The 72089-nt window shown below is 40.3% G+C and overlaps 1 long non-coding RNA gene across 1 annotated transcript; it reads left to right on the top strand.

The window, feature by feature from the left end:
• Positions 1-5900: 5900 nt before the first annotated feature.
• On the top strand, positions 5901-48006 carry LOC129053118 (uncharacterized). Its single transcript, XR_008518230.1, has 3 exons — positions 5901-5978; positions 6262-6353; positions 47756-48006. It is a non-coding gene; the product is annotated as an uncharacterized LOC129053118 (long non-coding RNA).
• Positions 48007-72089: the final 24083 nt, after the last annotated feature.

A 72089-nucleotide genomic window follows, 5' to 3' on the forward strand; every position in this document is an offset into this window, starting at 1 on the left:
AATCATAATGAAGTGATTCTTCTGCCTGGACCTTGGCAATAGGTGATATTATCACATATTTCTGGGCCTATAAACTAGGTGATTTTTCCCTCCTACCCATGCTCTGTCCCCAGAGGACATTTTAATATATCATTTGACTTAATATCTAGGTAATGTGACTCTTCCATCCTGCCTGGGCCCTATCTATCAAAGAAATTGTAACATACCACTGATTGCAAAACCTAGGTGATGTGACTCTCCTTCATATCCTAGACTGTCAAGAGAAGGGATTATTGCATATTGCAGAGCCCAGCACCCAGGTTTAGTGACTCTCCACCTTTTCTTCTTTCCTGTATATAGAGGATTTTTGGCATACTATTTGAAGCTGTACCCAAGTTATGTGACAATTCTGATTAGACACAGCCTGCGAATGAGATAATACTGTATCACTGGCTCAGCACAGAGATGAGGCTACTCTCCTGTCTTATCCTTGTTCACAGGTAAAACTGTGACATATATCTTGGTTAAGCACATATGCACAATAATAATTATCATGTCTGGTCCCAGCCAGTACAGATATTTTGACTCTCATAGCCAATCTCACGGTCATGGATAAAGTCTTGGGGTTTTTGCTTCTAAGTTTAATGAAGGATTATAACACTCAGGTATATCATGCAAAGTCTTAATGGTACAAAGAGTGTCAAAAAAGAGACCAGCAATGAGCTTACATGTGATTCTTGTATGCACACCTAGCTGACACGATTGTCATTCTCACACAAGAACAAGGCTTAGGAGTGAGGTACTAAATCTCACACATAAAAACAGAACCTGTGTGATATTGTAAATCTCACCTTTAGAATTTTCTTACAGTGTGATACTCTTATAAATTTTTGTCAAACACCTCTGTAATTTGACTATCCAGACTTATTCCTGCCCATATATGGAATTGTGATATCTACCTATGCTAACCTGTGGTGTTGTGACTATCTTGCCTGAGCCCTTCTCTCAGAAAAGATTGTGACATATCACTGGATCTAGCACCCAGGTGATGTTACATTCTTGCCTGCACCATGCTCACCAAAATTGTTGTGAGATATTTCTGCGTCCACCTCATAGGTAATGTAATTCTTCTCTTTAAACTGTTCCCTGCACAAAGGAAGAATAATGACATTATGCAATGCCAGGGGCACAGGTGAGAGTACTCTTTTGCCAGGGCTATGCTCAATGTAGGGCATTATAACATATCTCTGGACCTATCACCTAGGTTATGTGGCTCTCTTGCTTGGGCTCTGCCAACCTGGAGCGCGACACATTTATAGTCCAGGCGCACAGGTGATGGTACTCTTTTGCTAGGGCTATGGTTCCTAGAGGACATTGTGACAAATCTCTGGGCCTGTTACCTAGGTGAAGTGACTCCTTCCTTGGGCTCTAGCCACATTGAACATGAGGCATAAGCAGAAAACCTGCACCTAGGTGGTATAAGTCTCTTGCCTGGGTGCTGTCATAAGAGAACCTTGTGACATATCTCACAACTCAGAACCCAAGTGTTAATGACATTTCTGCCCGGTTTCTGCCCAAGTGTTACACTGTGACATATTTCTACGGAGCTACCTGGGTGATATATTATCGATGTCTGCCTGATCCCTTCGTACTAGGGACATTGGGACATATCTTAGAGCTCATGACCTATGTGATATGACTCTCTTCTTTTTCTGTCTGGGCCTTTAAAAGGGTGGGATTGTGAAATATGGCTGAGCCCAGTGTTTAGGTCATGTGACTATACAATTTTTTTCTGAACCATACCCACAAAGAGAAATTTTGACCTATTGCACTCAAATGATATTACTCTTCTGCCATTTTCCTAAATAAAGAGAAAATTATTGCATACTGGTGTATCTGGCACCTTCATGATGCTACTGTTCTGCGTGGGCCAGAGCCTCAGTGGGTATTTTCACATACCTTTGGCCCATTCTGTAGGTGTTTTGGCTCTCATCCCTTTGCTAAGTTTTTACATGTGTAATTGTGTCATATTGCTGAGACCAGCAACCAGTTAATGTGACACTCCTTCCTAGGTTCTGCCTAGAGAGAGCATTGTGACATGTTGCTTGCCACATCACCTAAGCGATGCTACTCTCCCCCGCCACCTTTTTTTTGGCCAAGAGACAGGAAGATGACATATAACTTGCTTCAATTCACAGGCATGATGGTCAAACTTATATTGGGATTCAGCCAATAAAAGATATTTTGGCTGTCTTTACTAGGTTTAGAGGAATAGGTAAAATCCTGGATTGCGTATCTCTGCAAAGCTCACAGAAATTTAGAACACTAGTATGTATAGTATAAACTCCTGGGTGGTACAGAGCATTTCCTACTGTGTAAAACACTTGGATGTTGTAGAGGGTGTCATACAATGGCCCAGCACACACACGTGGCATTGTGACTTATATACACACCAAGCTAACAGTTAAAGGTATCACCCTCAAAAATGAGGAGATTGTGTCCTATCACTGGGCTTAGTACCCATGTGCTAAAACTTTTGGTTAAATTGTTTTCAAAGCATGCATTTTTGACAAATTACTGGGTTAGAATCACAATGATGTGACAAGTCTCCCTGAGCCTTGCAAAGAGGGGATATCATCACATATCTCTGAGCCTGTCAGAGGTAATTTGTCTACTTTGCCTGCACTTTGCCCCCAAGGAACATTGTGACATCGTTGCAAGTAGCATCTAAGAAATGTGGTTCTTCTGCAAAGATCCTACCCACTAAAAGAATTCTGTCATAAAGCTGAGTTCAAAACCTAGGTAATGAGACTCTCCTCTTTATTCTGTCAAAAGAGTGGTTTACTACGTATTGCTGAGCCAAACACCTATGTGGTGTGACTCTCCTCTCTTTCCTCAATCCTGTGTAGAGTGGCCATGGTGCCATATTACTTGTGTCTGTATCCAGTTTATGTGTTTCTTCTGGCTTGGCCTTGCCTGCAAAGGAGATTGTAATATATCCTGAGTTCAGAATCCAGGCAATGAAACTCTTCTGCCTTGGATCTGCCAACAGTTGAAATTGTGACATAAACTTGGGTTCAACTCACATGCAGAAATATAATCATCATACCTGGACTCAGAAATTAGAGATATTTTGACTCTCAAAGCCAGTCGTGGCCATAAGTAAAGTAATGGGTCTCCAAATTGTATAAAGTTCACAGAAGATTATGACACTCAGGCATATTATATAAAGCCTGAGTGGTACAAAGAGTGTCATAACAGGGAAGAGCAACCAGGTATGTTTGTGACTGTTGGATGCACACCCAGCTGACCCAATTTTCGTTCTCTCACAAGAACAGAGCCTACAAATAAGTTACTAAATCTCACACAAAAGAACAGTCAAAGGTTGAAAATGTTCCTCTCATATATGGTTCTTATTCACGTGTCATTTGGTGATGCATGATTCTACACACCTGGGAGGATGTGACTCCTCTACTGGAACCTAATATTCAAGTGAGATTGGGCATCTTATACATGGATGTTGCCTATTGTTATTGTTGAGATTGTGACTTCTCTGCTTTAACCTAACTCATAGGAGGTGTTGACTCACATACAAGAAGCCAGGACTTGTGCAGGACTATGAATCTTACTTCTGAATATTGTCTAGTGTGTGATTAGGACAAAAAGGTAGCACAGCTCCTGAATAACTTGACTTTCCTTTTTAGGTTACGACTAGAGGTTAAATTGTGATATACATGGATCATACACCTAAGCGAAGATGTCTGGGCAGGCCTATAAAGGGCACTTTTATATATCACTAGTATCAGCTCCCAGGTGATCCGAATTCTTTGCCTGATTCTTGCCTATAAAAGATAATATATCTGGATATATGTGGCTTAAATCCAGGTCCATCATGTAAGTGATGTGACTCCCTTCTACTGCCTTTGCCTGCACTTATCGTGCATTATGACACATAACTGGGTACCACAAGCAGGTGATGTGACTCTCCTTTTTGGGTTCTGCCAACAGAAACACTTGGCTCAGAATCCAGATATTTTTTTTTCTCTCACGTCTTGCCCTGACCACAGGGGAGATTGTGACATATTGCTAAACCCAGGGCCAAGGTGAGGTCACATTCGTACCTTGGTTTTGCACATAGCAGCCATTGTGACATATATCTAGGCCAGTTGCAAAAGTAACATGAGTCTTCTCACCTTCCTAATCCGTGTCAACAGGGGGAATCTTGATAAGTCACTAAAATCTACATTCTGGTGATTTGACTCTTCTTCCAGTGTCCTATCCACAAGAAGGGTTTGTGACATCTCACTGGACCAGCACCCACCTAGGTAATGTGACCTTCCTTCTTGCCCTCTGCCCAGAAGTAATAGTGTGCCATATAACTGAGACCAGATATGAGGACTAATTATGACTCTTAAACCTGGAGCCATGTCATATGCAAGACGGTGACTCCCATTCCTGTAATTTTCACCCAGTGTTATTGTAACATATACCTTTGCCGAGCTCCTGAGTTATTTAATAATCCTGCTTTGGTATAGCCAAAAAATGAGATTTGGATGTATATCATAGCTGAGCACCATGGTAATTTGACACCCCTGTCCTAACAATAACCTCAGGAAGGATTGTTGTGTGTCTCTGGACCCATCATCTAGTTACCTGACTGTCCTCTCCTGCCCTGACCCTGTTTCCAATGGGGATTGTCACATTCCTAAGCATCGCATCCAAATGATGTAACTCTCTTACCTGGTCCTTTCAACAGGATACATTGTGATATATTCTAGACCTATCATTTAGGTGATATAAGTCTCTTCTTCTGTCTGAACATGGCCCACAATGGGCACTGTGCCATATACCTGAGTTTAACCCACAAGTTATGCAACTTTTCTGCCAGGAACATGCCTACAAGGAGAATATTGGCACATTTCTCTCTCAGAATTTAGGTCACTTCACTGTCATGTCTATTTCATCACCACAGAGTAAATTCTTACATATATAGGCACAGTTCACAGGCATGATAATGACTCTTATATGTGCATCCCACAAATAGGAGTAATTTTGACTCTCATAACTTGTTTTAGAAAAGGGAGTGATTAAATATGTTTCTGGTAGAAAAAGGTCAAAGAAGATTATAACAGCCTCAGATATTTTATGAAGCACTTGACTTGGACAGAGAGTGTCATAACAGAACCCAACAGAAAGGTGAAATCATCTCATATTCACACCCAGATGACAGTAAGGGCTGTCACTATCTTACATATATGAAGCCAACTGTTGCTCATGATAAAAGGACATGTGTGGTGTTGTAAATCTTATCCAAGGAATTTTTTTTGCCAGTGTGATTATGATATAAATCTCTGCCAAGCACCTGTGTGATCTGACTCTCCAGACTGGTTCCAGCCCACATATGTTACTGTTGTATCTACCTTGGCCATCCTCTAGGTAATGTGACTTTCCTGCCTGGTGCCTGCTCTCAGTAAGAATAGTAATATATCACTAGATCCAGCACCCAGGTCATCTTGCATTTTTGCCTAAGCCATGCCCACAGAAGTCATTGTGACATATCACCAGTTAGGTTGCATAACTCTACTCATTAGAATGGGCTGTACTCACACTAGGGGATAGTAGCACATGGCTGGGCCTGGCACACTGGTGATGGTACTCTTGTGCTAGAGTAATGTCCAAAAAAGGGCATTGTGACAAATATCTTGGCCTATCAGGTGCGTATTGCTGCTCTCCTGCTTGGGTCTGGCTTACCTGGATAGTGACGTATTGCTAGGCAAGGCACACAGATGGTGGTAGAGTTTCCCCAGAATCATGTCTCAAGGAGGATATTGTGACATATATCTGGGCCCGTTACCTAGGTGATATGACTACCTGCTTGAGCCTTGCGCATATGAAGCATTGTGACATAAAGGTAGAACATGCACCTATTTGTTGAAACTCTCTTGCCTGGGTCTTGTTCTAAGGGAAGTTCCTGACATATCTCTGGACCCAGCCTCAAGGTAATGTGACTCTTCTGCATGGTGCCACCTCACATATTAGATTGTGTCATATACCTAGGAAAATGCATAAGAGACATGACTTTACCCTTTTACCTGAGCCCTGCCTACTTGGGACCATTGGGCCATATACCTGAGCCTATGTCTTAAGTAATGTGACTCTTTTCTACTGCCAGAACCTTTAAAATGGGGTGATGTGACATTGCTAAACACAATACTTAGGTAATATGACTCTTCTTCTTTTTGAACCATGCCCATGAAAAGGAATTTTGATGTATTTTTGCAGGGCATAGCTCACAGATTATGTTCATCTTCATCCTGGGTCCTGCATAAAGAGAGAATTATGGCAAATTGCTGGACCTCCACCAGTCTGATGATGTAAGTGTTTTGCCTGAGCCAGAGCAGCAGAAAGTATTTTTACATATCTTGGGCCCATTTTGTAGTTGTTTTTGCTCTCATCATTTGTCTGTTTGTTGTTTGTTGTTGTTGTTGTTTTCCACATTTGGGATAGTGTCATATTGCTGGCTCCAGCCCTGAGTTAAAGTAACCCTCATTTCTAGACTCTCTCTAGGAGGGGATTGTGACATATTGCTTGGCAAAACACCTAAGTTGTGCTAACATCCTGCCAAGTTGTTTTCCTACAAACGGGATTATAAAATTTATATTGTTTCCATTCAGAGGCATGACAATTAATTTTAAATTGGGATTCCACCAATAGTAGATATTTTGCCTGTCATCACTACACTTAGATCAATAGGTAAGGTGATGAGTTGCATATTTGTACAAAGCTCCCAGAAGGTTACAACACTAACTCATATTCTATAAACTACTTGGGTGGTACACAGAGTTTTATAAGAGGGCCCAGTAAAAAGTTAAAATTGTGACTGTTGATTACACATGCAGGTGAGGGAAAAGTTGACACCATCCCACATTTACAGAGCCCACTGTTGAAATTTTGAGTCTAACAAGTAAATAAAGCACAAAGATGGAATTGTGACTTTCACATACGTATCTTGCTGCAGGTGAGATGGTGGTTCATTTCTGGACCCAGATCACAGACATCATAATGGTTTTCCTGTCTGAAACCATCCTACAAGAGAGATGTTAACTGTCATAATTGGGTTTAAAGCAATATGGAAGATTGTGAGTCAAAACAAGCATGTAGACTGCAGGGTGTTAAAACTCTCCTGTATATTGCATAAAGCATTCAGATGCTGTAGAGTGTGTCATACAATGACCAAGAACACACATGGGATTGTGACACTTATATACACACCAAGCTAACCATTGAAGGTGTTACCCTAAAAGATGAAGAGATTGTGTCGTATCACTAGGCCTAGTATCCCTGAGTGTTGAGATTTTGGGGTGTAAATTCTTTCCCATAGGTGCCTTGTGAAATATTGCTGGGTTAGAATCAGAATAGTGTGACTCTTCTTCTTGGACTCAGCCAACAGGGGATATTGTCACATATCCCTGGGCTTTTCAGCTAGGTGATGTATGACTCCTGCCAGTGCCCTACCCATATGGGACACTGTGACATATCGCTATAGCTTCTAGGAAATATGACTTTCCTCTCCTGCCAGGATCCTGCCAGAAGAAATGTTGACATACCACTGAGTGCAAAACCTTGGCGATGTGACTCTCCTCTTTGTGCTGGGCTCTGCAAAGAGAGGGAATTCTCACATACTGGTGACACCACCACCACTGAGGGAATGTGACTAACCACTAAATATTTAACGCTGTATACAGTGGGCATGATGACATATTATTTGAGATTTTACCCAAGTGATATGGCTCTTCTAATTGGGTCCTGTCTACAGAGGACATTATGATATATCCCTGGCTCAGCATACAGATGATGTGACTCTTCTCTCTTGTCTCTGTCCAAGGCGAAATTGTTACATTTATCTTGATTCAGCACATATGCACTATAATAACTATCATATCTAGAGCCAGCCAGGAAAGATAATTCAACTGTCATTTTCAGTCTTACAGCCATGGGTAAAGTCCTAAATCTCCCACCTGTAAGAATTCACACAAAAGTATGCTACTCTGGAATATCATATAAAGCCTGAGTTGTACAGAGTGTCATAACAGTCACCAGCAACCAGATGCTTTTGTGACTCTTAGCTGCACAACCCACTGACAAGATTTTCATTCTCAAACATAAACAGAGCCTGCATATGAGCTATAAATCTCACACTCATAGCAGTAGACACTTTAAATTGTTGCTGTCATACATTAGTCTGATTCACAGGTGGTTTGGTGACATTTGAACCATGATTCAGCACACCTGTGGTACTTTGACTCCCCTATGGAAACATAATCTTCAAGTGGAATTGGGGCTGTTATACATGGATCTTGCCCATTGTTGAGGTTTTGACTGCTGTACTTTGACCCAACATGTAGGAGGTGTTGACTCTTATACACAAAGCGAGGAATTGTGTGGGACTATGAAACTTATATCTGAACATTTCCGAGGTTGTGATTGAGATGTATGACTTTGCCAAGGATCTGACTCTTTTTTGACTCTTTTTTACCCCAAAACACAATCGAAATTGTGACATACATGCACCAAGCAACTAAGCAATATGCAAAAACTTCTGTGGCAATGTGACAAAGGGCACTAGTATATATCACTGAAACCGGCACTCAGCTAATGTAAAATTTTGTCCTGAAGCTTGGCTATGCAGAGCATTGTCACTTTTATGTAGGTCAATCACATAACTGATGTAATTTCCTTTTACTATCTTAGCCCTGCGTTATGGTGCATTTTGACACATAACTGACTATTGCATCCAGGTGATATGCCTCACCTTTTTGGGGGGTCGTGTTCTGCCAGTAGGAGCTTTGTAACTTGTCATTTGGCTCAACACCGAAGTTATCTTCCTTCCCTCTTGCCTGGGCCCTGACCAACAAAAAGATTGTGATGTATTGCTGAACCCAGCACCAAGGTTAGGTCACTCTCCTGCCCTGGTCCTGCACATAGGAGCCATTGTGACATATATCTAGGTCAATTGCCTAGGTGTAGTTTGTGTGCTTTCCATCCTAACCTCTGCCCACAGGGTTGATTTAGATATATCTCTGAAACCAGCATCCAGGAGATATGACTTTTCTTCCAGGGTGCTGCCAAAAGGAGGATTGTGACATTTCACTGGACCAGTTACCACTCAGGTGATGTGATTTCTTTCTTCTCCCTTCCCACTGTGATATTGTGCCATATACTTGACAATAGATCAAAGGCCTAATAACAACGCCTGTACCTGGAGCCAGGATATACAGGATGTTGAATCTCATCCCTAAAACTTTGCGGAGTTGTTATTTTGACATTTACCCTTGCCCAGCCTCTGAGTGATGAAATAATTCTGCCGACTTCTAAACAACAGATAGCATTTTGTCATACACCCGGGTCAAGAACTTGGGGAATTGACTCTCGTGTTTTAACAGTGCCCTCAAAGGGATCACAATATATCTCTGCACCCATCATAGACAATATGTGCCTCTCCTTTCTGGCATGCATCCTGTCTCCAGTAAATAATGTAACATTTATAAGCACTGAATCCAAATGACATGACTCTCTTGCCTAACCTGTTTCAACAAGAGGCATTGTGACATATCTGTGGGCCCATCATTTAGGTGATATGACTTTACTCTGCTGCTTGGACACTCTTCATATGTGGAAGTCCGTGACCCAGTAACAGATGAATGAAGTTTACAGAGAAAGGGATATTCCGGTTTGCAAGTCCAGCTGAGTGTCTGAGCAACTATGGACTCCTTGGAGAGTACTCTAACAGTTGTGACTTCAGCCACCCTCAGTCAGTGAGACTTGCATTTATTTCATGAAGGTTAATTGATAAAGGTCATGAGTAAACACCACTAGAGGGTAAATATTAAAGGCCAGGTTCCAAGACCTAAAGCAAACACTGTTTGTGGGTAGTAAACTTCTGCTGACCTGCCAAGTAGGAAGCATTTCAGCACCAGCATTAGGACAAAGGTTAGTTTTAGGCCCATATAAGTAAACAGGTTAGCAAGATAAACTCCCCACTTTCCTTTGTACTTGCACCCTAATTTTTCTCACTCCTCCAAGTAGACCCTGACTGCCTTCAGCCAAGCAATATGAAGCTATGCAAACTCTAAGGCCTTCCAAGTGAGATTGTGGCTATTACTGTAACTATCTTTAATGTTTTTCCCATTAGCCTGATTGAATCTCTGAATCTCCACGTTTTGTTTTCTGCATAAATTTTATTGAATTGGAGGGTGTAAATGTGTGCAGCATCGGGTTTGTCAGACATGGTGGTTATTGCTCTTATTCTGGCTTTGCATTTTAGATTTAGCAAATAACAAAGAACAATCATGAGTACAATTAGCAACATTCTAGGGAAGATATCATGAAGTTATTTTCCTAGCAAGGAATACTAATATTAATACCCTTTGAAAGGAATGTTTATATTCCTTTTTATAATTTTTTGATAAATGTTATAGACCTTCCTGGGGGGAGGTCTATAAACTGCCACTCTGGGAATGTCTGTCTTGTGCTTTTGAAATAAGGACTGGGATACACCCTGGTTTCCTGCAGAGCATTCAGGCTTACTAGGGTGGGGAAATCTCTGCCCTGGTAAATTTGTGATCAGACTGGTTCTCTGCTTTCAAACCCTGTTTTCTGTTGTTTAAGATGTTTATCAAGACACTACGTGCACTGCTGAACATAGACCCTTATCAGTGATTCTGTTTTGCTCTTTGCCTTGTGATCTTTATTGGACCCTTATCAGTGGTTCTGCTTTTGCCTTTTGTCCTGTTCCTTCAGAAGCATGTGATTTTTGTTAGACCCTTATTAGTGGTTCTACTTTTTGCTGTTTGAAGCATGTGATCTTTGTATCTACTCCCTGTTCTTACACCATCTCCCCTTTTGAAACCGTTAATAAAAACTTGCTGGTCTGAGACTCAGGCGGGCATCATCGTACTACCAATATGTGATGTCACCCATGGCATCCCAGCTGCAAAATTCTCCTCTTTGTACTGTCTCTCTTTATTTCTCAGCCAGCTGACACTTATGGAAAATAGAAAGAACCAAGTTGAAATATTGGGGGCAGGTTCCCTCAATAAGATTGTCCTTCTAATTATTCAGCATAGTTTCTGGGGCCTGTGTCATCCACGGAAGCTGCATCACTTGGGGCTGCATTTCCTGTAAGGTCTTTCTTGGGCTGGCTTGAGTTTTTTCTTCTTTCCAACCTTTGTTGAGAACATAGTCTCCAGGCTGGTGTTGGTGTACTGGAAATTCTAAGTGTGGTCTCTGTGCTAAGAGACTTCTTACAGTCTTTATTAAAGAGCAAGTTAGTGCTTTAAGGAAAACCCATAGTGCTTTTTTTTTTTTTTTTAATGTCTAGTTTACAGAAAAACTGGAAAATCACTTTAATTTTGTCCAATATGCTTACACACAGAATTTCTTTTACAATTAATGTTTTAAAACTGCTTAGATCTTCAATACAAAAATTATACATGTTCTGCATAAATTTCTATTTAGAATATTTTCTATGGTTTTCACAGACAATCTTCAACATGCCTTAACTTTCTGACTTTGTTTTATAACTTTCTTTAGTAAAGGTGCATTCTTATAACTACAAATTTATTAATATGTCTTTCTTTTCTTCTTACTTTATCTCTGTCTTACTTTTTGTGTCTCTCTCTGAACTCTGTCTTTTCTAGTCTCTTTCTTACTTTTTTATTTTATTTATCTCTTTAATATGCACTAATTAGATTAGTATTGGTATCAATGGGCACATGCATGTATCTTAGCTTTCCACATTCAGGGATGTGTGTAATATTTGTTTGCCATAACTGATTAGGTTCTAATCCTCTTGGGTTAATATCTGTTGAAGGAAGGAGATGTGTTTGTGAGCTGGCAATCAGGGCATTGTAGGATAATTTGTTTAGCAAGTCTCTGGGTACTTAGAAATTGTTTAGATAAGTTTCTCCAATTTTGATGGAAAAATTGATGTGATTGTATGGCTTGCTCAAGCAATGATGTCATAAACTGGGCTGACTGATGATTGTCATAACCTAATGGGCCAGGCAGTGAGCTGTGGGCTTGAATTGATGTAATAAAAATAGAATGTGTATGTCCATCTAGCAATTGCTGAAGTTGGAGAAAAAGAGCACACAGGGTCTCCAGAGTGTTCTCCAGAGTGGACTTAATCAGGTATTTAAAAGTCCTATAGAGTTAATATTAAGGTTTTAACTTTAGCTTTTTAAGTGCTGGCAAACTCAGATTGAGTGAGTCAGTTATGTGGTCTCTACTAGACTGCCACCTTTCCATGTTTACCAGAACCCTCAGTAAGCAGTGTTAAAGCATTAGGTATGCATGAGGTATGGGGACATAAACTATTTTGTAGGTAAAATTTAAAAGACTTTTTGGGAAAGACGAAAATGGGTGAATTTTAAGGACTGTTAGGAGAACATCACCTATAAAATAAGTAACCCCATAATTAGGAAACTTTTTTTATTTACCAGGGAGTAAAGCTTGCTTTTAATTGCTCCTTAGCTAACTCATGAACCTTTTGTGTTGTTTCTCCCTTTAGAGGTTACTGTTTTACTTAAATTGAATTTGGAGAGAGTTATGTTAAGGGTAAGAGAGAGAAATAATAGCAGTGGCCTCTATTAGAAAAATGTTTTTTAAATTTTTAAGTTTTACTTAACCATCAGTAGAGAACTATAATCTAGGATGTCACTTGTAAACAAGGAGCCCACAAGATTTTGTCTTGTGTCTGCTGCAGAGCTAGAGAGCTGAGCAAGCCTGTCCCAAGTCAGGGGCAGCTTTTCATTTGTAAGGGTGCCACTGATTTTCTGTGCTGTTTTTTGCCCCTGCTCATTCCCTCTGTTGCTGGGCAGATGCTGCCAGCCAGGGTGGACCCTGTCACATGTGCCTCTTGCCCCTCCCCAGCAGGCTAGTGCTGATGAGCTGTGCCTGACTCCCTGTCGCTGACCCTGCTGTGCAGGCTGAGTTGTCTGGAGCACTTCTTAGCTCCAGATTTGTGAACATCCCTGCTGCTGGGTTTTCCCTTTTGTCCACCACCTGCTTGGCTATGCAGCTTTGGCCTTTAATGCTTTTTCTTAACTTTTTAGGTAACTGATTGCTTTGCTGATCTTACGTTACTGGATAGGCTAATAGCTACCCTTGTAATTCTTCCTAAGTCAGGGACTTATAGCTGTAGGCTATCCCTGGTCTCTTTTCCTAAATGTTGGAAGAGGGGGCTTAGGTAAAACCTCCATTTCCTCTTTGTTATTTTGGCCTGGTGATATCAGGGCTGAGGGAAGAGGAGGCCATAATGCATGTGACAGTTCCTCCTCTTTCCCCTTTTGAGGCTTTTCCGTGTATAACAAAACCAGGGCTGTTCAATTTAAAGCCCATAATGTTAAAGCTGTTACTTGGACTTATTGCTCTTGTGTATAACATTGTTTAAGATTTCTCCCCACTTGTTCCCTTAGTTCCACATCTAGTATTCCTTTTTCCAAGAACCATTGGGTTTGGGTTACAACACTTTGCATTATTAGGTCCCTTAAATAAGCCTGTGAAACTGATGCTCCACCAGCCTTAATCAACTATTTCAACTCTTTTATATACTGTTTCTGTTGAGCTGATAACTGTGGTCCCACAATGAAACCTCAGGGTGACCAGTCCCCACTGAACTTGGAAATTTCGAGTGGGCACTAACTACTTACTGATTACTTACTGACTTGACAACACTGTTCTTCTTCACTTTATTTTTGGGGGTCCATCATGTTTCCTTCACAGCGTTCCACAAACAGGGGCAGGGAACCAACTTCAGGGGTCTTACCTGCAAACTTTGACCCAGTGACAGAGTAATGAAGTAAGCTGGCACATAGATATTCTGCATGGCCAGTCCAGCTGAGTGTCTGAGCTTCTTAGAGAGTTCCCGGAAAGTACTGTAAACAGTTACAACTGTGGCCTTGATTGGTCCCTGAGATTTGCATCTATTTAGAAAAGATTAATTAACAAAGATCGTAAGTATAAACACCATTAGAGGGTAAAGATTAAAGGCCAGTTTCTGAGACATAAAGCAAACACCACTTGCAGGTATTAAACTTCTGCTGACCCCCAAGCTGGAAACAGTTAATTATCTGTGGTAGGACATAGGTTAGTCTTAGGTCCATATAACTAAACAGGTTAGTAGGATAAACTCCCCACGTTCTTTGTACTTGCACCCCAATCTTTCTCGCTCCTGCAAAGAGACCCTGGCTGCCTTCAGCCAAGCAATCTGAAGTGATGGAAAATCTTAGGCCTCCCAAGAGAGTTTGTGGCAATTATTATAACTATTTTCAGTATTTTCCCACCAGCCTGATTGAATTCCTACAGCATAATGCCATAAAGCTGGGCCTAGCACCAAAGTTTTGGGAATTTTCTATTATGGCCCTGACTACAAAATTGAATATTGAAATATTTTTGGCTTAGGACTTAGGAGGTGTGATTGTCCTGCCTGTTTTATAACCACAAAGACAATGATGACATATACCTAGGCACAGCTAACACGAACGATAATGACTCTCCTACATGGAACCAGCCAATAGGAGAAATTTTGACTTCTCTCACTAGGCTTAGCAACATGAGTAATGTTCAGGATCTACTTTTGATATAAAAGTCACAGAAGATTACAACACTCACACATATTTTATAACAAATTTGGGTTGTATAGACAGTGTCATAACAGGGCCTAGCACACAGAGAAAATTATGAGTCTCATATGCACAGCCAGGAGACAGTAAGGACTTTCACCATCAGAGATGGGTGAATACAACTTTCCAACATGAAAACAGGACATTGTGTGGTATTGTAAATTTAAACCCTAGAATTGTATTCCATCATAACTGTGATATAAATTTTTGCCAACTACCTGTGTGGTTTGACTCTTCAGGCTGGTTGCAGCCTACATATGGGATTTTGACATCTACCTGGGTCAACCTTAAGGTGATGTGACTTTTCTGCCTGGACATTTCTTTCAGTAAGAATTGTGACATAACCTGGATCCAGCACCCAGGAGATGTTACATTCTTGCCTGCACCATGCCGTCAGATATCATTGTGACTTATAAATGAGTCCATTAGTTAGAAGAGGTAACTCACCTCTCTAAAATGGGCTCTGCACACAGGGCAAAATGGTGACATATTTCTAGGTCTGGTGCAGAGGAGATGATACCATTTTGCCAGGACTAAACCCAAAAACAGGCATTTTGACATATCTCAGGGCCTATCATTTATGTGATATGTCTCTTCTGTTTGGGAAGTGCCCACTTGAATAGTGACATATTGCTAGGCCAGGTACAAAGGTGATGGTACTCTTTTGCCATGGCTATGCTTTCAAAAAGGCTTTGTGACATATCTCTGGACCTATCACCTAGGTGATGTGACTTCCTGCTTGGCCCTGTCCACTTGGAGCATTGTGACATAAGGGTGTACCTTGCACCTAAGTAATGTAACCCTCTTGCCTGGGTCCTTTCCTAAGGAGAAACTGTGTATACCTCAGGACCCAGAACCAGGTGATGTGGCTGTTCAGCCTAGTTTCTGGCCACATATTGCATTTTGACATATACTATAGAAGCAGCTAGGTAATATGGCTCTCTTTTTCCACCTAAGTCCTGCCTAAAGGTGACATTGGGCTATATCTCTATGCCCATGACCAAAGTGTTGTGACTTTTCTCTTCTGCCTGGGCCTTGACAATGGGGAGACTGACATATTGATGAGCCCAGAACATAGGTAATTCGATAAGATGATTCTCATCTTGTTGCTGAACAACATCCATGAACAAGACTTTTCCCATATTTCAGGGTCCAGCACCCAGATGATGTCACTCTTCTGACTAAGTTGTGCACATTTAGGGGACTATAGCATGTTGCTCAGCCCAGCACCCTAATGATGTGACCCTCCTGCCTGTGCCAGAGCCACAGAAGGTGTTATGACATATCCTTGACTCATTCTTTAGGTGCCTAGGCTCTCATCTCTACCTGCTGGGTTTCTTCTGTGTGGGGTTGTATTATATTGCTGGCTTTAGCCCCAAGTTAATGTGTCCCTCTTTCCTAGTTGCTGTATAGAGACGACTTTGTAACATATCACTTGGCTCAGCACCTAAGTGATGTTAACCTTCTGCCTAGTTTTTCCCCACAAATGGGACTACGACATATATCCTGCTTCAGTTCAAAAGCATGATGATCCAGCTTATATTTGGACTCAGGCAGTAAAAGATATATTGCCTCTCACCACAAGGTTTAAGTCAATAGATAAGGTCTCTCATTGCATATTTGTACAAAGCTCACAGAGGTTTACAGCAATAACTCATTATAAAATGTCTTGGGTGGTACACACAGTTTTATAACAGGGCCCAGCAAAAAGTTAAGATTGTGAATTTTGATTACATATTCAGGTGAATGTAAAATATGTTATTATCCTATATTTTAAAAGCTTGTTGTTGAGATCCTGAATCTAGCAAGTGAATACAACAGAAACTTGGAATTGTGAATTTCATAAGTGAATCTGGCCACAGATGGGATGGTGACTAATTTCTGTACCAGCTCACAGGTCTTATCGCTGAAGCCAGCATACATGAGAGATACTGACTGTCATTCCAGGCTTTAGGACAATATGTAAATCATGATTCCATATAAGCAGGCACACCTCAGAAAGTTTTTCAACTTTCATGCATGTTGTATAAAGATCTCAGAGGTTGTAGAGAGTGTCCTAAAATGGCCAGCACACACGCAAGATTGTGACTGTCACATATAAAACTAGCTAACAGGTAATGGTGTGACTTTTAGAGATGAGGCAATTGTGTTATATCCCTTGGCGTAGTACCCCTGTGTTGAGATTTTCTGTTTAAATTTCTTTCCATAAAGGCATTGTTATCTGTCACTGGATCAGAAACATAATAATGCGACTTTTCTTCCTGGGCAGTGCAAACAATGGATGTTTTCACATATTTCCAGGCCTACTGGCTAAGTGATATGTCTCTCCTGCCAGTGCCTTGCCCACAGGGACACTGTGACATATAGCTAGATATAGCATCTAGGTAATTTGACAATCCTCTCCTGCCTGGATCTTGCACACTGAAGAAATTAGGACATAAAACTGAGTGCAAAACCTAGGTGACATGACTCACCTTTTTGTTCTGAACTCTGTCAAGAGAAGGAATTATTACATATTGCTGAGCCCAGCACCCAGAAGGTGTGATTTTCTTTTTTTTTCTTCAAATCTATCTTCACTGGGCATGGTAACATATTAATTGCTGTTGTAACCAAGTGATGTGGCTTTGCTGTCTGCTTTCTGTTCACCTGACACATTGTGACATATAACTACAGAAGCATCTAGACAATATGATTATTCTTTTCTGCCTGGTCCCTGCCTCTTTAGGACACTGGAATATATCTCTGATTCCATATCTCAAGTGAAGTGACTGTCCTCTTCTGTTTGGTCTTTAAAATGGGGCAATGGTAACATATTAAAGAGCCCAACGCTCTGGTTGTTTGACTCTTCCTTTTTTCTCAAGCCATGCCCAAAAACAGAAATTATGATGTATTACATGGCCAAGCACCCAGAAAATATTACTCTTTTGCCTGTGTTTTACATGTAGAGAGAATTATGGCATATTGCTGGGTGCAGCACCATAATAATGTGACTTTTATGCCAGTCCCAGAGCCACAGAAGGAATTTTGACATATCCTGGGCCCATTATGTAGGTGTTTTGGCTCTCATAACTTTGCTGTTTTTTTTCCACTTGGGTGATTATGTAAAACTGGTGAGTCCAGCACCCAGTTAATATAACTCTAATTCCTACACACTGCCTAGAGAGGGCATTGTGACATGATCCTTGGTCTAGCACCTAAGTGATGTTACCCTCCTGCCTAGTTGTTGACACAAATGGGACAATAGCATATACCTTACTTCTGTTAACAGGCATGATGGTCAAACTTATTTTGGGATTCAGCTGATAGGAGATATTTTGCCTTTCATCACTAGTCTTAGGGCAAGAGGAACTGTACTGTCTTTGGTTGCATGTTTATACTATGCTTACAGTACTTTATAACACTAACACATAATGTATAAACTCCTTGTGTGGTACAGAGAGTTTGTGACAGGAACCAGCATAAGTTCAGATTGGGACTCTCAGTTACACAGCCAGGTGAATGAAAATGTTTTTACTATCCCACATGTTCAAAGCCAACTCTTAATGTCCTGAGTCTAACAAGTAAATGCAGAACAAAGTTGAAATTGTGACCTTCATATGTGGATATGACCCAAAGTTGAGACGGTGACTCATTTCTGGATCCAGATCACAGGCAATAATAATGGATCTCAATTCTGAACCTAGCCTACAGAAGTGATGTTGACTGTAATGCCTGGTTTTAGGAAAATATGTAAGATCATGAATCTATATCCGCATGTAGGTCTCAAAGAGGTTTTAAACTGTCATGCATGCTGTAAAAAGCCTTGGAATGTTGTAGAGTGTCATACAATTGCCCAGGGAACACATGAAATTGTGACTCTCATATACACACCCAGGTCATATTTAATGGTGTCACCCTCAAAGACAAGGAGATTTGGCATATCTCCTTGTATAATGACTTTGTGCTTTTACTCAGGTAGAGTATTAGACATGTGGTATTTGTTATAATAAAGTAAATAATCAGACTTATAATGTCAACTTTTGGCTTATAATTTAGTACTGCTATTATTCAACCTATGTGAGTAATTGAGGAGTAGGTTAGAATTTTATGCAGTTGCGTTTTATTATCTGCCCCAACTGCCCACTGTATTGCACAGGATTGTGACAGATAGGAGGATGTTCATGTTTATTGACGGGAAAATTTGAAACATAATCGAAATACGGGCTAGGTTTTGTCATGTGAGAAGTATACCAGATATTAGAGAGGATCCTTGGGTTACTTCTGGGATGCAGAAGTGAAAGGGGCTCTTCCTAATGTTATTATTGAGCCTGTTATTATTAATAAGGATGAAAATTGATTAATAGTCTTTATTATCGTTCACGGTCTGGAGGACAGTATATCAGAAATAATACCTATCATGAAGTTTATAAATTCAATTGCTTGTCTAAGAATATATTTGGTGGCTGCTTCTTCAGAGCAGGGATTTATTTTTATAATTAAGATTGGAGTAAGAACTAGTATATAGGTTTCTAGTCATGTTCAGATAAGAAATCAGTGTGAGCCTACTATTGTGATAAGAGTTCCTTTGAAAATAGCAAGGGAGATAAGAAGTTGAGTTAATGGAATAATTATTAGTAAGAGAAGGGTATAACCAAAATTTTCAGGGGCCTGATAGCTTATGTAGCTGACCTTTCTTTAGGATGTGATGTAATAGGGAGCAGGAAGAATTTTGAATTCTCAGGGGTAGGTTCAATTTCTATATTTCCAGATACAATAGGATTTTAACACCATTTGTTTACTCTATCAAAGTAATAATTTGGTCAGACATATTTCCTATGTTTGGGGTGAAACACTGGAAATTAGGACAGGCATTGAGATATGTCATATGCAGAATGCTAATGTAAGTGTTAGGAATTTTTTTCATAGAACATGTATGAGTTGGTCATAGTGGAACCGGAGATATGTTTTAGAATTCATAAAAACAGAGTTGTTAAAAGGAGGGTTTTCATAATGATATTTGTGGTATAGCATTCTAGTGAATATTTATTTTTCAATGCTCCTACGAAAACTTTAGTAGTTAGTATTTGTTACGATAATATTCATGTATTCTGCTGTAAAAAAGAGGACAAATGAACCTGCAGCATATTTGATGCTGAAGCCTGAGACTAATTCTGACTCTCCTCTTGTTAGATCAAAGTGGATTCAGTTAGTTTTTTCCAGTGTGGAGATAAATTAAATTGTAACTAGGGATCATGAAAGTAGAGCAGTCAGAGGAATTCTTGCATTGTGATAAGTGCATATAAGTTAAATGAGCCACTTATTAGTAGAATTGATAATAGGATAATGGCTAGGGTGACCTCATGTGACATTGTCTGGGGGCCACAGCTCTTAATGTGCCAATTAGTGCATAATTTGAATTAGATGCTCATACTGATCATAGAATAGAGTAGACAAGTAGGCTTGATGTAGGTAGTATAAATAAGAGGACTATAGTAAAATTAATTAGATATTCTGGTAAAGGGAGGGGAGTCCCCAAGACAAGAACAACAGAATGGGTCAGGTTTGGAGCAAAAGTATAAAGGTTAATAGTAGATGTTGAGGGCTGTAAGCATTCTTGGGTTAAAAGTTTTGTTGTGTAAGTGAATGGATGAAGCAGTCCGTAGGGACCTACAGTGTTAGATTCATTGCATAGTTGTATATGGCCTAAGAATTTTCATTAAATGAGTATAAGGATTGCTGTAGCAATTAGAGTGGGAAAAATATGTAGGAGAAGGTTAACTATAGTCATATTGTTAAGAAGAAGAGTTGAACCTCTGTTTATACAGTTTAAATTTTATGCGATTGCCTGGTTCTACTATCCCAATCAATTTTTTTTTTTTTTTTTTAAGATGAAGTCTTGCTCTGTTGCCGAGGCTGGAGTGCAGTGGCGCGATCTCGGCTCACTGCAAGCTCCGCCTCCTGGGTTCACTCCATTCTTCTGCCTCAGCCTCCTGAGTAACTGGGAATACAGGTGCGCGACACTACTCCCAGCTAATTCTTTGTATTTTTTAATAGAGATGGGGTTTCACCGTGTTAGCCAGGATGGTCTCGATCTCCTGACCTTGTGATCTGTCTGCCTTGGCTTCCCAAAGTTCTGGGATTATAGGCATGATCCACCAAACCCAGCCACAAAATTTTTAATGCAGAAACACTACACTAGGGCCTGTAGGCCTTTTTGAGTTTTTATTTGCATTAATGAATTAGCACTCCATAGGGTCTATTCACCTTATTTGTTTATATCTACCTCTTCGTGGATAGCTCAGCTTCACTGATTAAAAGTCAGTGACAGCTGAACCCTCGTGTGGACATTTATACAAGTCCCTAGTTAGGGAACTAGTGTTTTTGCTACCTTTGTACCATCAGGATACAGCTACCTTTGAACCTGTGTCACTGGGCGGGCAATGTCCTTAATATTGGTAATGCTAGTGGTGATGTTTTACCTTACAGGTGGGGTAAGATTTGCAGAATTTCTTTTAGTTTTTGTAATATTTCCTTAGCATACCTGTTTTGCATTAACAGTTTAAATAATAAGGCCATTAATATATTGCTTATAAATATGAAGCTGCTAAATGTGAGTGGATTATTCCAGTCTGATATAAGCTTATGCATTGGAGAATACCTTATTGTTACTTATATTAACATTATTGCTTCTATTAAGTAATAGATTAGTCGATGTGATGTTAAGAGTTCAGTATTGTGATTAGAACAAAAATAATTATATGCTGAGCTCAAATGCTTTCCTAATTTGTTTGTGCTTTTAGTCCAACTATGGTGGTAATATATTTTACTCTCTGCAGGAAGATTGTTTCCTAAGATATTAAGAGCTGTCCCTCTTTTGACTAATGGTTAAACTTACAGGGAGATTAAGTAATACTGCGGGTAAGTTTGATAATGTTTTTAATGAGGTTTGAGGCTAGAGTGTGTTCAAAGTGATCAGGTCATAATAAAACCTTCTGGATGTAAGCTGGATGGTTTGCGTTAAGCTACACTTTGGTTTGTCCAAGCGCACGTTCAAGTGTGCTTACCATGTTATGATTTGTCTCCTGTATATGTGCGTAGAGAGTTTTCAGTAATAGTAATTTCTAGAATGGTATTTGAGAAGGGTGGTGGGTGGTGTGTGTATTTCATGGCCTTTTCACTCTGATCTTGGTTTACTGCTAAATTCCCCTTGAGCCCTTAGATCTCATAAAAGTTGTTGTGAGATTTCCTGGGTATAAAAAATGTAGTCCATTTCTTGCCACCTCTTGAACTATACTGTGACCTAATATTTTTATGTGTATACTTGTGCTTACTCTCTAACTTTTTAGTGTCTGCTGAAGATGGCGGTATATAGGCTCGGGGCAAGATTGGTGAGGAATTCATAATTGGGGTTTATTGATTATAGAGCAGGCTCCTCTAGAGGGATTAAAGCACCACCAAGTCCTTTGAGTCTTAGGCTGTTGCTTGTAGTATTCTGGTGAATGGTTTTGTTGATGTAACTGTATTCCTTCTGCATAATATATTAACTAGAAATAACTTTACACAGAGGACCATATCCAAGTCCCTCAAAACCAGAAGAGCTACACAAGAACACCTAAAATAATGTACCCATCTATGTGGCAAAATAGTGGGAAGATTCATGAGTAGCATTGACGAGCCTGTTGAGCCTGGTGATAGCTGATTGTCCAAGATAGACTCTTATTTCAACTTTAAATTTACCCACAGATTTATTTAATCTCCCTCTAACTGTTAGTCTCAAGAGGGACAGCCTTTAAGACTTGAGGAAACAACCTTCCTACAGAGAGTAACAGATAGAATCTTAGTTCAATTTTAAACTTACCCACATAATTACTTAATCTCCTGTAAGTTTAACTGTGACTCTAAAGAGGAACAGCTCTTAAGATCTTAGGAAAGAAACTTCCTACATTAGAGTTTAGGGCTAAACACAGTTGGGTAACAAATCCCAGTTTTGGTATTAGCTATTGTGTATTCAGGATATTAAAACCATCTTTGTAATTTACTTTATTTGGGCTGCACTTTTTTACAACTTAGTTGGAGTTTAGCTTTATGGAGGGTAGATCTTAAACAGTCTTTACACTGAGAACTATTGGCTTGGATTAATCATATGGCCAGGTGGCTGACATGAAATTGAACAACCATAAATATCAGTATAGCTTAGTTAAACTTTCATTTATTACTAAACATTTATCACTGTTATTTCCCATGGGGGTGCAGTTCAGCAAAGTGTTTTGAGGTGCATTTGTGAATGCTTGATATTTGCTTCTTTTGATCCAGGTGATCTGAAAGGTATTTTCACTGGGGTGGTGGTCCTTTCATGTGTAATCTTACTAAAAGCTAATAGAAAGTACAGGACCAAACCGATTTTTATGGGGTTATGCAGACCCATCTAGACATTTTCAGTTTTTTTCTTTGAAATAATTAAGCTACATTAACCATATAAATATTTAAGACTAAAATTAGAATATGAGAAGGAAATAAGCAAATATAAATAATTGCTTACACTTCTGGAAATTCAGGGTCTTTAAAGTTGAAGTGGCAGAGGTTTTGTTCAGAGGATTACTCATAATTAGAATATAATTGATTTAGAGTATAAGATATGGGGTAGAGCTTTTAAAGGGATATGTTCAAGTTATTACATTAGTATTAGGGTGGCAGTTTAGATATTGTATTTATTATATAACATGGAGGCTTGATTGGGGGGGTCTTACAATTTTTAGGAAAATTACATCAATTGAGGGTTAGCTGTTAGAGTATTCATGGTGAAAATATAATTTTGGGGCTCTGACTTGGTTGCTTTTAGTCTCTTGTTTTGGGGGTTAGGCAAGGGTACATTTACCTAGGTTGATGGAAAAGTCAAAGATGGAGGGAGGAGGAGTTTGTGGATTTAATCAGAAATAGTTCTTTAAAGGGAGCTTATGTGCGTGAACGTACATGCATGAGCATATATGCCTAATGATTGTTATGTCCTTCAGGCATGAAGTAATTAAGAACTTATGTTTATTATGCTACTAGAATATTCAGTATATGCTCAGCTTCTCCAATTGATTTGGCAGGAATCAAACCTGAGTTTGTCTACAGCTCATTCGGCAGAAACCTGGCCTTCTGCTATGGTGAGTGATAGCATACCCTGAAGTTAAAAATACCAAGTGAATGACAGTGCTACCCTGACTGGTTAATAGGATGGTAGTCAGTAGTCTATCAAGATGTGTTATTTAAGAGTAACATGTGGCCAATCTTAGTTTAAAGGTCTTGAAGTAAGAAGCAGATGCCAGGCATAGTTTCAAAATAGTCAACCAGGAGTGAAGAGAATAGTACTCCTCAGCAAAATGATGATTTCACAGATGTTGGTAGATTAAGAGACCAGAATTTAGAAGGGGGCATCCATGTTGACAAGTGATTGCTTGACTGAAGCTTGCTATGTCTGATGAATGAATGTATGCACCATGTAATGTTAAGCATATATATTAGGAGTTACTGTTCATATGGATTAGATTTATATTGTACAGTCAATAATAAGTGTACCATGGTTGATTAAAGGAATTTTAATACATACTTATATGTATGTGGACTAGATTTGTAGTGTATCCTCATGTATGAATGTACTATATACCACTAAACACTTATAGAACTATATATTGTTCATGGGGGCTAGCAGTATTACACAAAGTACATACACAGCACTAATGTATTGATGCTAGTTGATCAATACTAACATAGTAGTTATAGTCTGTGCTGTGGAAAAAATCAGGGAGTAGTTCAATTATAATTTTAGCTTTGGATGTTGACAGTGAAGCAGGAATTCTTTTTCCTTGGGTTGTCCTGGGGAGGCAACAATCCATTTCTGATTAACAAGACCAGAGTATTAAATTATACTACAAGAGCATTTCCATTTAAGTAGTTTATTTTAAATTAGCATAGTGAGCAGTTTAGGGGTGAGGAAGATAGAGAAGTACATAATACATGCTGTCAGCTTGATGGCAATAAAAGTCTATTCGACTGGCTGTCCTTTGATTCATGTGAGTGTGAACAGGTAAGCCACTCAATTCAGAATAGGCATTGACTTAATGGCTGGAATATTATGCTTTGTTGTTTAGACCTGTGACATATGGGAATAACTGCTAGAATGAGATTGCAGAATACTTGGGTCAGTATGCTTCCTAGTTTGTTAGAGATAGATTATAAGATTGTGTATGAAAAGAAAAAGTACCAAACTGGCTTAATACAGGTTGGGGTATTGAAGGGGGTGGCTAAAGTGTAATTATCTGTGTTGCTCAGGAGTTCAGGCTAAAATAGCACTAGAGTTATTAGTAAAAGGAGATGAAAAATTAAACCTAGAATACATTTGGTTTCATGATAGGGGTGGAAAGTGAATTTTTCAGGGTCTGATGAAACACTGAAGGGTTGTTAGATCCTGTTTCATGCAAGAATAATAGGTGACTAGTTGCTAGAACTGTAATGTTGAAGGAAAAGTTGAAATGGTAGGCAAAAAATCATGTAAGCATGGATTTGTCAACTGAGAATCCACCTCAGATTCATTGTACAAGGTCACTTCCAATATATGGAAGGGCTGATAGTAGATTTATTATTACTGTAGTGCCTCAGAATGACATTTAGCCACATGGGATCATGTAACCTAAGAATGCTGTTGCTGTAGTTTTGAATAGGAGGATAACGCCAATATTTCAGTTTCTTAGGAGTAGAAATGGTCCACAGTATAAGCCTCAGCCAAAATGTATGAAGAAGTAGACGAAAAATGTTGAAGCTTTATTGGCATGAAAATAGCCGACCATTCAGCCATAGTTTACATCTTGGCTGATATGAGCAACTGAAGAAATTGGCAGTTGAGTTGTCTGAGGCATAGTCCATGGCAAAAAATAATCCTGTAGTGATCTGGAGAATTAGGCAGGCACCAAGGAATGACCCGAAGTTTTCTCATGTAGAAATGTTAGATGGTGTGGGAAGATCAATGGGTGAATCATTAGTAATTTTTATTAGCAGATGTGTTTTGAGGGTATCGGTCATTTGAGTTCTTACTGTTGAAGTACAATGATAGTTTTTCATATCATTTGTCATGGTTATAGTCCATGTGGGAATAGTGGCATATACTTTATTTTTACTAAATATTCTCTTGTTTACAGAGTTCGCAGGTTTTTCTTTGAATCTCTCCTCTATTTAAGGAGTCCTAGGGCTAACTATTAGTGGTGCTGTGGGTTGTGGTATTGTGTTGAATTTTGGTTTAGGTTTCATGGGGTTAATAGCCTTTTTGATTTATTTGGGTGGTATGATGGTTGTTTTTTGGTTATACTCTGGCTATGGCTATTGAGGAATATTCTGAAACATGAGGGTAAATTATTGACATTTGAGAGGCTTTATTGTTATGAGTATCAATAGAGATTATGTTGGTTCCATGAATAGTTGAGTATGATGGGGTGGTGGTTATGATTGAATTTTTAGTTATTTTTATTTATTTTTATATTTATTTTTGTTATTTTATTAATTATTATTATTAATAATTATTATTTTTATTATTATTATTTGAGATGTAGTCTCACTCTGTCTCCTAGGCTGGAGTGTAATGGTGCTATCTCAGCTCACTGCAAGCTACACCTCACGGCTCACACCACTCTCCTGCCTCAGCCTCCCAAGTAGCTGGGACTACAGGCATCCGCGACAAGGCCCAGCTAAGTTTTTTTTTGTATTTTTTTACTAAAGATGAGGTTTCACATGTTAGCCAGGATGGTCTCGATCTCCTGACCTCATGATCCAACTGCCTCGGCCTCCCAAAGTGCTAGGATTACAGGCATGAGCCACTGGGCCCAGCCACAATTGATTTTAATAGCACAGAGAGTTGGATAATTTTTGAGGGTAAGGGGGCAAGGTTTATGCATGAGGATTCTGTGGATGTGGCTGCCTCATCCAGGAGATTTAGGCCAAGTATCCAGGTGTTGAGAATTTTTGGCTTAAATTCTTTCCCATGGGTGCATTGTGACATATGGCAGGGTTATAATAATAATAACGTGACTCTTCAGCCTGGGCCTGGACAATGGGATTTTATCACGTATCTGTCGGCCTATTAGCAAGGTGATTTGTCTTTCTTTCCTGCATGTACTCTGCTCCCAGAGGACATTGTGAAATATCGTTTGACTTAACATGTAGGTAATTTGACTCCTCTCTCCTGCCTGGTTCTTGCTCACCAAAAAATTGTGACATACCGCTGACTGCAAAACCTAACTGTTGTGACTCTCCTTCATATTCTAGACCCTGCCAAGAGAGGGGGTTATTACATATTGCAGAGACCAGCACCTAGGTCGTGTGACTGTCCTGTTTTTCTTATTCCCTGATGACAGTGGGCTTGGTGACATATTACTTAAGACTCTACCCAGGTAATGTGATTCTTCTGACTAGGCCCAGCTTACAAAGGAGATTATACTGTATCACTGGCTCAGCACCAATGTGATGTGACTCTCCTGCCTTTTCCCTTCTCACAGGTGAAATTTTGACATATATCTGGGTTAAGCACACATGCAAAATAATAACTCTCATATCTGGACTCAGTCATTAGAGATATTTTGACTCTCATAGGAAGTCTTATGGCCATGGGTAAAATCCTGGGTTTATTACTTGGGTAAATTTCACAAAGGATTTTAACAGTCAGGTATATCATATAAAGCCTTAATAGTACTAAGAGTGTCATAGCAGAGACCAGCAATTAGGTGAGAATGTGACAGTCATATTTGCACCTAGCTGACATGATTGTCATCCTATGACATGAAGAGGGCCTAGAAATAATGTACAAAATCTCCCACATAAAAAGCAGTTGAAGGCTGAAACAATTACTCTCACACATGGATCTGAATCTTAGGTGGTTTGGTAACATTTGAACCATGATTCAGCACACTGTGGTGCTGTGACTCCCCTACTGGAACACAAACTTTAAATGGGATTGGGTGTTTTATATGTGGATCTTGCCCATTTTTGAGATTTTGATTTATTTACTTTCACCCAGCTCATAGAAAGTGTTGACTCACATACAGAAAACCAGGACTTGTGTGGGATGTGAAACTTATTTCCGAAACTTTCTGAGAGTGTGATTGGGACAGTTAACTTCACCCAGCATATGAATAATTTGACTCTCTTTTATAGGCCCAGACCACAGATGAAATTGTGCCATATGTGGAACAAACACCTAAGCAATATGTAGCACTTTCCATAGCTCTGCCTACAAAGCGCACTTTTATATGTCATGGGGACCATCACCCAGGTGATATTAATTATCTGCCTGAAACATGCTTACAAAAAGAATTGGGTCTTACATCTGTTGAGGAAACCAGCCCCACACCACTCAGCAGGTACCCCAAATCCAAGGGAGATGAAGGAGTTAGAAAAGAGACAGAATAAGTGTTTAAAAGGTGGGTCCAGGGGACCGAACATCGGAGGCTTGCTCAAGGCCCAGAGCTCTTCAGCTCCGCCTAATTTATTGGTTTACAATATCTTTGTTATTAGGGCAGATGGGAGTGATAGGAAGGAATGAGGAAAATGATTAATCGATGAAGGAGAATATGTGAGTCATTCAATATGATGTATAGCAGTGGGGGTTTCTGTGAATTTCCTTGAGCAGTGTGTCTAAATTACATAAGATCTTTAACTTATCGTGACTGAAATGGGTGGGAGTAGGTTTCAGGAGGAGCCAAGATATTAGATTTTACTCCACTACTTCATGGGAGTGTTATCTCCGTGAGCAACCTGTGGAATGCCACTGAGCAGTTTAGCTCTTGGGGCATAAACACATGAAGGCAATAAGGAGACTTCTGTCCTCAGAGGCCGCCCATGGCTCCCCGTGACTGTCTCATACAGGGGAGACCCAGAAACTCTTTCTCGCAATATCTAGATTTATCATGTAAGGAATGTGACTCCCTTCTACTGCCTTGGCCTTGCACTTACAGTGCATTGTGACACATAACTGAGTACTTCACCAAGGTAATATGATTTTTCTTTTGGGGCTCTGCCAAAAGGAAGCATTGTGAAATATCACTTGGCTTAGCACCTAGGTGATGTTTCTTTGCTTTTGCCTGGGCCCTGACCACAGGGAGATTGTTGCATTTTGCTAGGCCCAGCACCAAGATGAGGTCACTCTCCAGCCTTGGTACTGAACATAAGGGCCATTTTGACATATATATAGGCCAATTGCCTAGGTGAAGTGAGTCTCCTCTCTTGCCAAAGTCCTGTGCACAGAGGGGATTTTTATATTTCATTGAAACCAGCATCCAAGTGATATGACTACTCTGGCAGTGTCGGCCCCACAAGGTGAATTGTGACATCTCACTGGATATGCACCCAGATGTGATTTTCTTGCCTTCTCTCTGCTCACAGGTGATATTGCACCCTGTACCTGAGACTATAACAAAAGCCTAATATCAACTCATATGCCTAGAGCCAGGACATGTGCAGGATTGTGACTCTTATTCTTAACCTTTCTACAAGTGTAATTGTGAAATATCACTTTGCCCAGCTCCTGAATGATTTAATAATTATGCATAGGCATAACCCACAATGAGATTTTGATAAATACCTGGTGAATCACCTAGTTGATTTGACTGTTCTGTCTTCACATGTATTCAAGAGTGAGGGGATTGTATCATATTTCTGGACCAGTTATCTAGGTTACATGACTTTCCTCTCCTGCCTGTACCCTGATTCCTTTGGTAATTGTAACATTTCTAAACACTGCATCAAAATGATATGACTCTCTTTCCTGGACCCAGTCAACTGGAGCATTGTGACATATTTTTGGGCCAATCATTGAGGTGATATGACTCTCCTTTCCTGCCTAGACATTGCCCACAAGGGATATTGTGCCACAGAGATGGGCCTAACAAACAAGTTGTGTGACATTTCTTACAGGAACCTGCCTACAAAGAGAATATTGGAATATTTCTGGCTCAACATTTACATGATGTGTCTGTTCTGCCTGCTACATCACCACAGAAGGAATTGGAATATATACATAGGCATAGCTTATAGGCATAATAATGACTCTCACATGTGGACTGAGCCAATATTTTGATGCATAACTAGGTTTAGGGACATGTGTGATGTTGTGTAATACCTTCTTGTATAAAGATCACAAAAGATTACAACACTTAAACATATTTTATGAAGTCCTTAGGTTATATACACAGAGTCAAACCAGAGCTCAGCACACAGATGAAATAAAAAGTCTTGTATGCACACTATAGGGATTTCATCATCTCCTATGGATGAAGCCAACAGTCACACAGAAAACAGGACATGTGTGGTATTGCAAATCTCATCTTTGGAATTTTCTAATAGTGTAATTGTAATACAAATATTTGCCAAGCACCTGTGCAAACTGACTCTGCAGACATGTTCCAGCCCATATATCGGATAGTGATATTTACCAAGGCCATGCTAGAGCTGATGTGACTCTCTTGCCTGTGCCCTTCTCTCAGTAAGGATTGTGACATATTACTAGATCTAGCACCCAGACTATGTAATATTATTGCCTGAACCAAGCCCATCAAAATTATTGTAACATATATCTGTGTCCGCCTCATAAGTTATATAACTCTTCTCTGGATTGCGCCCTGCACAAAGAAAGAAGTGATGTATTTCAAGACCAGGTACACAGGAGGCAACTCTTTTGCCAGAGTCATGCCCAAAGGACAATGTGACATATCTCTGGGCCTATCAACTAGGTAATGTGGTTCTCCTGATTGTGTCCTGCCACCCTTGTGAGTGACATATTTCTAGGCCAGACACACAGGTGATGGTACTCTTTTGCCAGGGCTATGCTTCACAGAGGACATTGTGACATATCTTTGCACCTATCACCTAGGTGAAGTGACTTCTTTCTTGGGACCTAGCCACATATTCAGCAATATGTCACAATCTCTCTGGTGGTAATGGCCCAGACAAGAGAGAAGATATATCATCTAGGTTCTGAGCCAAGTGATATGTTATGAAGCATTGTATTTGCAGGATATCCCCTATCCCCCTAAAAAAAGAGTCACATCACCTGGTTTCAGTACCCAATTGTGTCAAAATACCCAATAACTGCAGGACCAAGGAAGTAGAAGAAAGTCATATGACTTACATGATAGACCTAGATAAAAGCCAAAATGCACTTTGTCAGCAGGGTTTAGGCCAAGATTTTATATCAGCTTGGTGCTGGTCTCAGTGATATATAAAAGCACCCTATGTTGCATTGCCAAACAAGGTGTTGTACATTGTGTAGCTGCTTGGGGCAAGTATGTTACAATTTGAACAGTGCTCTGGGCATAAAAAGCAGAGTCAAAACACTCAAATGCCTGGCAAAGTTCCACTTCTTAATCACACACTTGAAAATGTTCAAAAATAAGTTTCACAGTCTTATATAAGTTCTGGATTTGGGTGTGAAAGTCAACACCCCTGTGAGTTGGGTTGAAGTACAGGAGTCACAATCTTAATAATGGGAAAGATGCACATAAAAGAGCCCCAGTCCAACCTGAGATTGGGTTCCAGTGGGAGTATAAAAGCACCACAAGTCAATTGAATCATGGTTCAAATGTCACCAAAGCAATGTAGATCAGACTCATGCATGACAGTAACAATTTCAAGCTTCGACTGGTTGTGTGTGTAAAATTTAATACCTCATTCATAAGCTGTGTTCATGTTTGAGAATTATAATCATGTAATTTGGGTGTGCATCCAGGAGTCACAATTGCACTTGATTGCTGATGCCTGTTATGAAACTCTTTATACCACTCAGTTTTTATATGATATGCCTGAGTAGCATACTTTTATGTGAATTCTTACATGTGGGAGACCTAGTACATTAACCATGGCCATAAGAGTTGTTGAGAGTCTAAATATCCTCCTGGACTGGGGTGTAGGTATAAGACTTATTATTGTGTATATAAGGTTAATCCAGGTATATGTCACAATTTCACTTTTGCATAAAGAAAAGACAGAAGAGTTACATCATCTGATTGCTGAGCCAGGGATAAACGATAATCTCCTTTGTAGGCATGATCAGTCAGAAGAGTCATATTACCTGGGTACAGTCTCAAATAATATCACATAAGGCCACTAAACACAGGTTCAAAAAATAGTGCATAGTCACATACTCTATGTGCTGGGCTGAGCAATATGCAATAATTCCCTTTCTTAGCAGATTCCAGGACAAAGAGAAAAATCACATCACCTAGGTTATGCATCCAGTGGTATGTCACATTTTTTTCAGTGGTCAAGATCCAGGAAGGAGAGGAGAGTCACATTACCTAGATGCTATGCTAAGAGATATGTCACAGTGTCCCCTCTTAGCAGGGCACTGGCAGGAGAGACACATCACTTAGCTAATAGGCTCAGAGATACATAATAATACCTCCTGTTGACAGGGGCCAGGCAGAAGAATCACATTATTATGATTCCCACCCAGCGATATGTAACAATACACTCAACGAAATGAATTTTTTCCATAAAGTTTCAACACCTGGGTAGCAGGCTCAGTGATATGAGACAATCTCCTAATCTTTGAGGGTGACACCTTTAACTTTAGCTGAGCACGCATATTAGAGTCAAAATCTCACATGTGTGCTGGGCCAATATATGACACTCTCCACAACATCCGAGGGCTTTATTAAACCTACGTGAGAGTTGCAAACCTCTCTGAGGACTACATGCTCATATAGACTCATGATCTCATATATTTCCCTAAACTCAAGTTTGATGGTCAACATCTGTCCTATAGATGGCGTTAAGGGAGAAGACCCATTATTATGCCTTTGGATGGATCCAAAAATGAGTCATCATCACACTTGTGGCAAGATTCACATATAAAAGTTAAAATTCCAACTTTGTTCTGTATTCTCTTCTTAGACTTGGGACCACAAGAGTGGGCTTTGTAAATGTTGGATGGTGAAAACTTTTAATTTTACCTGAGTGTGTAATCAATACCCCCAATCTGAACTATTTGCTGGCCCCTGTTATGAAACTCTCTTCCACAAAAGAGTTCATACAATATAAGTTAGTTTTGTAATCTTGTGTGCGCTTTGTACAAATATGCAACCAAGGACCTTACCTATTGCCCTAAGCCTAATGATGAGAGGCAAAATATCTCCTATTGGCTGAATCCCAATATAAGTTTTATCATCATGGCTTTGAATTAAAGCAAATACATATCATAATCCCATATGTGGGCAAAAAACTAGGCAGGAGGGTAACATCTCTTAGATGCTGTGCCAGGCAATATGTCACAATGCCTTGTCTATGTAGGAAATAGAAAATTGGGTCACATTAACCGGGTGGTGCACTCAGCAATATGACACCATTCCAGATGTGGAAAAATGCAGCCAGGTTGTGAGAGCCAAAACACCTACATAATGGACCCAATATATGTCAAAATATCTTCAGTCATTCCAGCATGGGCAGGAGAGTCACATCATAAGGGTGTTGGGCCCAGAAATTATGGCAATATGCCATAATTTCTTCTTTATGCAAAATCCAGGCAGAAGAGTAACATCATCTGGGTGCTGGGCCCTGCAATAGGTCAAAATTTCTTTTTTGGGAGAATGGTTCAGGGAAAACTGTAGAGTCACATATCCTGAGCACTGGGCTCAGCAATGTGTCAAAAATACAACTATTGTGAATACCAAGGCAGAAAAAGTGTCACATCACTTAGGTCATGGGGTCTGTGGTATGTCCCAATGTCTACAATATGCAGGGCTCAGGCAGATGAGGAGAGTCATATCACCGAGGTGCCTCCCTAGGAACATGCCATGTACCATGTGGGCAGAGACCAGGCAGAAGAGACACATCACTTGGGTGCTGGGTCCTGAGGTATGTCACAAGCTCTCTTAGAACAGCACTCAGGCAAGAGAGTTATATAACCTAGGTGCAGGTTCTCTGCTTATGCTGCAATGCTCCATGTGGATAGGATCCAAGAAAGGAGTCACTTCACCTAAGTTATAGGCCCAGAGACAAGTCACAATGTTCTCTATGAAGGATAGACCTGGTAAAAAGGTACCTTCAGCTCTGTGCCTGGCCTGCAATATATCACTATCCTTATTTTGTTCAGGGACCATTCCAGAGAGGAGACTTACATTACCTATGAAGTGAACACAAAAACATGTGACTATAATTTTTGTGTGCATGTCAGAGGCAAGAATGTAACATCACCTGGGTGCTAGATCCAATGATATGTCACAATTTTTACTGAGAGAAAGGCCTAGGCAATAGAGTCACAACACCTTGACGTTGGGCTAAGTAGATATCACAATTCCATATATGGGCTGGAGACATTCTGGAGAGTCAAATTACACAGGCACTTGGCAAATATGTATATCAAAATGACACTGTCAGAAAATTTCAAAGTTGATATTTACAATACCACACATATCCTGTTTCATTTTCAAAACTGACTTCATTCTTGTGAGATATTCTTGTTGTCAGCTGGGTGTGCATACAAGAGTCACAATTTCAACTATGTGCTGAGCCCTGCTTTGCCTCTGTCTATGTAACCCAAAGACTTTGAAAAATATGTGTGTTATAATCTTTGGTGACCTTAGTACAAGAAGTGATCCAGAACATCAGGCATGACCCCAAACATAGTTACGAGTCAAAATAGTCTATATTAGCTGAGTCCACATATAAGAGTCATTGTCATGACTGTAATTCATGCCTAGGTATATGTTACAATTCTCTCTGTGGTTATGAAAAAGCCAGAACAGCCACATCACCTAAATACTGGGCCAGAAATATTCCAATATTTTTTTTGTAGTCAGGATCCTGTCAGAAATGTCACATAACTTGTGTGCTAGGTTCAGCTCTTTGGCCCAATGTCATTTTTGGGCAGTGTTCAGGTCAGAGAAGAGAGTCATATCACCTAAATAATGGCCAAAAATTTTGTCACAGTGCCTCCTGTTGAGAGGTCCTAGGCAAGAGATTTATATCATTTGGATTCAGTGCTTAGAAACGCTAAAATTACCAAAGGAAACAGTGTACAGACAGAAGAAGAGAGTCAGGTAACCTAGATGATGGGTACAGAAATATGTTACAAACCCCCTGAAGACATTAGTAAGATATCACAATCAAATACCTAAGGTACCTGACCCAGGTATTTGTCAAAATCTCATTTGTGGGATATACCTAGGAAGAATTATTAAATCACCTAGGAGTTGGACAAAGGTGTATGTCACATTTACACTTGTGGAAAGTTTTAAGATTAAGAATGACCATCTTGCACATGTCCTGGATCCTAGCATATGAGCTGTTATTAGGCTTTTGTTATGGTCTCAAGTATATGGAATCACCTGTGGCCAAAGAGAAGGCAAGAATTTATATCACCTATGTAGGTGTGGGTCCCATGAAATGTCAAAATCCACCCTGTGAAAAGGAACCTGGCAGAAGAGTTACATCAGCTGGATGCTGGTTTCAGTGATATATCAAAACCCCTACTGTGGGCATGAGTTTGGCAAGAGAGGAGACTCACTTCCCCTAGGCAATTTGCCTAGATATATGTCAAAATGGCCCTTATGTGCAGTACCAGTGCTGGAGAGTGACCTCACATTGGTGCTGGACAGAGCAATATGTCACAATCTTCTTGGGGTCAGGGCCCAGGCAAAAGTGAAGAAATATCCTGCACTTGCTCAGTCAAGTTATAGGTTACAGTTCTTCCTCTTGGCACAACCCAAAAATAAAAATCACGTCGCCTGGGTGCAGTACTCAGTTATGTGTCACAGTGTACTCTAAGTGCAGGGCCAAGCCAGTGGAAAGGCATGGCATCACTTTCATGGGGAACCTAGATATAAGACACAATTCTCTTTGTAGGAAGGTTTTGGGCAGATAATTCAGATCACCTAGGTGATTGTCCCAGTGATATAAAAAAGTGCTATTTTTAAGCAGACCCATGGAAGGTGTTATATATTTCTTAGATGCTTGTTCCATATATGGAACAATTTCATCTGTGGTCTAAGCCAAAAAAAATCGAGTCAAATTTATTTGTATGCTGGAAAAAGTTATGTGTCCAAATCACACTCTCACAAAGTTTCAGAAAACAGTTTCACATCTAAAACAAGTCCTGGTATTGTGTATGTAAGTCTGCTGGTTCTATAAGTTGGGTAAAAGTAGAGGAGTCACTATCTCAACAATGGGCAAAATCCGTGTATAAAATCCCCAATCCCACTTAAGGATTGTGTTCCTGTAGGGGAGTCACAGAATCACAGACATGCTTAATCATGGTAAATGTTAACAAACCACCTGTGAATCAGATCCATATATGAGAATATTTCAACCTTCAACTGCTTTTTATGTGTAAGATTTTGTACCTCATTCCTTGTTCCTGTTATTGTTTGAGAATGATAATTGTTTAGCTAGGTGTGCACACAAAAGTCATGTTCTCATCTGATTACTGGTCTCTGTTATAAAAATCTGTACCTTTAAAGCTGTATTTGATATATATAAGTGTTATAATCCTTCATGAATTTTATACAAGTGAAAAATCCTGGACTTTACCCATGGCCATGAGACTGGTGGTGAGAGTCAAAATATCTCTACTAGCTGAGTCCAGGTATCACAGTTATTATTGTACCTGTGTGTTTAACCCAGGTGTATGTGACAATTTTACATGTGAGCAGGGACCAGGCAGCAGAATCACATCACCTGGGTGCTGAGTCAGTAATACAGTATAATCTCATTTGTAGGCTGGACTCAGTTAGAAAAGTCACATCACCTGGGTATGGCCTCAAATAGTATGTCACCAAGCCTACTATAGACAGGGAGGAAGAAAAAGCAGAGAGTACCTCCACCTATGCACTGGGCTCTGCAATATGTAATAATCCACTCTATTGGCAAAATCTAGAATACGAAGGAGAGTCACATCACCTAGGTTTTGCAATTAGCGCTATGTCACAACATTTTTGGTGAGCAGGAAACTGGCAGGATAGGAGTCACATTACCTAGATGTTAAGTCACATGATATTTCACAGCGTACTCAGGGGGTAGGGAAGAGTGAGAAGAGACAAAGCACCTACTATATAGGTACAGAGATATGTGATAATATCCCTGTTTGCAGGATCAAGGCAGAACAGTCATATTGTTAAAATTCTAACCCAGCAATAAGTCACAATCCACCCATAGGAAAAAATTTAAGCCAAAACGTCTCAATACCTGGGTACAAGGCCTAGTAATATGCCAAATTTCTTTTCATTGAGGGCAACACCATTAACTGTGACTTTGGTGTGTATATGAGAGCCACAATCTCATGTGTTTCCTGGGTCATTGTATGACACTCTATAACATTCAAAGGCTTCATACAGCAAGCATGAGAGTTGCAAATCACTCTGAGGCCTACATCCACATATGAAGGTCACAATTGCAAATTTGTACTCAATTCACTTGAGTGACTCAGGACCTTAACAGTGGGCTTTGAACATGTAGAATGGTCACAACATTTATACATTATAAGTTAGTGTTGTAAAATTCTGTGAGATCAGTACAAACACGCAACCCAGGACCTCACCTGATGCACTAAGCCTAGTGATGAAAGGAAAAATATCTCCTGTTGACTGAATCCCAATATAAGTTAGACCTTCCTACCTGTGTATTTTAGTAAGGTTTATGTCGTAGTACAATTTGTGGGCAAAAAAACTAGGCAGGAGGGAAACATCACTTAGATGCTGTGTCAAGCAACATGTCACAGTGCCCTCTCTAGACAGGGTATACAAATTAGAATAACATTTTCTGTGTGCTGGATTAAGCAGTATGACACAATCCTACCTGTGGAAAAAACAGATAAGGGATGAGAGCCAAAACACCTACAGAATGGGCCTGGGATATGTAAAAATACCAGTAATATGCCATAATTCTCTCCACATGCAGGACCCAGGCAAAAAAGTAACATTAACTTGGTACTGGGCCCTACAATATGTCAACATTTTTGTTTGTGGGCATGGTTCAAGAAAAAAAAGGAAAGTTGAATAATGTAAGTTCTGTGATCAGCAATATGTCACAATCCCCTCATTTTAAAGACCAGGCAGAAGAAGAGAGTAACTTCACTTTGGTCATGGACTCAGAGATACACTCTAGTGTCCCCAGTAGGCAGAGTGCAGGCCACAAAGAGAGACATATCATCTATGAGCTTCCCCAGTTTCATGTCACAATCTAACATGTGAACAGAAACCAGGCCAAAGAGCCACATCACCTGGCTACAGCCTCAAGTAATATGTCACAATGCTCAATGTAGACAGTTTTGAAGAAAAAAAGAGGAGAATCACACCATCTAGGTACTGGGCTCAGTAATATGTAATAACTACCCCCCTCCACTTGACAGCTTCCAGAAAAAAAAGGAGAGCCATATCCCAGGTTTGGCACTCAGTGATTTGTCACCATTTCTTCAGTGTTTGGAATCAAGGCAGGAGCGGAGGGTCACATTACCTAGATGCTATATCTAGCTATATATCAGTTTCCTCTGTGGGTAGGGCACTGCAAGAGAGACATATCATCTAGCCAATAGATCTGGAGATATGTGAAAATATCCCCTGTTTGCAGTGCCCAGGCAGAAGAGTCATATTGTCATGGTTCTTACCCAGTGATATGCAACAATGCCCTTATGGAAAAAAAAAATTAAACAAAAAGACGCAACACCATGGTACTAGACCAAGGGATATGACACAATCTCCTCATTATTAAGAGTGACACCATTAACTGTTAGCTAGTTGTGTATATGACAGCCCAACCTCACATGTGCATTGGCAGTTGCATGACACTCTCTACAACATCTGATAACTTTATACATCCTGCATGAGAATTGCAAACCTCTCTAAGGCATACATGCTTATATGGACTGATAATCTTACACATTACCCTAAACCCAAGTATGATCATCAATATCTTTCCTATAGGCTGGTTTTAGGGAGGAGACCATTATTATGCCTGTGAGCTGGGTCCAGGAATGAGTCACCATCCCAGCTGTGACCAGATTCACTTATGAAAGTCACAATTCCAACTTGGTGCTTTACTCACTTGTTAGACTCAGGAACTCAACAATGGGCTTTGTAAATGTAGGATGGTAACATCTTTTACTTTTACCTGAGTATGTAGTCACAATCATAACTTTTTGCTGAGCCCAGTTATGAAACTCTCTGTATCCTCTGAGAAGTTTTTATGGTAAGTTATTGTTGTAAATTTCTGTAAGCTTTGTAAAAATATGCAATGAAGGACCTTACCTATTGACCTAAACCAAGTGGTGAGAGGCAAAATATCTCCTATTTGCTGAATCTGAATGTAAGCTTAATCACCATTCCTTTGAGCTGAAGCAAAATGTCATAATCTAATTTGTGGGCAAAAAAACTAGGCAAAAAGTTAACATAACTTTGATGTTTGTTAAGCAATATGTCACAATGCCTTCTCTAGGCATATTATAGGAAACTGGGTCACCTTAGTTGGGTGCTAGATTCAGCATTATGTCACAAAACCACATGTGGAAGAAACCCAGCCAAGTTATGAGAGCCAAAACACCTACATAATGGGCACAGGATATGTGAAAACACCTTCTGTGGTGGCAGCACAAGCTGGAGAGTCACACAGTAATGGTTCTGGGCTTAGCAATATGCAATATATCATAATTTCCTCTTTATGTGGAATCCAGGCAGAAGAGAACATCATCTGGGTGCTGGGCCCTGCAATAAGTCAAACAATTTTTTTTGTGGGCATGGCTTGGGAAAAACAGGAGAGTCACACATCCTGAGTGCTGAGCTCAGCAATGTGTCAAAATCTTCCTATTGTGAAGAGTGAGGCAGAAATAGAGAGTCATATCACTTAGGTCATGGGTACAGAGATATGTCCCAATGTCCCCAGTAGGCAGCACTCTGGAAGATGAGAAGGGTCATATTGTCTAGGTACTTCCTTATAAATATTTCACAGTGCAACTTGTGGGCAGAGGCCAGACAGAAGAGCCACATCACTTGGGTGTTGCATCCAGAGATGTGTCCTAAGGCTCTCATAGGACAACACCCAGGCAAGATAGTTACATCACCTTGGTGCAGGTTTTCTGCTTATGCCACAATGCTTCATGTGGGTAGGACCCAAAGAGGAAGTTACTTCACCTAAGTGATAGGTACAGAGATATTTCACAATGTCTTCTCTGAAGCAGAGACCTGGCAAAAGAGTACCATCACCTTTGTGCCTGTACTTGAAATATGTCAGTCTCCAGGTTGGCAGGGCCCAAGTGGGAGAGCCACGTAACCTAGGTGATAAACCCTGGTATATGTCACAATGTTCTCTCTTCTGGGCATGGCTCTGTCAAAAGTATACCCTCACCTATGTGCCTGACCTTGCAATATGTTACTATTCTTTCTTTGTGCAGGACCCACTTCATAAAGGAGAGTTATATCACCTATGACATGGGTACAGAAATATATCACAATAATTCTTTGGGACATGGGGCAGGCAAGAATGTAACATCACCTGGATGCTAGATTCAGAGTTATGTCACAATATTTACTGACAGAAGAGCCCAGGCAAGAGAGACACATCACCTCGAGGTTGGCCTAGGTAGATATTACAATCCCATACATGGGCTGAAACAAATCTGGAGGGTCAAATTGCACAGGTACTTTGCAAAGATTTATATTACAATCATGCCAACAAAAAATTCCACAGATGAGATTTATGATACCACATATGTCCTGTTTTCATGTGTGAAAGTTGGCTTCATCCATGTAAGATGATGACAGTGCTTACTGCGAGCTGGGTGGGCAGACAAAACTCTCAGTTTTACCTGTGTGCTGGGCCCTGCATTGACTGTATAATCCAAAGACAGTCCAAAGACTGTATAATCCAAAGACTGTATAATCCAAAGACTGTAAAATATGTGTGAGTGTTGTAATCTTTTGTGACCTTTGAACAAGAAAGTAATCCAGGACATCAGGCATGTTTCTAAACCTAGTTATAAGAGTCAAAATATCTTCCATAGACTGAGTCCACATGTAAGCGTCATTATCATGCCTGTAGGCCATGCCTAGTTGTATGCTAAAATTCCCTCTGTGGTCATAAAGCAGGCAGAATAGCCACATAATCTAAATGCTGGGCCAAAAATTTTCAAATGTTATCTTTGTTGGCAGGGTCCTGTCAGAAATTTCACATAACTTGTGTGGTAGATTTAGCTCTGTGCTATAATGTCCCTTGTGGGTAATGTCTAGGCAGAAGGGGAGAATCATACCATCTAAATGATGTGCCCAAAAATAGATCACAATGCCTGCTATTGACAGGGCCCAGGCAATACAGTCAAATCATTTGGATGCCGTGTTTACAAATGCTAAAATTACCAAAGGAAACAGGATACAGGCAGAAGAAAAGAGTCATATAACCTACATTATGGGTCCATATGGGTCCCCCTGGAGGACATTATTAAGATAGCACAGTCAAATCACCATAGTGCTTGTCCCAGGTACATGTCAAATTTCATTTCTGGGCTATAATTTGGCAGATACATTAAAACACTTAGGAGTTGGGCAAGGGTACATGTCACAATTACACTTGTGGAAAGATTTAAAAATAAGAATCACCATCCGGCACATTTCTGGTTTGAGACATATGAGTTGTTATTAGGCTTTTGTTATAATCACAAGTATATGGCACAATATCACCTGTGGCCAGAAAGAAGGCAAGAAAGTCACATCACCAACATGGGTGCAGGTCCACTGAGATATCACAATCCATCCAGGGCAGGATCCTGGCAGAAGAGCCACATCACCTGGATTATGCTTTCAGTGATATATCAAAATCCCTTCTGTCAACAGGAATTTGGCAAGAGAAAAGACTCACTTCACCTAGGCAATTGGCCTAGATATATGTCACGATACTCATGTGCAGTACCAAGGCTGGAGAGTGACCTCACTTTGGTACTGGGCCCAGCAATATGTCACAATTTCCCTGTGGTCAGGGCCCAAGAAAAGCAAAGAAACATCATCTAGCTGCTGAGCCAGGTGATATATTACATGGCTTCCTATTGGCAGAACACAAAAAAAGAGGATTACATCACCTGGGTGCAGTGCACAGTTATGTGTCACAATGCACTGTAAATGCAGGGTGGAAGCAATAGAAGAAATTCAAATCACTTACGTGATGGGCCTAGAAATAAGACACACTCCTCTTTGTTAGTAGATTTCAAGCAAATAATTCACATCACCAGGGTGATGATCCAAGTGATATATAAACGTGTCCTTTATGGGCAGAGCCACAAAAAGCGTTATATACTCTTTAGGTGTTTCTTCCATATATGGCACAATTGTATCTGTGGTATGGACCTAGAAAAGAGAGTCAAATTATTCTTGTGCTGATCAAAATTACCTGTCCCAATCACACTCTCAGAAAAGTTCAGATATAAGTCACCAATCCCACACAAGTCCTGGTTTTGTGTATGTGAGTCAACACTTTCTAAGTTGGGGTAAAGTAGAGGACCCACAATCTCAACTATAGGCAACATCCAGGTATAAGAGTTCAAATTCCACTTGAAGATTGTGTTTCATTTGAGGAGTCACAGCACCACAGGTGTGCTGAATTATGGTTCAAGTGTTACCAAACCACCTGCGAATCAGATCCACGTATAAGAGTAATTATTTCAACCTTCAACTGCTTTTTTTGTGTGTGAGATTTAGTACCTCATTCCTAGGCCCTATTTCTGTGTGAGAATGACAATCCTGTTAGCTAGCTGGTGCATACAAGACCAGCTAGTTGCTGGTCTCTGTTATGATGCTCTTTGTACCATTAATCCTTTATATGTTACACCTAAGTGTTATAATCTTTTGAGAACTTTATACAAATTTAAAACCAAGAACTTTACCCATGGCTGTGAGAGTGGCTTTGAGAGTCAAAATATCTCTACTGGCTGGGTCCAGGTATAATACTTTTTATTGTGCATATTTGCTTAACCCAGGCATATTTTATTATTTCAACTGTTAGCAAGGACAAAGCAGGAGCGTGTTACACCTGGCTGCTGAGCCAGTGATATAGTATTTTCTCATTTGTAAGCTGGGCCTAGCCAGAAGTGTCACATAATCTGGGTACAACCTCAAATAATATGTTGCCAAGCCCACTAAAGACAGGATAGAAGAATAAGAAAAGTGTTTGCCAGGTGCGGTGGCTCATGTCTGTAATCCCAGCACTTTGGGAGGCCTAGAGGGTGGATCACATAAGAGTTTGAGACCATCCTGCCCAACACAGTGAAACCACATCTCTATTAAAAATACCAAAAATTTAGCCAATCATGGTGGGGAGCTCCTGTAATCCCAGATACTTGGGAGGCTGGGGAAGGAGAATTGCTTGAACCTGAAAGGTGGGGGTTGCAGTACATCGTTATTGCGCCACTGTACTCCAGCCCAGGCCACAGTGCAAGACTCTGTCTCAAAAATAAAAATAAAAAAGCACGGGGAGAGCCATGAGTCACTTTACTTAGGTGCTGAGCTCTGCAATATGTAATAACCCCCTCTCTGGGCAGAGTCTAGAATATGAAGGAGCAGCATATGACCTAAGTTTTGCAAATAGTGGTATATCACAATTTCTTTGGTGACGAAGACCCAGGCAGGAGAGAGGAGTCATATTACGAGGAAGTTAAGTCACATGATATTTCTCAATGTCCTCTGGATCAAGAAATGAGCCACCATCTCACCTGTGGCCAGATTCACATATGAAGCTCATAATTCCAACTTTGTACTGTATTCTCTTCTTAGACTCGGGACCACAACAGTGGGCTTTGTAAATGGTGGATGGTGAAAACTTTTAATTTTATCTGAGTACATAATTGAGACTCCCAATCTGAACTATTTGCTGGCCCCTGTTTTGAAACTCTCTTCCACAAAAGAGCTCATACAATATAAGTTAATTTTATAATCTTGTGTGCGCTTTGTACGAATATGCAACCAAGGAACCTTACCTATTGCCCTAAGCCTAATGATGAGAGACAAAATATCTCCTATTGGCTGAATCCCAATATAAGTTTGATCATCATGCCTTTGAACTGAAGCAAATATATATCATAATTCCATATGTGGGCAAAAAACTAGGTAGGAGGGTAACATCTCTTAGATGCTGTGCCAGGCAATATGTCACAATGTCTTCTCTAGGCTGGGTATAGGAATTAGAGTCACAAAAACTGACTGCTGGACTCAGCGATTTGACACCAACCAACATGTGGAAAAAAAAAAAACAGCCAAATTATGAGAGGCAAAAGACCTAACTAATGGGCTCAGGATATGTCAAAATACCTTGTGTGGCTGTGGCACAGGCATGAGAGTCACATTATTAGGGTGCTGAGTCCTGCAATATGGTATAATTCTTTTCAGGACCCATGAAAAACTGTCACATTATCTGGGTCCTAGGCCCTGCAATGAGTCAAAATTTCTGTCTGTGGACATGGTTCAAGAAAAAAGGAGAGTCAAATAACCTGAGTGCTGAGCTCAGCTATATGTCACAATCCCCCAGTTGTAAAGATTAGGCAGAAAATTAGAGTCCACTTTGCTTAGGTCATGGGCACGGAGATATATACCAGTGTCCCCAGTAGGCCGGGCCCAGGCAGAAAAGGAGAGTCATATCGTCCAGGTGTTTCCCTAGTTACACAAGCTAACACATGGGCTGAAAGCAGGCAAAAGAGCCACATCAGTGGAGTACAGACTCAAGTAATATGTCACCATGCCCCGTGTAGACAGGTTTGAAGAAAAAGAAGGGAATCACACCATCTTGGAGCTAGACTCAGCAGTATCTAATAATTATTTCTCTTGTCAGAGTCTAAGACAAAGGGGAGAGTAATGTCACCTAGGTTTTGCACTCATTGGTATGTCACAAATTCTTCAATGAGCAGGATCCAGGCAGGAGAGGAGAGTTACATTATTTTGATGCTATATCTAGTGATATGTCACATTGTCCCCTTTGGATAGGGCACTGGCAAGAGTGCCAATAGGCCCAGAGATATGTGAAAATATCCCCTGTTTAAAGGTCATTGGCAGAAGAGCCACAATATCATAATTCTGACAAAGTGATATGTAACAATGCCTTTATGGAAAGAAATTTAAACCAAATAGTCTCAACACTGGTGCAGTAGACCAAGAGATTTGACACACTCTTCTCATAGTTAATGGTGACACCATTAACTGTTAGCTAGTTGTGTATATGACAGTCACAATCTCAGGTGTGTGCTGACCATTATATGGCACTCTCTACAACATCTGAGAAATTTAGAAAACATTAATGAGAATTGCAAATCTTTCTGAGGCCTACATGATATTATGGGCTTACAATCTTATATACTGCTCTAAACTCAGGTTTGACAGTCTACATCTCTCTTATGTGCTGGCTTCAGAGGTTAGAGAACTATTATTCCTGTCAGCTGGGTCCAGAAATGGGTCACACGCCACCTTTGCCCAAATTCACTTATGAAAGTCACAACTCCAAGTTTGTGCTGTATTCACTTATTAGACTCAGGACCTCAACAATGGGCTTTGTAAATATAGGATGGTAACAACTTTTACTTTCACATGTGTGTGTAGTGGAGAGTCACAATTTTAACTTTTTGATGGATGCTGTTATAAAACTCTCTGTGCCACTTGAGAATATGTTTATGTAAGTTAGTGTTTTAATCTTTTGTAAAGTTTGTACATATATGCAATAAAGGACCTTACTTATGGACCTAAACCTAGTGGTGAGAGGCAAAATATCTCCTCTTGGCTCAATCCCAATATAAGGTTGATCATCATGAATTTGAACTGAAGAAAGGTATTTGTCATAATCCCATTTGTGGGCAAAAACTAGGCAGCAGGTTTACATCACTTAAGTGCTTTGCCATTCAGTATATCACAATGCCCTCTCTAGGCAGCGCCTAGGAAAGAGGGTCACTTTAACTGAGGGATTGAGCCAGGAATATGATACAACCACACACGTAAGAAACCCAGCCAAGTTACGAGAGCCAAAACACATACAGAATGGATCAAGGATATTTTAAAATATCTTCTTTGGTTCTGCCACAGGCAGAACAGTCACATTCATAGGTTTCTGGGCCAAGCAATATTCAATAATTTCCTGTTTAGGCATGACCTAGGCAGAATAGTGACATCACCTGGGTACTGGGCCCTGAAATATGCCAAAAGTCTTGTACATGGACGTTGTGCAATAACAAGATGAGAGTTACATTACCTAAGTGCTGAGTTCATCAATATGTCACAATCTTTTCATTGTAAAGGCCCAAACAGAAGTAGAGTCACATTACTTAAGTCATAGGCTAAGTGATATGGCCCAATATCACCAGTAGACTGGGCTGAGGTATAAAAATAGAAATATATCACTTACGTGCTCCTTTAGGTATATGTCACAATTTAATATGTGGGCAGAAACTAGGCTCAAAAGCCACATCACCTGGTCCTGGGTCCTAAGATATTCACCAATCCCCCTTAGAAAAGGGCCCAGGCAAGATAGTTACAGCACCTAGGTCAGGTTCCACCCTTACATCACAATGCTCCATGTGCACAGGGCCAAGCTGTAAGTCAAATCACCTAGCTGATAGGCCCAGTGATATGTCAGAAAGACTTCCTTAAACATGGCCTGGGCAAAAGAGTACCATCACCTTTTTGCCTGGCCTAGCACTATATCACTATTCAGGGGGCAAGTCGCAAGCAGAAGAGCCATATCACCTACATGATAGGCCCTGTGATACGTCAAAATGCCATCTTTTGAGCATGGCCTTGGCAAAAGAGTATCCCCACTTGTGTGTCTGCTCTAGGAACATGTCACTATTCTGCCCTCTGTACAGGGCTCATTTCAGAAAGGAGAGTTACATTTTCTAAATGATGGACCCAGTGATATGTCACAATAATGTCTGTGGGCATGGTGCAGGCAAGAATGTAAAGTCACTTGGGTGCTGGACCCAGTGATGTCATAATTCATATTAAGAACCGGCCCCAGGCACAAAAGTCACATCACTTCAAGGTTGGCCCAGGTAGATATCAAAATTCCATATATAGGCTGAAACTAGTCTAAATAGTAAAATCACACAGGTGCTTGGCAAAGATTTATATCATAGTAATGACGGAATAAAATTCTAGGCATTAGTTTTACAATATCACACATATTCTGTTTTCACTTAGGAGAGTTACCTTTAACCATCTATGATGGCAAAATTCTTACTGTCAGCAGAGTGTGCATATGAAACTCTCAATTTTCTACGTGCTATATCCTGTTATGATACTCTCTATACAACACAAATATGTGTAAGTGTTGTAATCTTCTGTGACATTTTTAACAGTAGGAGACCCTGGACAACACTCATGTCCCTAACCCTAGTTATAAAAGTCAAAATTTCTTCTACTGGCTGATTCCACATGTGAGACTCATTATCATTCCTGTTAGTCATGCTTAGGTATATGTCACCATCCCCTCTGTGGTTAATAAACAGGCAGAATGAATATATCACTGAAATCCTAAGACAGAAATATTCCAATATTCTTGCTGTAGGCATGGCCCTAAAATTAAAGCACAAACTAGGTACTAGGCCCAGCTCTATGGAATAATGCACCTTGCAGAGAGCATACAGGCAGGAGAAGAGAGTCATATCACCTAAATGATTGGACCAGAGATATGTCACAATGCCTCCTGTTGAAAGGGTCTAGGCAAAAGAGTCATGTAATTTGGATGCAGTGCTTAGAAATGCTACACTTTTCACTGGAAACAGGATTCATGTAGGATAGGAGAGTCACCTAACCTAGATGATGGGTCCAGAGATATGTTCTGATCCATTTTAAGACAAGACAGTCAAATCACCAAGGTTTTTGGCCCAGATATATGTCAAAATGTCATCTGCATGCTTTAATTAGGCAGGATTACTAAATCACTCAGGAGATGGGCAAAGGTAAGTGTCAAAAAACACCTGTGGGAAACAGGTGTTATTTCCCATGGAAACAGGTGTTATTTTGAATATTTGAAAACAGAATATGTGTGATATTGTAAAACAAATGTTCAGAAATGAGAGTCACCATCCTGCTCCTGTCCTGGTGCCAGGTACAAGAGTCATTATCAGGCTTTTTATCTTGTTTCAGGTATATGGCACAATATCATCTGTGGGCTGGGAGAAGAAAGGAAAGCCACATCACCTGAGCGGGTGCTGGTTCAGTGAAATGTCGCAAACCTTCTTGTGGGCAGGACTCTGGAAGAAGAGTTACATCACCTGGCTGCTGGTTTCAGTGATATATCTAAATCCCACTTGTAGACAGGGATTAGGCAGATGGGGATACAAATTTCTCCTAGGTAACTGGCTTGGGTATATGTTACAATGGCTCCTATATACAGGACCAAGGCAGGAGAGTGACCTCTTGGTCACCATGGTACTGGGTTCAGCAATATGTCACAATATCTCTGGTGGTCAGTGCCCAGACAAGACAGAAGAATAAACACCTATATGCTGAGACAAGTGACATGTTACAAAGCTTCCTATTTGCAGAACAACCCACAAAAAAAGAGTCATATCAGCTGGTTGTGGTGCCCAGTTATGTGTCACAGTGCACCATAAATGAAGGGCCAAGGCAGTAGAAGGAAGTCACATCACTTATGTGATGGACTTGGATAAAAGCCACAACGCTCTTTGTAAACAGGGTTCTGGACAAAATTTTACATCAGTTGGGTGCTGGTCCCAGTGACATGTAAAACTTCCCTTCGTCCCATTGCAGACGAAGTTGTTATATATTGCTTAGGTAAGTGGTTCACATATGGCACAATTTCAACAGTGTACTGCTCCTAGAAAGGAGACTCAAAACACTCAGATGCTGGGAAAGTCATATTTCTCAATAACACACTTGAACATGTTCAGAAATAAGTTTCACAATCTCACATAATTCCTGTCTTCAAGTGTGAGAGTCAACACCTTCTATTAGTTGGGTCAAAGTACAGGAATAACAGTCTTATCAATGGGCAAGATTCTTGTATAGGAGCTCCAATTCCCCTTGAAGATTGTGTTCCAGTAAGAGAGTCAAAGCACCATAAGTCTGCTGAATCATAGTTCAAACATCAGCAAACCACCTATGGATAGATTCATATATATATGAGTAATAATTTCAAGTTTCTGCTGCTTATGTATGTGAGATTTAGTAATTCATTCATAACCTCCATTTACGTGTGAGCATGAAAATCATGTCAGCTGGGTGTACATCCAATAGTCACAATAGCACCTGGTTTCTGTTGCCTGTTAAGACAATCCTTGTACCATTCAGGCTTTATAAATTATACCTGAGTAGCATACTTCCTGTGAATTCTTACAGATGGGAGATGTAGGACTTTACCAGTGACTATAAGACTGGTTATGAGAGTCATAATATCTCCCCTGGCTGAATCGAGATATAAGAAATATCATTGTGCATCCAGGTGTTTGTAACAATGTCACCTTTGGACAGAGACAAGACAGAAGAGTCACATCACTGAGTGCTGAGCTAATGATATGTTATAATATCCTTTGTAGGCAGGACCCACTCAGAAAAGTCATACCACCTGGGCACAGTCACATACAATATGTCATCATCCCCACTATATACAGGGTTGAAAATGTAGTAAATATTCGCATTGCATAGGTGCTGGGCTCAGCAGTATGTTATAATTCACACTCTTGGCAGAGTCCAGGATAAAGAGGAGAGTCACATCAACTAGGTTTTTACTCAGTGGTATCTCACAATTTCTTCAATGGGCAGCATCCAGGAAGGAAAGGAGAGTAACGTTACATAGATGCTATATCTAGTGATATGTCAGTGTCTCTGTAGTCAGGACACTGGCAGGAGTAACATATCACCTAGCTTATAGGCCCAGAGATATGTGATAATATACCCTGTTGTCTTGGTCCAAGGAGAATAGTCACATTCCTATGATTCTGATCAGACGATATTTAATATTGTGCTTATGGGAAAGAATTTAAGCAAAATGTCTAAACACCGTGGTACTAGGCCCAGTGATATGACATAATCTCCTTACCTTTTAGGGTGACAACTTTAACTCTTAGCTTGCTGTGCATATAAAAGTCACAATCTCATATCTGTTCTGAGTCATGATATGACACACTCTACAACCTACAAGGATTTATGCAAAATGCATGAGAAATGCAATCCACTCTGAAGCCTACATGCTCATATTGACTCACAATCTTACATATTGCTTTAAACCCAGTTATGATGGTCAACATCTCTCTTATTGGTTCATTTCAGATAGAAGACCCATTATTATGCCTGTCATCTGGGTCAAGAATTGATTCACCATGTGACATGTAGCAAAATTCATATATGAAAGTCACAATTCTTTGTACTTTATCAACTTGTTAGGCTCAAAATTTCAACATTGGGCTTGTAAATTTGGGATGGTGACAAATTTTTCTCTCACCTGCATGTGTAATCAAGAGTTACAATTATAATCTTTTGCTGGGCCCTGTTATAAATCTCTTTGTACCACCCAAGGTGTTTATAGAATATGATTTAGTGCTGTAATCTTCCGGGAGCTTTGTACAAATATGCAACTAATAACCTTACAAATGTGCTAAGTGTAGCGATGAGAGGCAAAATATCTAGTATTGATGGAATCCCAATTTAAGTTTAATCACCATGCCTCTGAATTGAAGCAATGTAAATTTCATAATCCCATTTGTAGAAAAAGGAAAAAAAAAAAACTTGGCATAGGGGTAGCACAACTAATGTGTTGTGGCAAGCAATATGTCAAAATGTCCTCTCTAGGAAGGGTCTAGAAATGAGGGTTATACTAACTGATGCTGGACCCAGCAATATATCACAATCCCAAATGAGAAAAAAAAGAAAGAAACAAAACAGACCAGTGTATGAGAGCAAAAACTCATATAGAATGTGTCCAAGACATGTAAAAATAATTTCTGTTGCTGTGGCACAGGCAGGAGAGTTACATTATCAGGGTGAGGGGCCCAGCAATATGCCATAATTATCTCTTTATGCAGGACCCAGATTGAATAAAAATATTATCTGGGTGCAGGGCCCTGCAATACATCAAAATTCCTTTTCAAGGGCATGGATAGGAAAAAAAAAAAAAAAGAGTTGTATTACCTAAGTACTTGACTTAGCAATATGTCACATCATCCCATTGTAAAGATTCACCAGAAGAAAGGATTCACTTCACTTAAAACATAGGCTCAGATATATGGCCCAATGTCCCAAGTAGTCATGGCTCACCCAGAAGAGAAGGTCATATCACATAGGTGCTTCCCTAGGTATATGACACAATCTTACATATGAGGTGAACCCAGGCAGATGAGCCACATTATCTTGATGCTGGGCCTGAGATATGTCACAAGGCTCCCTCAGGACAAAACCATGACAACAAAGTTACAACAAATAGGTGCAGGTTCTACCCTCATGTCACGATGTTCCATGTAGACAGGGATGGAGCAGTCAGTCACATCACCTAGGTGATAATGCCCAGAAATATATTTCACAGTGTCCTCCTTGAGGCATGGCCCTGGCAAAAGAGTACCACGACATGTGAGCCTAGCGTAGCAATATGTCATTATTCAGGTAAGCTGGACCCATGCAGGAGAGCAACATACCTAGGTAAGAGGACCAGACATTTGACACAATGCCCTTCTTAGGACATGGCCCTAGCAAAAGTGTACCATCACTTGTGTGCCTGGTGCAGCAATATGTCACTATACCCAACTGCGTGCAAGGACTGTCCTAACAAGGAGAGTTGTATCACTTAAGTTGTTGACACAGTGATATGTCACAATAATTCTGTGGTCATGGCTCAGGCAAAAATGTAACATGACTTGAGTGCTGGAACTAGTAATATGTCACAATTCTTACTGACAGGAGAGCCCAGGCCAGGCAGTCACATCACCTAGAGGCTGGCCAGGTACCTATTACCATAACACATGTGGGCTGGAACCAGTCTGGAGAGTAGAATCATACATGTGCTTGGCAAAGATTTATATCACAATCACAATGGCAGAAAATTCTCAGGATGAGATTTACAATGCCACACAGGTTCTGTTTTCATGAGTGACAGTTGGCTTCATATATTTAAGATAGTGACAGTACTTTTTTTTGTTATACTTTAAGTTTTAGGGTACGTGTGCACAGCATGCAGGTTTGTTACATATATATACATGTCCCATGTTGGTGTGCTGCACCCATTAACTCGTCATTTAAAATTAGGTATATCTCCTAATGCTATCCCTTCCCCCTCCCCCCACCCCACAACAGGCCCCAGTGTGTGATGTTCCCCTTCCTGTGTCCATGTGTTCTCATTGTTCAATTCCCACCTGTGAGTGAGAACATGCAGTGTTTTTTTTTTTGTCCTTGTGATAGTTTGATGAGAATGATGGTTTCCAGTTTCATCCATGTCCCTACAAAGGACATGAACTCATCATTTTTTATGGCTGCATAGTATTCCATGGTGTATATATGCCACATTTTCTTAATCCAGTCTATCATTGTTGGACATTTGGGTTGGTTCCAAGTCTTTGCTATTGTGAATAGTGACATAATAAACATACGTGTGCATGTGTCTTTATAGCAGCATGATTTGTAATCATACCCAGTCATGGGATTGCTGTGTCAAAAGGTATTTCTAGTTCTAGATCCCTGAGGAATCGCCACACTGACTTCCACAATGGTTGAACTAGTTGACAGTCCCACCAACAGTGTAAAATTGTTCCTATTTCTCCACCCTCTCCAGCACCTTTTGTTTCCTGACTTTTTAATGATCGCCATTCTAACTGTTGTGAGATGATATGTCATTGTGGTTTTGATTTGCATTTCTCTGATGGCCAATGATGATGAGCATTTTTTCATGCACATTTTGGCTGCATAAATGTCTTCTTTTGAGAAGTGTCTGTTCATATCCTGTCAGCTGGGTGTACATATGAAACTCAAAATTTCACCTATCTGCTGGTTCTAACACTCTGCACAAGACAAGAGCTTTGTGCAATATCCGTGGCTGTTAGTCTTCTGTGATTTTTCTTTTACCGGAAAGAGATTTAATCATTCATGTTTCTAAAGTAAGTTATGAGCGTCAAAATTACACCTACTTGTAGGGTCCACAAATGAGAGGCATTATCATGCCAGTGAGCTGTGCCTAGGTGTATGTCACAGTTTACTCTGTGGTAATGAAAGAGGCATGACAGGCAAGTCACCTAAGTGCTGAGTCATAAATGTTCCAATATTTTCTTTGTAGGTAATTTTCTAGCAGAAAAATCACAAAACCCCGGCGCTAAACCCAACTATATGTCACAATGCCCCTGTGGGCCTTGTACAGGCAGAAGAGAGTCATATCAACTAAATGATAGGCCTTAGATATGTCATGATGTCTCCTGTTGAAAGGACCAAGCAAGAGAGTCATAGCATTTGGATGCAGTGCTTAGAAATGCTACAATTCCCAGTGGAAGCAGGGTTCAGAAAAGAGAGGCATTAGGTTACTTCGATAATGGGTTCTGTCACATTTTACATTCCTTTCTGCTGATATTGTCAAAACAGGAGAGTCCAATCACCAAGCTGCTCATCTGAGGTAAAGGTCAAAATCTCATTTGTGGGCTACATGTAAGCAGGATTTTTTTAAATCACTCAGGAGCTGGGCAAAGGTATGTCACAAAAACATAGTGGAAAGTTTCGGGAATGGCAGTCACAAACTTTCATGTGAACTGGCTCAAGACTGAAGAGTCATAATTAGGCCTTCTACCTGTTCTCACATATATGGCATAATATCACCTATGGGCAGAGCATAAGAAGTAAGGTCACATCACCTGAGGGTGTACTGGACCGGTGATATGTCACAATCCTTGTGGGCAGGGACCTGGAAGGAGAGTCACATCACTTGGATGCTGGTTTTAGTGATATATCAAAATTTCCCTTGTGGGCAGAGCTTATGAATGAGAAGACACTCACTACACCTATACAGTTAGCCTAGATACATGTCATAATGTCCTCAATGTGTAGGACCAAGGTATAAAAGTGAACTCATTTTGGTGTTGAGTTTAGCAATATGTCAAAATCTCCACTGCAGTCAGGGCAAGGTAAGAGAGAAGAAACATCACCTAGGTGCTGAGCCAAGTCATATATTACAATGATTCCTGTTAGCAGAACCCAAAATGGAGAGTCATGTCCCCTGGGTGCAGTACCCAGTTATGTGTCACAATGCACCATAAGGGCAGGGCCAACGAAGTAGAAGGGAGTCACATCACTTATGGGATGGACCTAGATATAAGGCACAATGATTTTTATAGGCAGAGATCAGGCAAAGAATTCACAACATCATGGTGCTGGTCCCAGTGATATGTAAAAGTGCACTTTGTAGGCAGGAACAGACACTTTTGCTTAGGTGTATGCTCCACATCTGACTTACATGCTGATCCTAGATATAAGCCGCAATGCTTTTATGAGCAGGGATCAGGCAAATAATTCACATCACCTGTGTGCTGGTTCCAGTGATATGTAAAAGTGCCCTTTGTAGGCAGGCGCAGGCACTTTTGCTTAGGTTTATTGTCCATTTCTGTTACAATTTCATCTGTGGTCATGGCCTAAAAATGAGAGTCAGATTATTCAGCAGCTGGGCTAACTTTAATGTTCTAATCACAAACTAAGAAATATTCAGAAGTAGGTTTCACAGTCATACACAATTCCTGGTTGTGTATATGTGGGTCAACACCTCCTGTGAGTTGAGTTGAAGCAGAGGAGCCACATTCTCAAAAATGAGCAAATTCCTTGTATATGATGTTCAATCCCACTTGAAGGAGAGTCACAGCCTCACAGGTGTGCTGATTCATATATCACCAAACCACCCGTGTATGAGAGAAACAATTTCAACCTTCGACTGCTCTTTTGTGTGAGACTTAGGGGCTTATTTGTGGGCTCTGTTCTTGTGAGAAAATGACAATTGGGTCAGCTGGGTATGCATCCAAGAGTCACGATGGCATCTGGTTGCTGTTCCCTGTTATGATACTCTTTGTACCACTCAGGCTTTATATGATATGCCTGAGTGTCATAATCCTCTGTCAACTTTATACAATTAGGAGATATATTACTGTACTTATGTCCATAAGGCTGATTATGAGAGCAAAACTATCTTTCCTTTCTGGGTCCGAGTATAATGGTTATATTTGTGAATGTGAGCTGAACCCAGGTATATGTCACAATTTAACCTGTGGGCAGAAACGAAGCAGGAGACTATCATCACCTGGATGCTGAGCTCAGGATATGTTATAATCCCATTTTCAGCCAGGACCAAGTCAGTAGAATCACATCACCTGGGTACAGCCTCAAGTAATATGGCACCATGTTCACTACAGACAGTGTTGAAGAGAAAGAAGAGAGCCACATGACCTAGGCCCTGGGCTCAGCAATATGTAATAATCCTTTTTTTTTCTGACTCTAGAATAAATAGCAGAGTTGCATTACTTGGGGTTTGCACTCAGCAGTATGCCACAATTCCTTTAGTAGGCAGGACATTGATGGGATAGGAGAGTCACACTTCCTAGGTGTTGCGTCCGGAGATGTCTCAATGTTCCTTGGGGACAAAACACAGGCAAAACAGACAAATAACCTAGATGATAGTCTCGGAGATATGCAATAGTATGCCTTGCTGGCAGGGCCCAGACAGAAGAGTCACATTATTATGATTATGACCAAACCATATGTTACAATTCACACATGGGAAACAATTTAAGCAAAAGTATTAACACCTGTATACTAGGCCCATTGACAAGACACAGTCTTTTTATCTTTGAGGGTGACACCTTTAACTGTTAGCTTGTTGTCTATATGAGTCACTATGTCATGTATGTGATGGGCCATTCTACGACACCCTCTACAACATCCAAGAACGTTATACAGCATGCATGAGATTTGCAAACTAAACTCTTGGCTCAGGAATATGTCACAATCTTACCATTTTAAAGGTCTATTCAGGAGAAGAGACTCATGGGCTCAGAAATATACCCCAATTTTCCCAGTAGGCAAAGCTCAGGTAGACAAGGAGGGTCATACCACCTAGGTGCTTCCCTAGGAATATGTCAACATGTTGGCAGAAGGCAGGGAGAAGAGCCACATCACCTGGGAGCTGGGTCCTGAGATATGTCACAAGTCTCTCTTAGGAAAGCACCCAGGCAAGAGAATTACATCACCTAGGCCAACCTCAATGTAATATGACTCTCCTGCCTGGTCCCTTCTCTCAGTAAGAATTGTGGCATATCAGTGGATCAAGCTCCCTGATGATGTTACATTCTTGCCTGTGCCATGCCCAGTAAAATTACTGTGACATTTCTGTCTAGCTCACAGCAGGGTAATTCTTCTCTCTGCCTTGGGCCCTGAACAAAAGAAGTATAGTAATAACATGCAAGGCCAAGCACAAAGGGGAGTGTACACTTTTGCCAGAACCACGCCCAAAGGAAGCATCATGACATATCTCTGGACCTATCACCTAGATTATGTGGCTGTCCTGCTTGGGCTCTGCCAACCTGGAGTGTGACGTATTTCTAGGCCAGGCGCACAGGTGACAGTATGCTTTTGCCAGCCTTATGCTTCATAAAGGACATTGTGACATATCTCTGGACCTATTATCTAGGTGGAGAACTCCCTCTTTGGGTCCTACCCATGTGGAATATTTTGGCATAAGCAAAACCCTGCACCTAGGTGATGTAAGTTATTTGCCTGGTTCCTTTCCTAAAAGAGCCTTGTGACATACCTTAGTACCCAGAACCCAGGTGATGTGGCCACTCAGCCTGGTTTCTGCCCACATGCTACAACTGACATATTCATACGGAGGCACCTAGGTGACATTACTCTCTCTGTCTGTGTGAATCCTGCCAATGATGGCATTGGGACATATCTCTGAGTCCATGATCTAAGTGATATGACTCTTTTCTTCTGCCTAGGCCTTTAAAATTGTGGGATTGTGGCATATTGCTGAGCCCAGCATTTATGTCATGTGACTCTTCTCTTTTTATCTGAAACATGACCACAAAGGGAAACTTTGACCTATTGCACACAGATGATGTCGCTCTTCTGCCAGAGTCCTGAATAAAGAGGAAATTATTGCATACTAGTTGACCTAGAACACTTATGATGTTACTCTCCTGCCTGTGCCAGAGTCAGAGAGAGTATTCTGACATATACTTGGCCAATTCTGTAGGTGTCTTGGCTCTCATCACTAGGGTAAGATTTTCCACATGCAGCATTTTGTCAGTTTGGTTTGTCCAGCACCCAGTTAATGTGACCCTCCTTCCTAGGTTCTGCCTAGAGATGGCATTGTTGCTTGCCACATCACCTAACGTATGTTACTGTTTTTCCTAATTTTTTGCACACAAATGGGATTTTGACATATACCTTGCTTCAGTTCACAGACATGATTATCAACTTATATTGGGATCCAACCAATAAAAGATTTTTTGCCTCTCGTCGTTAAGCTTAGGGCAATAGGTAAAATTCTGGGTGTCTATTTGTACAAAGCTCACATGAGTTTACCACAATAATTCACATTGTATTAATGCTTGGGTGGTGCAGAGAGTTTCATAACAAGGCCCAGCAAAACGTTAAGATTGTGACTTTTAATTACACACACAGATGAAAGGAAAAGTTGTCACAACATCACCATTACTAAGGCCATCTTTGAGGTACAGAGTCTAATATGTGCAAAGAGTACAAAGATGGAATTGTAACTCTCATATGTGGATCTGGCCACAGGTGTGATCATGACTCATTTTTGGACCCTGCTTACCGTCATAAAAACAGGTCTCATAATTGAACTCAGCCTAAATGAGAGATTTTGACTATCACACCTGCGTTTAATGTAATACATAAGATTGTGAGTCTATATGAGCATGTGGGCCTCAGATTAGTCTGCAAATCTCATGCCTGCTGTCTAAAGCCCTTGGATGGGTAGAGGGTGTCATATGATAGCCTATCACATGCGTGACATTGAGACTTATATACACACTAAGCTAACAGTTAAATGTGTCACTCTCAAAGATGAATAGATGTGTCATATCACTAGCATAGTCTCTGGGTGTTAAAACTTACGCTTAAATTGTTTCCCATGTGTGCATTTTGACATATCATCTGGTCAGAATCAATAACGTGACTATTCTTTTTGATTTCTGCCAACAAGAGATATTATGACATATCTCTCAGCCTACCAACTAGGTGATTTGTTTATTTTGGTTTTGCTTTGCCCTCTAGGAATAGTGTGACATTGTTGGACGTAGTATCTAGTAAATGTGACTCTTATCTTCTGCCTAGGTCTTGTTCACTAAAGGAATTGTGACATACTGCTGAGTGTAAAAAGTAGGTAATGCAAGTCTCCTCATTATTCTGGAGTTGGCTAAAAAAGGGAATTATTACATATTGCTAAGCCCAGCACCAAGTTGGTGTGATTTTCCTCTTTGTCTTCAACCTCATCAGACATGTTACTATATTACTTGAGAATATACCCAGGTGATATTACTTATCTGATTTGGCCTTGCCCGTAAAAGAGATTATGTTGCATTCTGATCTCAGAATCCAGGTGATGATACTCTCCTGCCTTGTTTCTGCCCTTAGGTGATATTGTGTCACGTACCTGTGTTCAGCTCACATGTGCAAATATAACCATCATACCTGGATCCAGAAAGGAGAGATATTTGGACTCTTATAGCCAGTCTTATAGCCATAAGTAAAGTATTATGTCTCCTAATTGTATAAAGTTCACAGAGGATTATAGCACTTAGGCATATCATATAAATTCTGAGTAGTACAAAGAATGTCATAACAAGGAAGAGCAACCAGATGCCATTGTGACTGTTAGATTCACACCCTGCTGACCCAATTCCCATTCACTTCCAATAAAATGGCTTACAAATAAGGTACTAAATCCCACACAAAAGAGCAGTTGAAGTTGGAAATTGTTCCTCTTATACATGGACCTAATTCACGAGTGGTTTGGTTATGCATGATTCTACATACCTCTGAGGCTGTGACTCCCCTACTGGAAGACAATCTTCTAGTGGGATTGGGCATCTTAAACATGGATCTTGCCTATTATCGAGATTGTGACTCCTCTGCTTTGGCCCAAATCACAGGAGGTGTTGACTCACTTACACAAAACCAGGACTTGTGTGGGAACGTGAAAATTTTTTTCTGAATATTTCCTGGTGTGTGATTATGACATAAAAGTTAGCCCAGCTCCTGAAAAATTTGACTCTCCTTTTTAGGTCATGAACACGGATAAAATTGTAACATAGGTGGAAAATACACCTAAACTAAGTTTCCTAGGCCTGCCTACAAAGGGCATTTTACCTATCATTAGTAGCAGCACCTAAGTGATGTGAATTCTTTGCCTGATCCCTGCCTAGAAAAAGCACTCTGGCTTATATCTAAGTCCATTATGGAAGTGATGTGACTCCCTTCTACTGCCTTGGCACTGCACTTACAGTGCTTTGTGACACATGACTGGGTACTGCACTTAGGTGATGTTACTCTCCGTTTTGGGTTCTTCCAATGGGAGCATTGTAACATACCACTTGACTCAGCACCTAGGTGATATTTCTGCTCTCTTGCCTTGCCCTGACCACAGATGAGGATGTGACATATTGCTAAACCCAGCACCCAAGTGACATCACTTTCATATCTTGGTCCTGCACATAGCGTCCATTGTAACACATATCTAGGCCAATTGCCTAGGTGAAGTAAATCTCCTCTCCTTCTTAAGCCATGCTCAAACATGGAATTTTTATATGTTATTAAAACCAGCATCCAGGTGATATAACCCTTCTTTCAGCGTCCTTCCCACAAGAAAGATTTCGACGCATCACTGAATGAGCACCCACACAGGTGATGTCACTTTCCTGCTTGCTGTCTGCCCACAGGTGGTATTGTGTTATATACATGAGACCAGGTAAGAGGACTAGTCATGACTCTTAAACATGGAGTGAGGTCATATGCCAACTGGTGACTCCTATTCTTGGAACTTTTCACCAGTGTTACTGTGACATATACCTTTGCCCAGCTTCTGAGTTATTTAATAATCCTTCCTACGTGTATCTTACAAATGATATTTGGACATATACATCAGCTGAGCACCTTGGCGATTTGACTCTCATGTCTTAACAATATCCTTAGGAAGTATTGTAACATGTTTCTGGACCCATCATCTAGATTACCTGACTCTGCTCTCCTGCCTGGACCTTGCTTCCACTGGGGATTGTAGTATTTCTAAGCACTGCATCCAAATGATATGATTCTCTTGCCTGGTCCTTTCAATAGGATATATTGTAATTAATCTATTGTGATATTATTTAAGAGATATGACTTCCCTCTTCTGCCTGCACAGTGCCCACTGGGGACATTGTGCCATACATCTGGGTGTAACTTCCAAGTTATGCAACTTTTCTGCCAGGAACATGCCTAGAAAGAGAATATTGGAAAATTCCAAGCTCAGAATTTAGGTGACCTGACTGACATGCCTATCTCATTACACGGAGTAAATTGTGACATATACCTAGACACAGATCACAGGCATGATAATGACTGTCATAGCCCACAAATAGGAGTAATTTTTACTCTCATAACTTGCTTTAGAAACATGAATAATTAAAATTCCTTCCAATAAAAAAGGTCACAGAATGTTATAACAACCTCCAATATTTTATAAAGCCCTTGACTTGTACAGAGAGTATCATAACAGAACCCAGGAGAAAGGGGAAGTTTTGAGTCTCATAATCACACCCAGGTGACAGTAAGGACTGTCAACATCTCACATACATGAAGACAAATTTCACTTATGCAAACAGGACATATGTGGTATTGTAAATTTCATGATGGGAATTTTCCACCAGTGTGATTGTGATACAAAACTTTGCTGAGCCACTGTGTGATTTAACTCTCCAGACTGGTTCCAGCACACATATATTATTGTGATACCTACCTGGGCTAACCTCTAGTTGATGTAACCTCTAGTTGATGTGACTCTCCTGCATGGGCCCTGCTGTCAGTCAGAATCATGATATGTCACTAGATCCAGACCCAGGTCATGTTCCATTTTTGCCTGAACCTTGGCCATAGAAATTATTAATTATTACTGTGTCAACAACTTAGGTGACATAACCCACCTCATTACAATGGGCCCTATGTACAGAGTGGGAGAGTGACATATAGCTGGGCCAGGCACACAGATAACAGTACTCTTTTGCTAGGGCCATGTCCTAAAGAGGGCATTGTGACAAATCTCTGGGCCTCTCACCTAGGTGATGTTGCTCTCTTGCTTGAGTCCTGCTTACCTGGGTAGTAACGTATTGCAAGACTAGGCACACAGATTATGGTTATCTTTCACCAGAGCCATGCCTCAAAGAGGATATTGTGACATATGTTTGAGACTATCACCTAGGTTTTATGACCCCCTGGTTGGGCCCTGCCCACATGGAGCATTGTGACATTACTGAGACCTGCTCAGTCATGGAGACCCTAACCCAGTGGCACTAGAGGAATGAAGACAAAGGCACAGAAATAGAGTGCAAAGTGGGAATCACGGGGCTAACAGTTTTCAGAGCTGAGAGCCCTGAACAGAGTTTGACCCACATATTTATTGACAGTAAGCCATTGATAATCTTTGTTTCTATAGATTATAGATTAACTAAAAGTATTCCTTATGGAAAACAAAGCATTCTTAGTGAGGAGCAGAGAGACAGGGTCTGGCTGTTGTTAAGGCATAGGCCTTAACAAAAGCATGTTGTTAAGGCACAGGCCATGCACGCCACTGTTTGTGGTTTGAGCAGTTTTCTGCTCTGGGCGGGGCAGGTGTTCCTCGCCCTGCTCCAGTAAACCAACTTCTAGCTGTGTGCATGATAGCCATCATGAGTATGTCACACTGCTGCAGAAATCGTGTTTATGGCCAGTTACTTTAAGGTCTGTTTATGACAGGCTTAGGGCCTGTTCCCAGCAAGTCTCCCTTTCTATTTTTGCAAAGCGATAAAGGCAAAGGCAGCTCTGTCATGGTGGGCTACTTCTCACAGGATTCAAGATCCGCAACTGCAGACTACACAAAGACAAACAACACAGAATAAAAGCACAGTCATCATTGAAATCACAGAGCCTCCAGTGTCTTGATTCCTTTTAACAGGTTAATAGCTGCTAATCCATCTGCACTTTCTTCAAGCACTTCAATACCTGGCCTTAGCGTCAGATGTGTCTTAGAAGCTTGAAATACTTGTTTCTTCAGTTTTGCAATATCCAAAGATAAATTTCCAGTATTACCCTTTAAATATCTCTTAACTCTTTCCCACTTATGCTCTGTTTCATTATACAGATGAGGAGTAATGCAAAAATCAGATGTATTCCAATCACAGTGTTATCGCATTCTGTATTCTAAACTAGTTACTTGATCTCCTAGCCAAATTACAGTTGGTTGGAAATCATTGATTTGATTAGCTAGTTTCTGGTCTACATTACTTTTGGGATTCCACAGCAAAATACACTTTTTCTGCCAATTATTTACATTGCCTGTTGTTTGTACTGTGGAATGCAAAGCAACTCCAACTACCATGGCAGTACCTGTGACAGCAATGAATCCCATAATAATTAAAATTAAAGTGGCAATGAAATGAGGACAGCACCTCAAAATCTTTTGAAGAATTTCAGTAATAATATGCACAGAAGAAGAGGCTTCCCAATGATAGGAAACTTTACAGGTATCCATACTCCTTCTCGGTCTCTTGCCACTAATATAGAATGATTAGCATTACACAAGGAAGAAGTCACACAAGAAAACAATCTACATTCTTGAAAAGTTACAGGATGATTAGGGAGATCCAGTTTTAAATCACCCACTGCAAGCAGGAAAGGGGGAAGGACACAACTCTGTATCTAGACTGAATCGTTGTGAGCCAATTCTAACAGGTGACTAGGATTATATTGGATTGGCTTAATATATTTTCCTTCCCAAATCTTTATCTTCTTTAGTGCCAATAATATTTTTCACAATTCCTTATGTTTAACTTCTAGAGTAGGCCATATCATTTGGGGTTGAGGTGCCACTATACCACCATATGCCCAAATAATAGGAACTCTTGCTGTACTTCTTATGGTGTCCACCATCTGATCCTTTTGTTTAGCTGCAGGGTGACCATTACCTGCAGATTGAGAGGTAAGCCTCATAAATGCTCCTTTAAGGGACCAATCAATAATGACTCCATGTAAGTCATTACACAACACTTCTGCCTGCCTTACAGTACAGCCTTCCCAAGAAAACACCTTCATTTTTTCTGACCATGTCAAATCTACTTTACAGATAGTTTTCTGAGGGTGGTAAACTTTGGTTACAGGAGCATAATCTTTGTAATAAATACTAAGACCAGAAAGCATATGTAATTGTGCCACTGAGATGATACGTTCAAGCACTATTGCCAGCCAATATTGATTACTGGGAGGTAAACACTCATTGGCTTTTCCCAAGAAAATACTTAGATGTTCAAATCCCAAGAAGATATTTAATTGTTCCCTCGTCTTGGGGCTGAGATGGGTCTCTACCATCTGTAGAACCAGGCATCCAAAAGGTATCATTATTGTATACCACCACTTGGGGTGTCTAATCATGTTACTGGCCATAGAAGTGGTGGAAAAGGAACATATGCCCAATAAGAATAATTGTACTTTTTTTTCAGCAGTTACTGGGGAAATATTCATGACAATAGTGAGTGTAGCCATCATAGCTACCATTAAATTACTCATTGTAACTGGTCATCCCGCCTTTTTCAGATTTATTTTTTCCACCTTCTGTGTCAACTTCTTAATCTGGCCCCGGGTGGGTGACTGTACCTGGTGAGTATTGCTTGCCGTGACTGGCATCTTCCTTATTGTCAGTCTTTACATGGCTGCAACCAGAGGGTCCTTGGGTTCCTACCAAAACATCTTCCTTGGCATCTGGCTCATGAAAAGGTTTCAGGAGTCTTGATGGTATACAAATCAGCTGTTAATTTTGGCCTGGAGAAACACAAATATAAACTCTAAGCCATGTTATTATTTTACCTATTTCCCAACTTTCATTGTTGGATCTCTCATCAGACCAGTTTTTCTGCTTCTGTCTTTGTAGCCGGTTTCTGTAGATGCTGTTCAGCTGCTGATAATATCTGGCCTTTAGGCAGGCTCAAAAATTTTGAAGTCAATAATGCTAGATTCAATTGCATATGTGGAGTCCCATAGTCCTTGTCTCCCTCCTTCTGCTTTTGAAATTATCATGGAGAGATTTATACATTCAACAATGGCTGGTCCTTGTGAATTATATGGGATGACAGTGACATGTTTAATATTTCATTGAGAGAAAAATGTATTTATAGTTTAACTAGTATATCCTGGAGCATTGTCTGTTTTGACTGAAGCTGGAATGCCCATGACTGTGAAGCATTGTAGAAGGTACCATTTGACACAGGCAGAAGATTCCCTTGTTTGACAGGTAGAACAAACAAAGTGAGAAAACGTATCTACACATACATGCACATAAGCCAATTTACCCAAAGAAGAAACATGAATGACAATCGTTTTACAAAGACAGTTTGGTTCCAATCCATGGGGTTAACATCACCAGTAAAGGGTGGAGAATGAATCATTTGACAGGTTGGACATTGTTGAATAATGGTGTTAGCCTCTTTCCAAGTAATATTATATCTTCATCTAAGACCAGAGGCATTTACATGAGTCAAAGTGTAAAAGTGTTTAGCATTAGATAATGCCATGGCAACTAAGCAGTCAGCCACTTAATTCCCTGTAGTTAAAGGTCCTGGAAGGGTTGTTTGAGCTCTAAATGAGTGACGTAAAAACGGTTCATTCTATTCCTAACTGTGGTTTGTAACTGGGTAAATAAAGTCATCAGTTGTTAATCTGTATGAAATAGTAAGTAAGCATTTTCTTTTTTTTCTTTTTTTTTTTTTTTTTTTTTTTGAGACAGTCTGGCTCTGTTGCCCAGGATGGAGTGCAGTGGCATGATCTCAGCATACTGCAAGCTCTGCCTCCTGGGTTCACACCATACTCCTGCCTCAGCCTCCCCTGAGTAGCTGGGACTACAGGCACCAGCCACCATGCCAGGTTGATTTTTTTTTTTTTGTATTCTTAGTAGAGATGGGGTTTCATCATGTTAGCCAGGGGGGGTCTCGATCTCCTGACCTTGTGATCCACCTGCCTCAGCCTCCCAAAGTGCTAGGATTACAGGCTTGAACCACAGTGCCCGGCCAGCATTTTGAATTAATTGTGTGAAATGAACCATGTATGAAAAATCAGAAATTACTTTGATAGGCATCTCAAAAGCAGTCAGAAACTCAATTACAGGCACAAGCTCTGTCTTTTGAGCTGAAGTGTAAGGGGTCTGGAAAACTTCACTTTTTGATCCCGGATACAGAACTTTACCATTACTAGAACTCCCTGTAAGAACATTTTCTTCACCTTCAATTGGCTTAAATTTTGTTATTCTAGGGAGAAACATTAGCTAATTTTTTTAAAAAATTAAATAATTTTATTTTCAGAAAGTGATTATAAAGAACATCTATGAAATCAACTAAAAGGGTTTACCAAGTAAGTCTATTTATAAAGGCCTGCTGTATTTGTGCAAGAGGGTAAATAATTTTTCCAGGGTCATATCCATGTAATTTAACAATTTGAGTTTTCCCATTTCCCATCGGAGTAGCAATTTGATCCAAATAAGGAGTTAGAGTCCGTGAATTAGTATTTGGAAGAAAAAGCCATTATAACAAGTCCTTCTCTTGGACAATAACACCAGTAGGTAAATGCTGGGTAAGAAAAATCGGTAAGTCTAAAGTCTTTTCTGGATCTATTCTATTTATTTGAGCCTTATGCCCTTGCTTCTCAATCAGGTGTAACTCTGCCTGAGCCTCCTTTGTTAATTGTGGAGGGCTAGTGAGACTAGGATCTCCTTTAAGAATAGAAAATAGATTACTCATGGTGTCGGTAGGAATGCCTGAAGCAGGTCATATCCAATTAATGGCCTCTGGTAATTTTTGAAAGTCTTAAATGTTTTCAATTGATCCCTACATATGGTTACTTTCTGTGGCACAATTTTAATGTCATTTACTACAGTCCCTAAGTAAAAATAAAGAATAGTATCCTCAATGTTGTGAGGAGATAAAATTAAACCACTGCAATAAATTAATTTTGCAAGTGATCACAACATTGAAATAATATTTCCTGAGTGGGGGCAGCACATAGTATATCATCTATATGATGAATAAGGTAACACTGTGAAAAATTTTTATGAGTAGATTCAATTAATTGTCCTACAGAAATCTGACAAACTGTTGAACTGTATAATGTGCCTTGTGGCAACACTTTCCAATGAAAATGCTTAGCAGGCTGCAGGTTTTTTACCGCCGTAATTGTAAATGCAAATCTTTCAGTTTTGCTCAGCTAAGGGGATAGTAAGGAAATAGTCTTTTAAACCTGTGACTATTAAAGGTCAGCTTATTGGCATCATAATAAGAGGAGGCAACCCTGGCTGCAATGTCCCCATGGGTTGTATAAATGAATTAATGGCTCTATGATCTGTCAACATTCTCTATTTACCTGATTGTTTCTTAACAACAAAAACTGGAGAATTCCAGGGGGAAGATTTTGGAGCTACACATCCTTTTCCTAGCTAGTTACCTAGCTTCAGTAACTAAATTCTCTAAAGCCTCCACTTTCTCTTTACTCAGCGGCCATTGTTCTACCAAAATTGGCTTATCTGTTAACCATTTTAAAGTGATAGGACCTAGAGGCTTAACAATGGCCACCATTAAAAATGATTTATTAACCCTTGACAAGAATGCTGTCCTTCCATTTGAAGCGGTTTCTTTAACACTTGTAATTTCTTTCCCAGTCCCATGCCAGACATGCACCCCATCTCTTACATCACATGCTGACTTTGAGGGCTACATAATTTTTCTGGAATTAACACTTGTGCTCACCATTGCTGTAATAAATTTCTTCCTCATAAATTTATATGTACAGTAGTTACAATGGGATGAATAGTACCAGATTGTCCATCAGTTCCTTCACAATGCAAAATATAATGCTTTGATATACTTCACAGGCTTTACCAACTTCAACTATGTTAAATTGAGATGGTTAAGTTGGCCATACAGATGACCAGTGCTGTAGAAAAATGATTGAAATGTCCGCTCCTGTATCTACCAATCTTTTAAATGTTTTTCCCTGAATAGTTATTTCACAGATAGGACCTTTATCAGTGATTTGATTCACCCAATCAACTACTTTTCCTTGTTTATTTGTGCTTTCCAATTCTGTTCGTTTAGTTTATGTTTCCCCATTTCCACATATGGCACAATCAGGAGCTGTGCTATATGCTCTCCTGGCTCTGCTCTCCAGGGAACAGTAGTAGATGTAACAATTTGAATTTCCTCATTGTAATGTGAATGAATGACTCCTGTTTGTACTTGTACTCCTTTTAAATTTAAACTAGACCTACCTAGAAATATACCTACCGTCCCTGCTGGCAAGGGTCCACAGACTGCTGTTGGCACTTCTTGTGGAGGTTCCCAAGCGGAAGGCTCACAGCTTTTGTGGATCATAAATCTACTGTGGCACTACTGACTGTGGCAGGGTACAGGCATTGTACAGGCGTGAGAGAATGGCCTGATCTGGAAATGCCCCGGTTTGGAACAGGCCTGGGATGGGCCTCTCGTGGCATTTCCTGAAACTAGATTTCCATCTTTATCAAATTTAGAATGACACTGATTAGCCAAATGTTATCCTTTTTTAATTTTGGACATATTGCACTTTTCTTTTTTTTCCTCAACGGGTGGCGTGACTTGCTGAATTTTTCTACATTATTTTTTAGTAAGATCATGCTTGCCACAGTTAAAACAGGCTCCAGGAAGCAGAGTATTTCCTTTACCCGCTCTCAGTCCTTCCATTTCCTGGGCTAGCAGAGTAGCCTTATGCAGATTACCTCTCATACCATTACAAGCTTTAATATAGTCAACTAAATGTGCTTTTCCTCTAATAGGTTGCAGACCAGCTTTGCACTCACGATTGGCATTGTTGAAAGCTAATGACCGCAACTTTATATCCTGAAAAGCCAAATCTGCAACGACCTTTTAAGAGACTCCTGTAACCTGGTTATAAAATCTGTATATGTTTATTTTGTCCCCTTGACAGCACTAAAGTGGGTATTGTTCTCCTCCTGAAATGATTTTTTCCTAAGCTCTAATGCATACTCCTATAAGCTGCTCTATGGTATCATCCCACATGACCACTTGTGCATCTAAACCAGCCTAGTTGTCAATGCCCAAAAGTTGCTCTGCAGTTATATTAATGTGAGATTGGTCCTGGGTATTGCGAGCACCTGAATGGAAGCTTCGTCTGCCCACCAAGTTTTAAATTGTAAGAACTGAGCAGGAGTCAGACAAGCTTAAGTAAGAGCATCCCAGGCAGAAGAAATCATCCGACTGGAGACAACAACATTCTTTAACAGTCCCATTACAAAAGGCGAACATGGTCCCTATTGATGAATAGCTTGTTTAAATTATTTAAGTATTTTAAAAAGAAAGGCTCAAACGTAGATATTCATTTGATATCTGCGAAACATAGATATTCGTAGATATTCGTTCGTAGATAAATGTAGATTCCCCTGTTGATCAGGTGGGTGTATTCAAACAGGGAAAAACCAAGCATCCATAACACCCTCTCATCTACCTTCCTGGGTTCCTGTCTGAATAGAACTGAAAGCAGTTGCTCAAAGTGCTGCTCAAACAGTCCGTGGGGTGACTATTTTTTACCAAGTGTCCTCTGGAAAAGAAATATCTGGATGGTCAGGCCACTCCTTTTCTTCAAAATAATGAGGGGTGCAGAGGGGTAGGGACAAACCTCTCCCTCCTTTGCCACTTTAGCTGGCAGGCAAATCTGCTCTGTCACCTCTTCTTGTTGGCATTGTTCTTCTTCATTATACTCTCCTTCTTCCTCTGATTCCTCTTCCTCATAATCTGTGTGGAATGGCTCCAAGGTGGAACAAACCAGAACCCACACTGACCATACAGTTATAGGAATATCCTCAGCACTGTCCTTACATGCCTTTTTCAAGGCCCTGTCTACATTTTCCCAAGCCTCTACATTCATAGTTCCTTTGTCCAGAAACCAGGGGCAATATTTCTCCACCACAATAAAAAGCTGCATAAGTTTGGAAGTGCTAACCTTCACTTCCCCTTTTCTGAGGAGTTGCTGAAGTAGACTCAAATAAGACTTGTGCCTGCTAGGCCCTTGTCCAGTTGTTACCCTGATGTTTCTGAGCTCCCCTTCTTACTTCCACAGAGATTGCTTAAGAGAACTAGAGTGTACTCCAGTGTCATTTGATGTTCTCTAACCATTGCTCTGCCAACACTTCAACTCAGGTCCAAGCCCCCATGTTGAGCATCACTTGCCAAGACCTGCTTGGTTGTGGAGACTCTAACCTAGCAGTGCTACAGGAATGAAGACAAAGACACAGAAATAGATTGCAAAGTGGGAAACAGGGGGCTTATAGCCTTCAGAGCTGAGAGCCATGAACAGAGCTTGACCCACATATTAAGTGACAGTAAGCCATTGATAAGCATTGTTTCTATACATTATAGATTAACTAAAAGCATTTCTTATGGGAAACAAAGCCTTCTTAGTGAGGAGCAGAAAAACAGGCTTTGGCTGATTATCTGCAGCAAGAAGATTTTATTAAGGCACAGGCTGCTCATACTATTGTTTGTGGTTTGAGCAGTTTTCCACTCCAGGTGGGCCAGGAATTCCTTGCCCTGCTCCAGTAAAGCAACAATTTCTATCAGTGTGTGTGATAGCCATCATGATCATGTCACATTGCTACAGAAATCCTGCTTATGGCCAGTTTCTTTAAGTCCTGTTTATGGCAGGCTTAGGGCTTGTTTCTAGTATGACTTAAGTACCTGCACTTATTTACTGTAATTCTCTTGCCTGGGTCCTGTGTTAAGGGATCCTTGTAAGATATCTCAGGACCCAGCATCAAGGCGAGATGGTTCTGCCTGCTATCACCTCATATGTTAGATTGTGTCATATACCTAGGGAAGCACCTATGTGATATGACTATTCTCTCCTGCCTTAACTCTGCCTACTTGGGACATTGGGCCATATATCTAAGCCTGTGTCCTCAGTGATGTGACTCATTTCTTTTGCCTGAGTTTTTACAATGGTGTGATGTGACATGTTGTTGAGCCCAATGCTTAAGCAATATGGCTTTACTTTTTTTCCCCAACCATGCCAATGAAAAGAAAGTTTGATATATTGTAGGGCACAGTACCCAGATGATGTTTCTCTTCTGCCTGAGTTCTGGATAAAAAGGGAATTGTGGCATATTGCTGGGTTCCCTTCCCTGACAATGTAACTGTCCTTCCTGTGGCAGAGCAATAGAAGGTATTTTTACATATTTTGTGCCCATTCTATAGATGTTTTTGCTCTCATCTTTTTTTTTTTTTCCTACATTTGGAATTGTGTTATATTGCTGGGTCCAGCACTCAGTTAATGTAACTCTTATTTCTAGACCCAGCCTAGAGAGGACATTGTGACATATTACTTGGCACAGCACCTAAGTTGTGCTAACATTCTGTCATATCTTTTTTGTACAACTGGGATTATGAAATTTAGATTGCTTCAGTTCGCAGACATGATAATCAAAATTAAATTGGGATTACACCAATAGCAGATGTTTTGCCTCTCATCACTACACTTTGGGCAATACTTAAGGTTATGTGTGGCATATTTATACAAAGCTAACAGAAGGTTACAACACTAACTCACATTCTATAAACTTTCTGGGTGATAACAAAGATTTTTATAAAAGGCCCAGAAAAAGGTTGAGATGATGCTTCTTGATGACTCAGGCATGTAAGAGCAAAAGTTGTCACCATCTCACATTTATAAAGCCCAATGTGGAAGTCCTGACCCTAATAAGTAAATAAAGTACAATGATGGAATTGTGACTTTCATATGTGAACTTTGCTACAGGTGAGATAGTGACTCATTTCTGGACACAGATCACAGACATAATAATGGGACTACTGTCTGAACCCACCATATAAGTGCATGTTGATTATCATAACTGGGTTTAGGGCAATATGTAATACTGTGAGTCAATATGAGCATGTAGGCCTCAGAGATGTTTGCAACTCTTATTCAGGTTGCATAAAGCATGTGGGTGTTGTAGAGTGTTTTATACAATTATCCATAACATGCATGAGATTGTGACTCTTATATACACATCAAACTGACAGTTAAAGTTGTCACACTAAGAGATGAGGAGATTGTGTCATATCACTAGCACTAGTACTCTTACGTTGAGACTTTTTGGTTTAAATTTGTTCCCATGTGTGCATTGTGAAATATCTTTGCATCTGAATCATAGTAATGTGACTCTTCTTCTGTGACCCACCAAAAAGGTGATATTATATCATGTTTCTAGGCTTATCAGCTAGGTGATATGTCTCTCCTTCTAGTGTCCTGCCCACAGGGAACACTGTGATATATTGGTACATACACCATCTGGGTAATGTGACTCCACTCCTGCCTAGATCCTATCCAATGAAGAAATTGTGACATACCACTCAGTGGAAAATATATGTGATGTGGCTGTCCTATTTGTCCTGGACTATGCCAAGAGAGGGAATTATGTCATATTGCTGAGCCTAGTATATAGGGAAGATGACTATCCACTATTTTTTCAGTCCTGTATACAGTAGACATAATGACATATTATTTGAGACTGTTCCCATTTGATATGATGCTTCTGACTGGGTCCTGCCTACAAAGCAGATTATAATGTATCCCTGACTCAGCACCCAGATGATGTGACTTTTCTGTCTTGTCTCTGTCCAGAGTTGAAATTGTGACATATACCTGGATTCAGCTCATATACACAATAATAATGCCCATATCTAGACCCAGCCAGGGGAGATATTTTGACTCTAGTAGCCAGTCTTATGGCCATGGGTAAAGTCCCAGATCTCCCATCTGTAAAACTTCACAGAAAAGGCTCCTACTCAATCATATAACGTAAAGTCTGAGAAGTACAAAGAGTATCATAACAGGCATAAGCAACCAGGTGCTATTGTTATTATTGGATGCACACCCAGCTAACACAGTTGTCATTCTCACACATGAAAAGATCCTACAAGTGAGGTACTAAATCTTACACACACAAGCAACCAAAACTTGAAATTGTTACTCTCATACATTAATCTGAACCACAAGTGGTTTGGTGACATTTGAACTATATTTCAGCAGACCAGTGGTGCTTTGAATCTCCTACTGGAACAAAAACTTCAAGTGGGATTGGGCTCTTACACATGAATCTTGCCCATTGTTGGGATTGTGACTCTTGTATTTTGACCCAAATCATAGAAGGGGTTGACTTTTATACCAG

This window comes from Pongo abelii, chromosome Y (assembly GCF_028885655.2).
Source record: "Pongo abelii isolate AG06213 chromosome Y, NHGRI_mPonAbe1-v2.0_pri, whole genome shotgun sequence".
NCBI lineage: Eukaryota > Metazoa > Chordata > Mammalia > Primates > Hominidae > Pongo > Pongo abelii.